This window comes from Gossypium arboreum, unplaced genomic scaffold (genome assembly GCF_025698485.1).
Source record: "Gossypium arboreum isolate Shixiya-1 unplaced genomic scaffold, ASM2569848v2 Contig00169, whole genome shotgun sequence".
NCBI lineage: Eukaryota > Viridiplantae > Streptophyta > Magnoliopsida > Malvales > Malvaceae > Gossypium > Gossypium arboreum.
In genome coordinates this window covers 294,628-366,716 of record NW_026440298.1, presented here as the reverse complement: position 1 = coordinate 366,716, position 72,089 = coordinate 294,628, and the positions used below count along the sequence as shown (strand labels likewise).

At 35.3% G+C, this 72,089-nt stretch overlaps 1 protein-coding gene, 3 non-coding genes and 6 pseudogenes across 5 annotated transcripts; 2 read left to right on the top strand and 8 right to left on the bottom strand.

The window, feature by feature from the left end:
- The first annotated feature begins 26,952 nt into the window (after positions 1–26,952).
- On the top strand, positions 26,953–35,547 carry LOC108456925 (probable transcriptional regulator SLK2). Of its 2 annotated transcripts, none has more exons than XM_017755666.2 (10): positions 26,953–27,154; positions 27,731–28,732; positions 29,047–29,178; positions 29,474–29,522; positions 30,108–30,322; positions 30,409–30,477; positions 32,698–32,798; positions 33,146–33,239; positions 33,326–33,395; positions 34,408–35,547. In XM_017755666.2, the coding sequence occupies exons 2-10, from the start codon at positions 27,836–27,838 to the stop codon at positions 35,304–35,306; spliced, it is 2,526 nt and encodes an 841-aa protein (XP_017611155.1). In that variant the 5' UTR covers positions 26,953–27,154; positions 27,731–27,835; the 3' UTR covers positions 35,307–35,547. The 2 variants fall into 2 exon arrangements, with proteins under 2 accessions (XP_017611155.1, XP_017611156.1); XM_017755667.2 differs by having other exon boundaries at positions 27,083–27,635.
- Positions 35,548–37,012: 1,465 nt separating this feature from the next.
- Positions 37,013–37,131, bottom strand: LOC128288236 (5S ribosomal RNA; annotated as a pseudogene).
- A 491-nt stretch (positions 37,132–37,622) lies between these two features.
- On the bottom strand, positions 37,623–37,739 carry LOC128288146 (5S ribosomal RNA; annotated as a pseudogene).
- Positions 37,740–38,375: 636 nt separating this feature from the next.
- Positions 38,376–38,495, bottom strand: LOC128288178 (5S ribosomal RNA; annotated as a pseudogene).
- A 464-nt stretch (positions 38,496–38,959) lies between these two features.
- Positions 38,960–39,077, bottom strand: LOC128288058 (5S ribosomal RNA; annotated as a pseudogene).
- Positions 39,078–42,192: 3,115 nt separating this feature from the next.
- Positions 42,193–42,311, bottom strand: LOC128288081 (5S ribosomal RNA; annotated as a pseudogene).
- A 7,056-nt stretch (positions 42,312–49,367) lies between these two features.
- LOC128287785 (small nucleolar RNA R71) lies at positions 49,368–49,474 on the top strand. The gene has a single exon (XR_008278487.1). It is a non-coding gene; the product is annotated as a small nucleolar RNA R71 (small nucleolar RNA).
- A 3,112-nt stretch (positions 49,475–52,586) lies between these two features.
- On the bottom strand, positions 52,587–52,705 carry LOC128287988 (5S ribosomal RNA; annotated as a pseudogene).
- A 182-nt stretch (positions 52,706–52,887) lies between these two features.
- LOC128287892 (5S ribosomal RNA) lies at positions 52,888–53,006 on the bottom strand. The gene has a single exon (XR_008278594.1). It is a non-coding gene; the product is annotated as a 5S ribosomal RNA (ribosomal RNA).
- A 176-nt stretch (positions 53,007–53,182) lies between these two features.
- LOC128287903 (5S ribosomal RNA) lies at positions 53,183–53,301 on the bottom strand. The gene has a single exon (XR_008278605.1). It is a non-coding gene; the product is annotated as a 5S ribosomal RNA (ribosomal RNA).
- Between the last annotated feature and the right edge of the window lie 18,788 nt (positions 53,302–72,089).

The window sequence follows — 72,089 nt, the reverse complement described above, 5'->3', positions numbered from 1 at the left end:
GTCCTACCTTAAAACAGATGCTGCCAGCTGCAGTGGCGTGAATGTGAAAAATCACCAAAATTCATAGGAATGGAATTAAATAGTGAATAAGCTATGTAAATGAACCTTGATGAGTCTATTTTCATATGGAAGAAACGAAATGGTCATAGGAGTTACAGGTTAAGAGATATTAAAGCTATTGTGAGACAGGGCCAGAATGGTTTCTGGGTTCCCTGTCGCAACTTTAAAAATTCACTATAAATTATCCAAAAAGAATTAGGAGACATACCTTATATGTACAGATTCCATTTTGAGTCTAGTTTCATTAGAAACAAACGACACCAGCATTAAATCCCTGTACAGAGAGATATTCAAGTTATACCGCGCGAAGGTCAGAGCAGTCGATCCCTGTAACATGGGTAACTTTAACTAATAAACTGTACCAATTGGCCCGACCAAAAATCCTAGAAATAAAACCATGGATGGATATATGAGTCTACATTCAGGGAAAATTTACGAAACCAGTTTCGAGTTTTGAAACTCGAGATATGATTTTAAAGGCGACAGTGACGCAGTTTTCCAGCCTGACTGGAAATGTCAAATTGGTGGGCAAAAACATGTGAACTTGGCTTGTTAACCCCTCGGGTCCGACACCGGCGATGGTCTCGGGTTTGGGGTGTTACAATTTTATTGGTATCAGAGCCACGGTTTAGTCGATTCTAGGACTACCGTGATGTGTTTGGGGTCTAGCTATACATGCCATTAAATGATGAATCGATAGTGTGATGATTCTGACAATTCGACTTTGTGTTTGTTGTAGCAATGGATCCCGATCCCAACCGGCGATAGCGATGATGTGGAGAGTGTGGCGCCTGCCCCGCACAAGGGACAGCGCCGGACTCTCAACCTATGGCCAGCAATCCTAATGACGAGGCTAGGCAAGCCTTTTATAGTGTGATGAACGAATGGTTTAATCAATACATTCGAACCAACACTACTGTTCCACAACCTCCATTCCCGACAAATGCAACCCCGCACCTACAATACCTCCGGTGACTGACCAAATAAGGTCAAGTAAGCCCCAATCGATAGGATTCAAAACATGGGGCCACTGAATTTAAGGCTACGGATGATGATGATGCCGAAGCGCTGAATTTTGGTTAGATAACACTATCCGGTGCTTGATGAGCTATCCTGTACACCCGATGAGTGCTTAAAGTGTACCATCTCCTTGCTACGAGAGTCCGCCTACTATTGGTGGAGTACTCGACTTCGTGGTGCCTAGAGAGCAAGTGACTTGGGAATTCTTTCAAACCGAGTTCAAAAAAAGTATATCGATCGAGATTCATCGACCAAAAGCGGAGGGAATTTCTTGATCTTAAGCAAGGTTCTATGTCCGCTACTGACTACGAACGAAAGTTTGTGAGGCTTAGCCAGACGCGAGAATGCATTTCGTCCGAAGCTATTATGTGTAAACGCTTGAGGATGGGCTGAATGATGATATAAGGATGTTTGTTGGCATTCTCGAGATACGAGAGTTCGTAGTACTTGTTGAGCGAGCTTGTAAAGTCAAGAGCTTAGAAAGGAGAAACAAAAAGCTGATGTGGGGATTGGAGAATTCGAAGAGGTCCTCGGAAAGTCTCTTCAACAAGCATCGAAGAGATTTGAGATGATGCGAGTCGGTCTAGAGGCGTTTGGGCTTTTCTAGACGAGGACGCGATCGACCCCTGTGACCACACGAGTCACTTGATGCGATGGTGGAAATGATCGCCGAGAGGGCGGAGTGTCCACATTGTGGCAAATGGCATTCGGGAGCTGTTGGTTTCGTGATCGCTCCTGCTATAAGTGTGGATCGGCCGACCACTTTATGAAGGATTGCCCGAGGATGCATGAATGTAATGTAAGTCGAGTGCAAACCCGGGTGCTACCATTGCTCGAGGTAGGCCACCTAGAAATATGGGCAATGTCGATTGGCGGTCGAGAGGATCTAGAGATGCTACCATCGGATCGAGGCTCGTGCTCTGCTAGGACTTATGCCATCTGCACGCCGAGGATCTTGCCTCTCGGATGTTATTACCGGTACTTTCACTCTTTTCAATACAAATGTGATTGCTTTGATTGACCTGGTTCTACTCATTCATATATATGTGAAACCTTAGCATCCAAGAAGACTTTGCCTATTGAGTCTCTCGAGTTTGTAATTCGGTGTCAAACCCTTGGGTCATTACGTGCTTGTTAACAAAGTGTGCAAGAAAAGTCCCCTAGTGTTCCGAGGTTCTTGTTTTCCGCGGACTTAATGCTTTTGCCGTTCGATGAGTTCGATGTTATTCTTGGTTTGGATTGGTTGACCATGCACGATGCGGTTGTAAATTGCAAGAGCAAGACTATCGATTTGAGGTGCGCGAATAATGAAATAATTCGGGTTGAGTCCACGGACTTAAAAGGGTTGCCACCGTAATATCGTGATGTTGGCCCGAAATATGTAAGAAAAGTGCGAAGCGTACCTTGCGACGTACTCGATGACAAGGAATTAGAGAAGAAACCCGAATCTGCGCCCGTGGTTTGTGAATACCGGATGTTTTCCCAAGAATTGCCGGGTTTACCACTGTTCGGAAATAGAATTTGGCATCGAATTGGTACCGGTACCACTCCAATTTCGATAGCTCCGTATCGTATGGCACCAACGGAATTAAAGGAGTTGAAAGCTCGATTGCAAGAATTGGTGGATAGAGGTTTTGCTCGCCTGAGTTTTTCGCCTTGGGGTGCGCCGTGTTGTTCGTGAAGAAGAAGGATGGAACCATGCGATCGTGTGCATCGACTATCGTCGACTTAATAAAGCGACGATAAAGAACAAATATCCGCTGCCACGTATTGATGACTTGTTCGATCAAGCTGAAGGGAGCCTCGGTGTTCTCGAAAATAGATTTGAGATCGGGCTACTATCAATTGCGAATCCGAGATTGAGACGTGCCCAAGACGCCTTGAGCGAGATATGGTCACTATGAGTTCCTAGTGATGCCGTTTGGGCTCACTAATGCCCTAACGGTATTTATGGATTTAATGAATCGGATATTTAGACCATATTTGGATCGATTCGTAGTCGTGTTCATTGATGACATCTTGGTCTATTCAAGAAATGAGACCGAACATCTTGAACACTGCAGTTAGTCTTTGCAAATTTTACGGGACAAGCAATTATATGCTAAGTTCAGAAGTGTGAGTTACGGTTAAGAGAGGTTAGCTTCTTGGGTCATGTGGTATCTGCATCGGGTATTCGAGTCGACCGAATAAAATTTCAGCCATACTAAATTGGAAGCCTCAGAAATATTCTTGAGGTTGAAGCTTTTGGGGCTTGCTTGGTTATTACCGACGATTTGTAAAGGCTTCTCAACGATAGCCACGCCGATGACGGTTACTCCAAAAGGACGTTAAGTTCGAATGGACGGAGAAATGCCAAAAAGTTTCGATCAACGAAAACTTATTTGATGAAGCCCCAATTCTAGTGCAACCCGAGTCCCAAGAAAGAGTTTGTCATCTATAGTGACGCCTCTCTACTTGGGTTAGGTTATGATTAATGCAAGAAGGTCGAGTTGTGGCCTATCGTCGAGGCAATTAAAGCCACATGAGAAAAATTATCCGACTCATGATCTTGAATTGGCCGCCATCGTATTCGCCTTAAAGATTTGGCGACATTACTTATTTGGTGAAAGGTGCCATGTATACTCGGATCACAAAAGTCTCGGTATTTGATGACCCAAAGAGACTTAAATCTGCGACAAAGACGTTGGCTCGAGTTGTTAAAGGATTATGAGTGATCATTGACTATCACCGGGAAAGGCGAATGTGGTTGCGGATGCCTTGAGTCGTAAATCGTTATTCACATTACGAGCGATGAATGTGCACTTGTCTATCCGATCCGACGGTGTGTTAGTGGCTGAATTGAAAGCCAAACCATTATTGACACACCAAATTCGAGAAGCTCGAGAAAGTCGATGACGAGTTGGTTGCAAAACGGGCTGCGTGTGTTTGAACAAGGACTCGGAGTTTCAAATCGACGATGACGATTGTTTGAGGTTCAAAAGTCGTCTGTGTGTCCCAAAGAATTGAACTCATTTCGATAATTCAATGAAGCCCATTGTAGCCGAATGGCAATCCACCCGGGAGTACGAAGATGTACAATGATTTGAAACGTCGGTTTTGGTGGCATGGTATGAAGCGAGACATCTCCGACTTTGTTTGAGATGTTTAATATGTCAACAAGTGAAAGCGGAACATCGGTGCCTTGAGATTACTTGACCAATCACGATACCCGAGTGGAAATGGGATCGAGTCACAATGGACTTTGTATCCGGACCGCCATTGTCGTGAGTAAGAAGGATGCGGTTTGGGTCGTGGTAGATCGATTGACTAAGTCGGCCCACTTTGTCCCCGTCGTCACGGATTTTTCAATGGACAAATTAAGCGGAATTGTACGTTTCTCGATTGTGAAATTACACGGGTGCCTATTTCTATCGTGTTTGATAGAGATCCGAGATTTACCTCGCGATTTTGGAAAAAGTTGCAAGAAGCTTTGGGTACCAAGTTGCATTTCAAGACCGCCTTTCAACCCCAAACCGATGGTCAATCCGGCGGATAATTCGGATACTTGAGGATATGTTAAGATGTTGCGTCCTCGAGTTTAGTGGTTCATGGGAGCGGTATTTGCCGTTAATTGAATTCGCTTACAACAACAACTTTCAATCAAGTATTAAGATGGCACCCTACGAGGCCTTGTGCGGTCGTAAATGCCGTGCGCCATTGTTTTGGACCGAGCTCGGTGAAAGCAAGATTTACGGGTGGATTTGATTAGGGATGCTTGAATGAAAGTGAAAGTAATCCGTGAAAGTCGAAGATAGCCTCCGATCGTCGAAAGTCGTGCGCGGATCTGAAGCGTAAGGATGTCGAGTATCGTGGGTGATAAAGTGTTTCTCAAGGTATCGCCTTGGAAAAAGATACTCGAGTTCTACCGTAAGGGCAAGTTGAGCCCGAGGTTCATTGGACCATATGAGATATCGAGCGAGTCGGTCCAATGGCATATCGCTGATTTTGCCCCCGAACTCAAAAGGTTCACGATGTCTTTCATGTTTCGATGCTTGACGCTCTGAGATCCGATCCATCGCACGTGATTAGTCCATCGAAATTGAAATTCAAGCCAATATGAGTTATGAGGAAGAACCGATTCGTATCCTATCACGGGAAGTGAAAGAGTTGCGAAACAAGCGGGTTCCACTCTGAAAGTGTTATGGCTCAAGCACGGGATAGAAGAAGCTACTTGGGAGGCCGAGAACTCTATGAAAGAGCGATATCCAAACCTATTTACGGTAAGATTTTCGGGACGAAAATTTCTTAAGTGGGGAGAGTTGTGACAGCCAAAATTGACCCTAGTCGAATGTGGTTTGGGACCACAAAACCGAGGCATAAAAATAATTAAAATTTATTTTGATGCCTATAATATGTGTGTGCTCATGTATGACATTTTATGATGATTGATTTAGTGTTATAAAGGTGAATTCCACTAGAAAGGACTTAGTAGTGAACTTTGAAAGTACGATAGGAAATGTGTGATGACTAATTAAAGCATGCATGCAAAATAATGGACTTGCATGTCAAATTCCCTTTTACAAGTGATGGCCGGCCATGACAAAGAGATATGGGCTAAACATGTCATGAAACATGTTTTGTTGGGCATTAGGGAGAAATAATAAACAAATAAGCATGGGTAAGAAAGGAATGAAAAAAAATGTGTGAGAGAGTAGCATTCCCCCCATTGCCGTGCAACCAAGAAGAGAAAAAAAAATTGTTCATCCTTGTTCTCTCCTTTTGGCCAAAAATACTAAGAGGAAGAAGGATTTTTGCTTCATTTCCTTTGTTTAGAAGAGATCTAGAAGGTGATTTGGCTAAATTTGCATCAAGAGTAAGGTATGTATGAGGTTGTGTTGGGAGTTTCATGCATGTTTTGGTTGCTAATTTGATGTGCATGTTAGCCATGGCTCAAATCTTTGTTATGCCATGGAAATGGCATTTGGCCAAAGTTGTTATGGTGATAAAGCCATTGCATGCTAAGTGTGAAACTTGATGATGATGCATGCAATGATGGATTGTCTACTCATGAGTAAGATTTTGAGCTTTCTTTTGTTTTATCATGATTGAAGTTGAAAAGAAGCATGATTGTCATATTCGGCCATGATGCATTCTTGAGCATGATTCATGCTTCTTGCATGTTAGTTAAAATTTGTGTTTTGGATGGCTATGGACACCTTGAAATTGCCATGCTCATATATGCATATATATGATTGCACATTATGTTTTGGTTATGAACTAAGTGATGAATATATTGGTTTAAAGAAGAAGATGTGGAAGAATGCTTGTGAAATTGCAAGCACAATTGACCTAGCACACATGTAGGTGCTTGATGCTATATTATAAGTTTTGGGCCACAATGTGCAAAGCATTAATTAGTAAATTGCATGCTGTTTTTGTGAGGTATTAAGTGCAAAATTGACCTCAACATGTACATGAATATTCGCCTTGGGTAGCCTATTGAAGGCCTTAGCATTTCCTTGATGCTCGAATAAATTGTATTGAATTGCTTGATGTAGTATAAAATGTGCATGACCATTGTGTATTCAAGCTAAAGGGTGGCCATATGACCATTTAAACTCCTTGTCATATTCGCCAAAAGCTAGCACAATGAGGTTTTAATAAATTGAATTTGTTTGAATTAGCTCAAGAGCTTAGAAGACCACAATTGGACAAGGGGAAGGAAAAGGTGATCGAATAGCCGAAAAAGCCGTTCGACAACATCCGAGGTAAGTCCTCAAGAAGTGACCCTACTTGAATTATGTGAAATAAAGTATGGATGTGTATTGATTATTGATTATGTATGCATGAGTATTTGAATTCTACCCGGCTAAGTCCCAAGGCGAATATGCTTGTGACTATAATTGCGTTTGAGCCTTAGTAACGAAAATGAATTATGTATGTCCAATGATAATTGATGTATGTGTTCATGGGAAATTGAATGATATCCGGGCTAAATCCCGAAGACAATTATGCTGGAAATTATATCCGGTTAAGACCGAAGGCAATTCGCTAGTGGCTACATCCGGCTAAGACCGAAGGCATTCGTGCGAGACATTTTATCCGGCTAAGACCGAAGGCATTTGTGCACGTGATTATATCCGGTTATATTCCGAAGAATCCTGGGCTGGAGGTGAGTGTTGGTTTCTGTAATGAATTCAATTAGCACACTCGAAAAGCCCAAAGGATAAGGTACGTTATATGTGCATTGGAAAGTCGACATGTTTGAGCAACATTCGCTCAATCGACTAATGAATTTCAGTTATTGAATTGATTGATACTTTGTGAAATTATATAATGATGAAGTGTGAAGTAGGAATGTGTACAAATGAAATGATGCATTTGGCTATGTGAATGTATTGCTGTAATTAGAGTTGATTATATTCCTTGAGACTTACTATGCATAAAAATGCTTACCCGTTGCTTTGGCTCTCGGTTTTCTAGATTTCGCTCGAGGCAATCGGATTTGGGATCGTTGAAGTCAAGTCATCCACACTATCAAGCCTCCATTTTGGTATAAATTTTGGTTGAACTTGAGATGGCATGTATAGGACTACCCTTGTTTGTTAAATATGTTGTAATGTAAGTATATACGGCCATGCGAAAATGGCTCGAAAAGGGAAGCATGAACTTAGACTAATTGTGGGTTGTATGTATATATTTGGTGTCATGATGTGGCTATGGCTTGGAAATGGGAATGTTGGTCATATGATCAGCCATTGGCATGGTTAAAATGATCATATATGAACCTATGTATGGCAAGACTAGTTGAATCATGGAGACTACCAAATAGGTAAGTCCTACCTTAAAACAGATGCTGCCAGCTGCAGTGGCGTGAATGTGAAAAATCACCAAAATTCATAGGAATGGAATTAAATAGTGAATAAGCTATGTAAATGAACCTTGATGAGTCTATTTTCATATGGAAGAAACGAAATGGTCATAGGAGTTACAGGTTAAGAGATATTAAAGCTATTGTGAGACAGGGCCAGAATGGTTTCTGGGTTCCCTGTCGCAACTTTAAAATTCACTATAAATTATCCAAAAGAATTAGGAGACATACCTTATATGTACAGATTCCATTTTGAGTCTAGTTTCATTAGAAACAAACGACACCAGCATTAAATCCCTGTACAGAGAGATATTCAAGTTATACCGCGCGAAGGTCAGAGCAGTCGATCCCTGTAACATGGGTAACTTTAACTAATAAACTGTACCAATTGGCCCGACCAAAATCCTAGAAATAAAACCATGGATGGATATATGAGTCTACATTCAGGAAAATTTACGAAACCAGTTTCCGAGTTTTGAAACTCGAGATATGATTTTTAAGGCGACAGTGACGCAGTTTTCCAACCTGACTGGAAATGTCAAATTGGTGGGCAAAAACATGTGAACTTGGCTTGTTAACCCCTCGGGTCCGACACCGGCGATGGTCTCGGGTTTGGGGTGTTACATCTCACCAAAGATACAACACATTTGATACATTCATCAGGAGTACAAGACAATTCATCAAATACTCGAATCGTATTTTTGAGCCAGAACTCAGCTCTCTCCACATCATCATCAACAGTAGCCAAAACTCTTTAGCCCCATGTTTCTGAACATTATCTATTGGTGTCCTGTTCAATCGTATCAGATCTATAACTTGAAGAATAACAGGGATTTGTTGAGGAACAAATAGGGGTAGAGGTTGTTAAGCAGCCAGATTCGTTTGAACAAACTCCTTGAACCACTCGTTCATCATTTGGAAGAAGGCTTGTTTAGTCCCTCCCTATTGGCTACCTGTTACAAGTCTAGAGTCAAATAGCGCTGCTCTTTGAGTGGGAGCAGGCGGGTTACTCTCTACATCATCAGCTACAGCTCTTTAGGGATCCATTGCTATACGAAAACACAATTTAAGCTATCAAGAATCATCACACTATCGCAAAGTATATATGGCATGTATAGCTAGACTCTCACACATGCTACGTTAGTCCTAAAATCGACTAAACCATAGCTCTATACCAATTAAATATAACATCCCCCACCTGTATTCACTGTCAGTATAGGGTTACAAGGTATTACCAATCAGTGCACATCATTTATCATACATGACTCATACATTTACGCATTCATATTCAAATACCATTCAACACAACCGCATTGTCCCTTATAAGGGCCTATAAGGCCTAAAACATGCTTTAAAATTGTTTTGGTACTAAACTGATAACATATGAAAATTTTGGAAACTTAGAATAATTTCAAACATATAAGGGTCACATGCCTATGTGAACAGGTCGTGTACCTCACACTGCTCCAGATACGCTCGTGTCTCAGGCCATATGAAAACAGGCATACATACTGACTTGGGTCACATGGCCAACCACACGCCTGTGTGTCTAGCTCATGTACCCTTCGAAGTGGCCACACACGCTCGTGTTCCAGGTCGTGTACTCGGCCATGCCAATCCTGTAGGGTATACTGACTTTTGCAACACGGCCAAGTCACATGCCAGTGTGCTAGACCGTGTGCCAGTTACGGGGGCATACTGTCCTGTGCCACATGGCCAGTCAACGCCCGTGTGACAGGTTATACGGAGCATACTGGCTTTAGTAAAATTTCAACACCAGGGATACACGGCCGTGTAGCATGACCATGTGTCACACACGGCTGAGACACACGCCCGTGTCTCTACCCATGTGGACAAAAATAAGCCATTTGTAAGGCCAATTTGCCACCCTTACTCATGTCCACTTAATCAACCAAAATGATACCCTTTCATCAAACAATAGGCAGCCAAAATCATCAACAGTATACACAATTCATTCCATATCCATTTCAACCAAAATCAATACTCAAATCAATGCCAATTACCTATTCAAATACTTATATCATCAAGCATTAATCCACAATCATATAACTTTTAATTTATCAACTTCAATCACACCATATAGATCATTTACCAAACTCAAAGTATAACCATTTGAGCAATTAAGAAACCATAACCACATTTATACCCAAACATACCAAAATAAGCCATCACTCATGGTTATATATATACAAAACAAACATATACATTTATAAGCCAACTCTCATAGCTATATTCCCAACCAAAGTATTACAACTAACCTATACATGCCATATAAAATATATACACAACTCAAAAGTACTAACTTAGGTGTTTGATAGTGCAATGATGTTCCCAAAGACTCCCAGATCCGAACTAGCTTTAATTCACTATAAAACATAGACAAATAACACAAAATAAGCTTCATAGCTTAGTAAGTTCATAAGTGAATAACTCAATTCATCAAATAAATGTAATTCAACCATTTACACATTACCAAATCAAAATCACATTAACCATAAACCTCTCCCATGTCTAAAAACATGATCAAATACAATCTCATTAAACTTTCTCAATGTAATATTCGAATAGGTTCCGTACATACCTGTCTCACTTCGTACTAACCTCTTTCTCAACCACATCATTCGTTTACCCGTTGAACCATTTGGAATAGAAGTCGTATACTCAAAGATCTCAATCAATAAGTACTTATACCATAGCCCGTAGCCAAATCAAGGTAACTCCTCTTTGAAATACCCATCCCATGGCCCGTAGTCAAATCGAGGTATTGCATGCACCCAAAGTGTCGATATCATGGTCCGAAGCCAACACAATAACCTAATGACATGTCACTAGCATCCTAAACTATTTCTAAGGTTCAACCGGGAAGTTTCACTTGTCGGTTTCATAATCGAACACATCTGTAGAATCGTATTCACAATTCAAACATTATTCGTAATCTCATAATCACAGTTTATGCAATATCAAAGCATTTAACATTCATTTATAATAAAATTTACATATACGAACTTACCTCGGGTATGAAAACGGCGGAACTAGTCAATTACTCGATAATCTTGCCTTTCCCCCGATCTAATTCCAGATTCCTCTTTTCTTGATATAAATGTATTCAAAATTAACACATTTAATCTTCTACTCATTCAATTTAGTCCAAAAATACACATTTGGGCATTTTTGCGTATTAACCCCTAAACTTTCACATTTTTTTCAATTTAGTCCCTATTTCACAAATACACAAAATTCACATAATTCAACCCAAATATAAGCTAGATGAATTTTATAAGGGCCCCTAGTAGCCCAAAACTTTCATTTATTTCACGTTTCAACCTCACAATTATCACATTTTTCGAATTAATCCCTTTTTGACATTTTTTTTTCAAAAATCACTTTATAAAACTAGTTTAACTATCAACAAACTTTCATAATCTATCATCAATCATCAAAATACTCAAGTATTCAACAATGACAACATGAAAACTCTTTAACAATTTCAAAAATTAAGGTATGGGCTAGCTAGAACACAAAACAACAATCTCAAAAACGTAGAAATTATAAAAAAACTGAGCTAAAATCTTACCTCAATCAAGCTATGAATGTTCCGAATGGAAAACCTAGTCCCTTGGTTCTCTTCTTCTCTAATATTGATTCAAAAAGATGATAATGAAGCCAAATTTTTTTTGTTTTATTTATTATAACTTAATAAACTAATTTACCTTTTTAACCTTAGTAATAAACATATAAAATTATATAATGGATGTCCATTAATGTCCATTAACATTTAAAATGGTCTAATTACCATTTAAGGCCATCATAAGTAAAATCCAAGGCCAAATAACACCTTTAACTAATAGCATGCAACTTTTGCATTTTACGCGATTTAGTCCTTTTTCTCAAATTGAGCTATTAAGCAATAAAATTAGCTCACTATATTTTCGTACATACATACAATCATACTGTAAACGCATAAAATAATATTAAAATAATTTTCCAACAACAGATTTGTGGTTCCAAAATCACTGTTCTAATATAGCTAAAATCGGGCTGTTACAGCGTGTGTCACAACCGTATGTGACACACGGTCGTGTGTCACTTGTAGTTTTTAACGGTTACAAGTCAAGCAGTTACAAAGCCTAGCATACAAACGTGTGGCTTGGCAGTGTGACCCAACTCAGAGAGTTATACTGGCACGGACACGGGCTGGGACATGGCCATGTCTCCCTAATTCGATTGTTACACGGCCTGAGACATGGGTGTGTTTCTTAGCTGTATGAGTCACATGGCCTGGCCACACGGTAGTGTGAGTAACATGACCTTGCCACACGACCTTGTGACCCCTACAGTTCAATTTTTCTAACTTTTTTCTTAAATGTCTCAAATGTTTTCGATTTAGTCTCGAATCATTTCTAAAGCATTTCTAAGGCCTCGAGGGCTCAATTAAGGGACAGTATGCCTGTTTATGTATGAATTACAACATGTTTATATTAAATTTTACAAATGTATATTTTAAAGTTACATTTTTATAATAATGCTTTGTAACCCTATTCTAGCGGGGGATACAAGTTAGGGGTGTTACATTTAGTGGTATTAGAGCTATGGTTTAGTTGATTCTCAGACTGAACATAGCGTGTACGAGTCTAAAAATACATGCCATTATATAATTTGTGATAGTGTGATAACTCCTAACTCGATTTGAATTATGCTTTTATATAGATAATGTCATCAAACCGAGTTAATTTTGATGAGGCTGAAAGTAACACGCAAGCCTATGTTCACAGAGTAGCGTTGAGTGGTAGTAGGCTTGTATCTGAAGGCTAGAGAAGAGAGACTTAGAAGCTTTATTCTAGATGATGAATGAATGATTTACCGAGTTCGTACGAACTAACTCGATGGCTCAACAACCTCCACCCTCACCTATTCCCCAACTAGTCCTTGTAGTTTCTCAAGGTCTCAGTTGATAAAATTTGTAAATATGGAGCTGAAGAGTTTAAAGATGATCTAGAGAGAGCCAAGTTTTGGTTGGAAAATACAATCAGAGTTTACGATGAATTATCTTGTACACCGGCAGAATGTGTAAAATGTGTGGTTTCCTTATTTAAATACTCAACCTATCAGTGGTGAAGTACTCTAGTTTTGGTTGTGTCGAGAGATCAGATTGATTGAGAGTCTTTCCAGACAAAATTTCGAAAGAAATACGTGAGTTAGAGGTTTCTTGACAAGAAATGTAAAGAGTTTTTCGAGTTGAAATAGGGTCGGTTGATAATATCTAAGTACGAGAGAGAATTCGTTTGATTGAGCAAGTATGCCCAAGAATGTATGCCAATAGAGGTTGCAAAGTGTAAACGGTTTAAAGATGGGTTGAATGAAGATATTAAGTTGTTAGCTAGGATTCTAGAATTGAAAGAATTTGTTGTTCTAGTTGACAGAGCGCACAAAGCTGCAGAATTGAGTAAAGCTAAAAGAAAAGTTGATTATAAGGCTTGTGATTCAAGTAAGAGATCAGTGGCAAAATCATATCAATCGCCGTCAAAAAAATCAAAAGAATATCATAGTTGTTCATTAGCTTCAGTGGGTTACTCTGATAGAGATAGAGGAAAACAGCATGTGAGTTTAAAACCTCAGGCTACGTCTGTAGCGAGCGTAAGAAGTGTTAAGAGCAACAAGCCAAAATCTCAAAAATATGGACATTGTCACTTTGGTGATTGCAAGATAAAAGACAGGGCATGTTTTAAATATGGTTCGTATGAACATTTTATCAGAGATTGCTCGAAAAGGTTAAAAAAAAAAAGACTGAAACAAATTGACCAAGTAACACTACTATGAGAGGTAGACCGCCACGGAACACTAGAAATGCAGGAAATAGTCGTAGTGGGATAAAGGATTCTACTATGAGATCTAAAGCATGAGCACCTGCTAGAGCTTATGCGATCCATGCTTGAGAGGAAGCTTCAACACCAGATGTTATCATAGGTATATTTTCTATCTTTGATACGTATGTTACTACTTTGATTGACCCGAGGTCAACACATTTATATGTATGCATGACTTTAGTGTCAGATAAGAAATTGTCTTTTGAGTCTACTAAATTCTTGGTTAAAGTAACGAACCCCCTAGGTCAGTATGTGTTAGTTGATAAAGTTTGTAAAAATTGTCTTTTAATAATTCGGGGTTGCATCTTTCCGGCTAATTTGATGTTACTACCCTTCGATGAGTTTGACGTGATTCTAGGTATGTACTAGTTAACTCTACATGATGCTGTTGTAAACTGTAGATGAAAGCATATCTTGTTGAAATGTCGAAATGGTGAAAACCTTTGAATTGAATCAGATAGACTAGATAGTATATTTAATGTTATATCAGCTATGTCAGCACAGAAATATGTTAGAAAAGGCTGTGAAGTGTATCTTGCTTACATATTTGATTCTAGAGTTACTGAGTTAAAGCTAGAATCGGTTCTAGTGGTATGTAAATATTCAGATGTGTTTCCAGGAGAGTTATCCAGGTTACCGCCGATCAGAGATGTTGAGTTTGCTATTAAATTAATGCCGGTAACATCTCTAATATCGATAGCTCCTTATAGAATGGAACCTACAGAGTTGAAATAATTGAAAGCACAGTTGCAAGAGTTGACAGCTAGGGGTTTGCTTGACCCAGTTTTTCTCTTTTAGGTGCTCCGGTGTTATTTGTTAAGAAAAAAGATGGGTCTATGTAATTATGTATTGACTATCGACAGCTCAACAAAGTCATGATCAAGAATAAGTATACTTTGCCACGTATTAACGATCCAGGTTACCAACGATCAGAGAGGTTGAGTTTGCTATTGAACTAATGCTAGGAACATCTTCGATATCGATAGCTCCTTACAGAATGGCACCTACAGAGTTGAAAGAGTTGAAAGCACAGTTGCAAGAGTTGACATATAGAGGTTTTGCTTGACCCAGTTTTTCTCTTTGGGGTGCTCCAGTGTTATTTGTTAAGAAAAAATACAGGTCCATACGATTATGTATTAACTATTGATAGCTCAGCAAAGTCACGATCAAGAATAAGCATCCTTCACCACGTATTGACTATCTATTTAATCAGTTAAGAGGTGCGATAGTGTTCTCAAAGATCAATCTTTGTTCTGGTTATTATCAGTTGTGAGTTAAAGACTCAGATGTGTCAAAAACTACATTCAGGACTAGGTATGGATATTATGAATGACTTGTGATGTCATTTGGTTTGACTAATGCACTTACAGTATTTATGGACTTGATGAACAAAATCTTCAGACCGTACTTAGACAAATTTGTTGTGATATTCATTGACGATATTCTGACTTATTCACTAGATGAGATAGAGCATGTCGAGCATTTAAGAATTGTTTTGCAAACTTTACGTGAAAAACAATTTTTTGCTAAGTTTAGCAAATGTAAGTTTTGTCTTCGAGAAGTCCAATTTTTGGGCATGTTTTATTGGTCGATGGCATTAGAGTTGATCTAAGAAAAATTTTAATTGTTCTAGATTGGAAACCTCCAAGAAATGTATCTGAGGTCAAAAATTCTCAATGATTGTTGCACTGTTGACAAGGTTGTTACAAAAAGATGTTAAGTTTGAGTGGTCTGAGAAATGTCAACAAAGCTTCAATCAGTTGAAAGTATTTTTATCCGAGGCACTTGTGTTAGTTCAGCCAGAGTCGGGTAAAGAATTTGTGATTTATAGTAATGCATCGTTGAATGGTTTGGGTTGTGTTCTGATGCAAGAGGGAAAAGTGATAGCGTATGCTTCTAGAAAGTTGAAACCGCACGAAAAAAATTATCCGACGCATGATTTAGAACTTGCAGCGATTGTAATTGCTTTAAAGATTTGGCAACACCATTTGTAAGGAGAAAAATGTCATATCTTCATGGATCATAAAAGTCTGAAGTACTTGATGTCATAGAAAAATTTGAATTTGAGACAGCGCAGATGGCTCGAGTTATTGAAAGACTTCGACTTGATCATTGATTATCATCCAGGAAAAGCTAATGTTGTTGCTGATGCTTTGAGTAGAAAGTCTCTGTTTGCTTTGCGAGATTTGAACACGCGGTTGACATTGATTGATGATGGTTTGACTTTAGCTGAGTTGAAAGCTAAACCGATGTTTTTGCAACAAATTTGCGAAGCTCAGAAATACAACGATGTGTTGATAGCTAAACGGGAGCAGATTGAGACGACATCTGATTCATATTTTCTTGTTGGTTCTGATGATAGCTTGTATTTTAAAGGTAGAACTTGCGTTCTGAGAAATTCTGATCTCATCCAGAAGATTTTACAAGAAGGTCACACAGTAGTAGCATGTCTATTCATCCTAGTAGCAATTGGAGAGAATTACTATTAAATTAATTATCGATAATAATTGCTAATCTAAACAATTCACGAATTAGTAGTGTGAATCTAAAATAATAGTAACAAATAATTAAATTAAACTAAAATAACAATAATAAAATTAATTAACTAAACCTAAGTTAAATTATCGGTTCCTCCTACTCCTAGTTTCGACTGTGCGAGCTACTCTAGCCTAGATCGAATTGTGTTACCTAATTATTAACTAAATTAATAATCACCCTTAATTAAGTACTTACCACCCTTAGTTAGGAATACCCTTTCGGTCTCATCTTCATTAAGGATTACCATTTAAGATACCTTTTCGGTCTCACATGTATAAATATTCTACTAAGGTTGTCAATCATAGTATATTAAGTTATTTTGAATAAATACTAAATTTCAGGTTATTAATTACTTGGTTAATTAATCAGATTAATCAATTGAATCATACAAGATTTGTATAGAACACAAGTTTAGTCTAATATTTACACAAACAATCAATTAACAATGTTAAAGAAAGAGATATAAATAAAGGAATAAAATAAGAGATAAAGAATACTCATATATATATGGTGATAAAAGCGTGGATCTGGAACATTCTCCGCTCATGATAGTCTAACATTGGAATAGGACCTTTCGATTAAGCAAACATGAAAATAAAACTAAAAACTAAAATAAAAAGTTGAAATCTAAATAATAGTATTTGTTAAAAAGAAATCCCCAATATGGTTACAATGGCTTCTTTATATAGGCCACAATTGGGAAACTTAAGTGCCTAAAATATCCTTGAAGTAATTTGGGTTTAATAGGACAAAAAAGCCCTAATTGGCTGTCAAAATGTGGTGCCAATAGTCCAAGAAATCATCATGACGTCAAGGGTCTCCTCATCGTGACGTCAACCCTATTTTGGCCCTCACAGCTTCGATGTTTGGTGTCGCAACACTGACAACCCAGTGCCACGGCTTCAACTTTGTTTTCACCCTGGAAGCTTTGATCTACATAGCCAAGTAACCTTATTCAAGCATCGGAAATGTAATAGAAACTAAAAAAACGAGTAAATAATTATAAAAAATAGTTATTACTAAAAAGACTTTGTTTATCTTGTTAAACATTCTAAATTTACATGAAAAAATATGTAAATAACAACATATGTCACAGCAGATCACATGTCAACTATATCTAACAAGTTCAAAGCTTGTATACATGGGTATTTCACTAATATGAGGTCTCAAGAATAATATTCAAGACATCACTATTTCATAAATTCTATATTTTCTATTCATTTTTTACCACCTTTACAAATAAGTCCTTTTATTCTAATAACTACACATGTCTCATAACTTACTAGGTCACTTATATCGCTTTTTTTAATTCACCACTTTATCCTTCTTTATTTTTTTTCATAATAATCACTTATGCTTATATTCGTTCATACTTATTTGATTACCTTATCATATAACTAACAATCTCACAGAACTTAACATAGTTAAGACTTTGTTTACCATTGAGGTTGAAAAGCACATTTCAACCCAAACCTTGATTTCCAACCAAAAAATATGGTAAACAAGTAGCTTTTCAAATCAAACATTGATTTTGAACTAGGATTTTAATCCAAGCCAAAAAGGCAATTTTTTTAGCTTTTAGCTTTTGGAAAAGTGTTTTTCAATGAAGTTATCTTTTTATCCCTCGTTAAATCTTCTACTTTACAACATCATGTTTAAAATTGACATTTTATCTTCTCAAAAGCATTTTTTTTTACAGTAATGATAAACACTATTTGTAATAGCTCGATTTTGGGTCTAGTCGGAACAGTGGTTTCGGGACCACGAATCCGACGTAGAAAATTTTATTTTTATTATATTTTTATGGTCTACAAGTTTATGAAATAATATGGTGAAAATTTCATTCGAAAATTTTGACGTTTGGGCACTCAATTTAGTCAAAAGGTCTAAATTGTAAAAAGTGCAAAAGTTGAGTTCTACATGCTAGTGGTGTCTAATTGCTATGAAATTTTAAATTGGAGGTCCTTAAATGGTAATTAAACCATTGATTAAGTTTTTTGACAAAAATGGACATGGTTAGGTATGTTTCTAAAGTTTTTCATTAAGGGCATTTTAGTAATTTGGTAATTAAATGAATTAAAAAGTCAAATTAAAAGCCAATTTTTGCTCATCTTCTACCCCATGGCTGAATGTACCAAGAAGAAACCATGCATAGGGTTTTTCAAGCTTCCAAGCTTGATTGTAAGTCCATTCTAGCCCCGTTTTTAATGATTTTCATGTGTTTGAAATCCTCGTAACATGATCTATTTATTTCTACCACTAATTTAAGAAATAAGCAAGGTCTAAAATTTTACCCATGATAAATATTTGTGTATTTTGATGTCTAATGGTAGGATATGTATGTTTGGTGTATGATAAATGACTTTTGCTAAGTGATTTTCAATGAAAATGCCTAAAAGGACCTATTTGTAAAAAGTTGTGAAATGAGTGTTAAAATTCGAATAAAAGAAAAATGTGGGTACTATAAGCATGTATAAGGTTCGGCTAGGCATGGGTATTGAAGAAATTGTGTACATTTCATTTTACGAGCCTAGGGACTAAAATGTAAAAATGTGAAACTTTAGGGGTAAAAATGTAATTTTTGCCATAATATGGTTTTGGGCTGATTTGAATAGTATAATGATTAAATAAGTTAAATGTGATATTATAGATCAAGAAAAATGAGGTCTGGAATTAGAACGGGGGAAAAACGAGTATTTGACGGTTAGGTCCTTTTCGCCATTTTTATGTCGAGGTAAGTTCGTATGTTTAATAAGCATTAAATTAAATATGTATAAATGTTTAATTGATATAATTGTGGTAAATGCTATATTATTGAAATGAAATGTGAATGCTATTAAGTACGATACTACGGAAATGATCGACAGAGATTCGATACAATAAAAGTCCCGGTTGAATCTTAGGAATAGATAGGATACAAATGTCATGACATTAGGGTTACTGAGTTTACTTGTAAGACCATATTAGGGATATGGCATCTATATGAGACTTCGTGTAAGACCATAGCTGGGCTATTGGCATCGATATGAGATTGCATGTAAGACCATATCTGGGATATCGCATTGGTACAATATTGTGTGTACGAGATTCCCGAGTACCCTTTAGTATTCCAAGTGGTTCAACGGGTAATTTAATGGGTATGTCGAAGAAGATAAAGAGCATGCAAGTATTATGAATTTGTACAGGTATGTACATAAAGTTTATAAGCATTGACTTTGTAACACCCCTAACCCGTAACCGACATCAGATTAGAGTTACAAGGCATTACCAGACAGACAGAACATTTCGGACCAATTCAGAATCATAGGTATTATTTAACATCATTTCATAAGCAATCATCTTTAAATATGGTCTACGAGACCTAAAACATACGTTTAAGAACGGTTAGAGCTAAACCGAACATATTCATAAAATTCAGAACATAGAAAATTTTTCCAATTCTGTTGAAGTCACACGCCCGTGCGTCTAGGCTGTATACCTCACACGGGCATTAGACACACCCATGTGAACTAGCCGTGCCAAATCAGGGTAACCATATTGACTTTCACCCACGGCCATTAGGCACGTACGTGTGCTATGGCCGTGTGATACTTAGCTAGCTACTGACTTTAGCCCACGGCCATATGACACGCCCGTGTCCCCTAACCGTGTGGCACCATGCAGGCTTGATTTAAGCCAATTTTCCACCCCTTTTAGAGGTCATCCTTACAAGCCATAATAAACAACATTCATACAACAATTTTCAACCAATTCCATGCTCAAAACATGCTTCATTATAACAAAAACATATTAGCTCATAAAACACTACCACCATACATCATTTGGCACCATCAACCAAATACTAAAACTATATACAACATTTCATTTGCTAGCCAACTCTCATGGCATAATATATACACATCAAAACTTAATACATAGACCTTCTAGCCTATACATGCCATACTTTAAAATATGTAGACTTCCAAAAGTACCAAAATGAGTTCGATAGTGTGGTGACAATCCTCGACTGTCCCCGAGCCTTCAGTAGCTACAATAACTATAAAACAGACAGTAATCACACAGAGTAAACTACAAAGAGCTTAGTAAGCCAAATACAATTGGTCTAACTACTAAAGCATATAAGTACAATTTAACCATAAGGATTCATAACCATTTCATAGAATAATTCATATACACATATTTAGGGCACTTTAGATTTTAGCCCTTACATTTTCACACTTTGACAATTTAGTCCATTTTTCACAAAATCACCAATATGTAAAATTTGCTTGTACACAAGCTTAGCTGAATTTTCATGACTCTCATACAAGTCCATACATTTCCTTTATTTCACATTTTAGTCCTTTAAAATAGTATTTTTACAAATTAGCTCAAATAGCTCTTTTTCATCAAAATTCAAGAACAAAGTATGATAATCTCACATATATCTTTCATAATCCATATAAAAACACCACAAATTTCATATAATCATCAATGGCACATTTCATAATCTTCAACAAAAACAGAAATTCAGACATGGGTTTTGAAGAACACAAAGCAACAATCACAGAAATGTAGAAATTATCAAAAACAGACGAAAAATCATACCTTAATTAAGGATTAAGTTAGCCGAATATCAAAACCCCATTTTTACTCTTTTTCTTGCTTCATTCGGCCATGAGAATGATAAAATGGCCATTATTTTATGTTATATTTTATTTAACACATATTATAATACTTTTTCCAATTTTGCCCTTATTATTAACACATGAAAATCCACCTACTAATGTCCATCATTGTCCACCATTAATACAAATGGTAAATTTGATACGCAAAGACCCTTATTTTAAAAGCGAAGTCAATTAGGTACTTTAACATTTAGCACTCAACTTTTACACTTTACGCGATTTAATCCTTTTTTTCATAATTAAGCACAGAAACAGACAAATTAAATTACAGAAATTTCACAAATGTAAATTCACATATCACAGACACAGAACATAATATTAAAATATTTTTTTCAGACTCGAATTTGTGGTCCCGAAACCACTATTCCAACTAGGGTCAAAACCGGACTGTTACAGACTTCATGATATTGTGAGTTCATGGTTTCCATGAGAATGTTTTTGCGAAAGCCTTATGATTATTGATATATACTAGTGATGTACGAAATATATAGTAAATTCAGTTGGCAATCGTGTAATTGGCTTTCAGGTCAAATTGAGTTATGATCTAGCATGTTTGATTCACACAAATTGTGATTTATCAAATATGAGAAAAGGAAAGATTGGCATAATTGCCTATTAAAATGATTATGAGAAGATATGGGTTTTAAACAATTGAGAGGTGTTAGAATATATGCTTGAAAAGTGAACACTCATAATTAATGTGCATGTTTATTATGAGGTTTGAAATGATTGGTTGATTGTGGTAAACAGTTATAATGGAGAGATTTCAATTATTAGGCTAATGTCAAGATATGTTAAATTATGCTTGCAAATTGATAGAACAAACAATGTGACTGAATAAGTTATAACTGTGAGTTTTAATGCAATTTATATTATCTTGTGTTTATATCATTGGGTTTGGTAAATGATTGGTAAGAGTTTCTTATTATGTTTATACGGACTTACTAAGCTATATAGCTTACCCCCTTCCTTTCCCATGTTTTATAATACTGTCAAGCTAGCTCGGGTTAGAGATCGCCGGATATCCTATCACACTATCAAGCTATCATCTTGAATATAAATGAATTCAAGCATTTTAAGTTTATGGAATGTATAGGGACTTGGTCATTTTGTTATATGCGTCATATGACTTTAGTCAATGCAATGGGTTGTAATCGTCAAATGTTTGTTTTACTATTTGGCTATGTAAGTTGGCTTATATTGGCTAAAATGGTTGCAGCCTAAGTATATTCATATATGTGTCAATGTCTATGGTGATACGATCATGGTATGCTTGGTGAATATGAAATGTTTGGAAATGTGATTTATGGCATAATTGTGTAATTTTTGGAAATGTGACCTATTGATGAGATGAGGAATTTGAGTATAATTTGGTAACTAGAAGAATAAAGTCTAATGAATGTGAAATTTGTATGTTTGATTTAGGGCTTAATAAATGTAGTGAATATGTTAGATAAACACATTGAGTTGATATGTTTTAACCATGAATGTGGATGTTTTGGTTGCCCAAGTATGTATTGTTTTGTGCCTTTGAATTGAGGTAAGTGTATGTGTGAATAAGGGTGGAAAAATGGCTTGTTAAATAGCCTTGTTTTTGTCCACACGGGTAGACACACGGGCATGTTTCTAGGCCATGTGTGACACACGGTCAGCCCCATGGGCATGTGATCTAGCCGTGTGTCCCCTGCACCTAAATTGTTACAAAATAGAATGCTCAGTATCAAGCACATGGGTATGAGACACGGCCATGTGTCTCAGTTGTGTGAAGGACATGGCCTTGAGACACCGACGTGTGCCATGGCCGTGTGACTTCAATTTGCTCTTGGGTGACAAACAGAGAGTTACACGGGTTAGGGACACGGGCGTATCCTAAGCCCTACGGGCATGTGACCCCTATCTTAGCAAAAATTGTCCAAGTGTCGTAAAATTTCCTAAAGTTCTCGGTTTAGCCTCGAACCGCTTCCAAAGCACATTTTAAGACTCGTAGCTTGTATTAGAGACCTTATGATTAAATTCAAAAAGTTTGAATTTGATGCCAATTTTTATGGCTCGGAAGTGTATGTTTGCTTGGTTTAAGTCCAGTAATGCCTCGTACCCTGTTTCGGCGTTGGATACGGGTAAGGGGTGTTACACTATAAAACTTTCCAAAAGCACTTTTTAAAAGTTTTTTTTCACCGCACTTTTCAACCTCAATGGTAAACTAGTGTTAAACTTTATATTTCTTAAAATTTAGTCCTTAGTTCACAACACTAAAGCACATATCATAAATACTTGAATTACTTTCATCTCTTTATTAATTTTCTTGATTACTTTACATACATAACTTTAAATTATCATTCTTTCATGAATACATATAAACTCATTTAATTCATATAATTAACATTTTTCCTACTTAAATTTCCTTAGATAACAATATGAATTCTTTGAGTACTTGTTCCTTGCTTGAATATGCTTCCCTTTACATCTAGCTTTTTATTTTTTTATTTTCAGCACCTAGTGAATCAACTTCCTTATCATTCTCTTCTTTAACATATCAAAAACAAAAAGTATAGATATTAATACACATATCTAACATCACTTCCATGTAGAGGTGTTCATGGGCGGGCAAGCAAGGCAGGTTTAAGCTGGGCTCAACTAAAAAATTATGCCCATTTTTAGGCCCAGGCCAAGCTAGGCCCAAAAAAGGGCCTAAAATTTTACCTAAGCCCTACTGGCTCGCCTCAGTATTAATTTTTTATATTATTTTTAAATATATATAATACATCAAAAATACTAAAAATATCAAAATAAATATTTCCTAACAAATTGAAAATAAATCTTAAAAAATATATAGACTTAAATAACACTAAGATAGATGCAACTTAACAAGTAAATGCCTCTAAAATAATAAAAAAAATTAACAAATGCCTTTAAAATAATAACAAAATTAACAAGAAAATAAGTTTTATACAATATCCAAACAATAACAACAAAATAGTAGCAACATAATAGTAAAATGGTAGCAAAATAGGGAGAAAACAATAAGAAAATAACATTCAAAAATAAAAAAAATGCAGATTTTTTTGTCATTTAGTGAATTCGGGTAGGGCCAGGCTCGGGCTAAAAATACCTTACCCGAGGCCCGGCCCATTTTTTAAACGGGCCTTATTTTTTTGTCCAAGCCTATTTTTCGGGCCTATATTTTTGCCCAAACCCTCCCACATTTTGGGTGGGCCTTCGGGCCGGGCCGGGTAGCCTGACCCATGAACAACTCTACTTCCATGAACTTTTTATTGAAATAAACATGATAATTGTAGATACTCAGTTTTGGCTACTAACAATTTTATCTTTTCCTTGAGATAAATAATATTATATTTCAGGAAATTGTGCTACCAGGCATGGAACAACTAGCATTGTCATTTTACTTAATATCTCTTCTGAAGCAACAAATCTTGTTTAGAATAGTTGTTGTTCACAAAAACTGTTGTTCGAGAATAACTATGTCCAAAATAGTTATGTTCAGAACACAGCTTTAGTTAGAACAACTGTCATCTAGTGTAGTTGTTATTGGAGAACAACGCTTATTAAGAATAGCTAAAGTTCGAAACAAATCTTGTTTAGAATAATGGTGTTCAAGAATTGTTATGTTTAAAACAACCATTGTTTGGAATATCTTGTATTAGAGCAATTGTATTTTTCTAGAAGAGCCTTTATTCAAAATGAGGTTTATTAAGAAAAGCATCATCATAGAACAATTCTTATTCGAAACAACCTCTACATTAAGAACAACTTTGTTGAGAACAACTTGTGTTTAGAACAAGTCAAAATAATTATTATTCAAGAACAACTCTCATCCAAGAACAATTATCATCTTATGTTTCAAACATGTTCCGCGAAAGATGTTTCACATGGTACCGCTTCACCAAAGTAGAAGAAGTGGAAGTAACCTCAGAATATGGTAAGGTTCTTGGGTTATCTTCACTCTTGGGATGTTCCAGAAAGCTTGTTTTAGTGGATCAGATATGGATGTAGTTAAGAGGTTTTCCTCTTAATCTTTTCTTGAAACACTAAGTGTTTTTCCCTCTTTTTAAAAACATAGTAAATTCTTCTTCACTATTCACCATCACCAACAAAACCTTTCACTATTCATTCTTAATCATTAATGCAATTGTAACTGAAAAATATCTATTATTACTCTCATTAATTACTAACTTTGTAACTCCTATTCTTGAAACACTATAAATAAGAGCCTTTCACAACTAGTGAAGGGACTTTTGGCACTTTGGAATTTTGACTCTCAAAACTCACTCTAAACTTCTCTCAACTTGTTTTCTTTTCTTAGTCTTATCGTGAGCCATATTCTCTTTCTCCTCCTTAGTAACCACCACCTGTCGTTGTGCTCAGCGTTACTAGATCTGCTCTAGTCTTTCTCTCCACTTTGTTTCGATACATCTTGTCCACTTGGTTGCAATGCTTCCTCTCTCCATCAAAGAACTCTCTACAATAACTTAACTTGATTATAAAATTCTCACCTTGTCACATTATTATTTCATCTCATCTTGATTTTCTCACTACTCCAACATACACAGATTATCTCTCCACTTGAATTTAACCTTGCTATGTTGTTTTACTCTTAATTTCACTGAAAATTTTTATTAAAAATTAATGGTTTCAAGGTAAGTTTGAATGGTTATGATAAAAATGGACCAATTTGTAAGGAAAAGAAAAGTTTTCTTTTTAAGAAAAGAAGATGACGTATGAAGCATGAAAACATGAAGAGTTTTCTTCATGTTTGTAATAAAATATCTCTTTAATTAATTAATAAAATATTATAATTTAATATAAAAATCTTTATGTCATAATGTTAATTCAATGGTTGAGATTTCATCTCAATTTCCAATTAAATCCAATGGCTAGAATCTATGTCAACATTTTATCTATTGTCTAATTTAATTATATAATAATTATACATTTAATTAAATTACCTTTTTGCCATTTGAAAATCTTTAAAATTTCTCTTGTGTCACTATACACTTTTGGTAATATTGCACTTCTAGCCTTTCCACTTTTCTCTCCAATTCAATTTAATCATTTTATATATTTAATCTCACACCTTGACCCCAACATTTTTCATAACCTTATGATTTAGTCGATAACCCAGATTAATTCCTATGAACACATCAGTCTTTTCAACTTCCTCTAGTATCCAATTACTTGTTCTACTAACATTGATAAATCCCATTTTATTTACTCTCATAAAACTAACATGTATATTCCAAAAATTACACTACTTTCGACCAAAGGGTTTTAGAGATGTTACAAACTAGGTTAAAAAAAATTAAATACCAATTAAATACTTTTAAAGGAGAAAACTACATATCAACAAAAAAAAAACTTGACGATAGTTTAACCTAAATTTTTTTAAATTGAATTGAAAATACACGTGCACAAATCACCTATATAACAATCAATAAGTAATTGGAAAAAGTAAGAATGAGATTTTTTCTTAAGCATTTAGATCAATTACAATTTTAAAGTCGACATTATTAAAAATTTTAATTAAATATTATTTAACTTAAATAAAACTATACTCAAATCGTAAAATAAATAATCGCATGTATTATTATAATAAAAAATGCCTATATAGCAGTGTCAAATCTCAAAACATTCCTTCCTGCATCCAATCAAAATTTTGCCACTTACTTTTTCTGCTCGAAATCGGTTACGGTTGACGAGTTAAACAAAAATCTTTACCGAACCACAAAGTAAGACATCTACCCAAAATATTCCATCCCCGCCACCTATCGTAGACTGCCTCAAGATCAACGAATTAAATCTAAACACGTCATCCACACTATTGAACAATGAATTCGTTTAGACTATCATCGACACGTGTCCTTCATTACGAAACGGCACCTTCGATTACATAGGAAAAGTTTCCGTTGCACCCGGTAATTCCCATTCTGTCATTCGCGCTTGGTATATAATGCGCCTCTCGAAAGCTTTCTTGCTACCATTTCGTCTTTTTTCCCTTCCTCTTTTTTTTTTTTTTTTTTTTTTCAGTTTTCCAATTTGAGTTTTAAAAAATAAATAAATAAAAGAAGACCTTTTGCTTTTGTATTTCTTATTTCCTTTTTTCAGTCTGCGGTTTTGAGGTTGGTAGCTTCTGTTTATTTCCTTAATTAGTAATTTATTTTCTCTAGTTTTTTTGTTTAATCCTTTTTATTTACTTACAGTAGTTTAATCTCGAATCTGCTTTGATCGATCTTCAAAATTAGGAAAGATTACTATTTCTTGTTTGAAGTGGTTCTTGCTTGCTATTTCTTGATCTTCCTTTTTAACTTGTTAGTAACGCTTTAATTAGCATTATTCTATTGGGTCCACTTGGGCTCTCTCACTTTTTTAGTTCAACTTTCACACTAAAATTTTGCGAGTGTTAAAAGTGATATGATTGCTAGGGGGAGGATTTTAGGTTTTAACATTCTACTTAGAGATTCTTGGTTTAGCGAGTTGGGTCAGATTAGGGATTTCTGTTGTGTGTGCAGGTGGGGAGACATTTAAGGAAGTTAGTTTTAAAAAATGGGATTAGTCTAGGAAATCTTCCAAGGTGTTTCCAGTATTGATTGATTTATCTAGGTGGAATACTGTTTGAAAATTAGTAATTTTATTTTCTTGGAACACATGCAATTGGAATTCTAACTATTGTTATCTTGTTTTTTTCTATTATACAGTGTTTTTAGATTTCTGTAACAGATTGTTGGGGCCGTATTTATTATTAGAAAGGCCTGGCTCTGGATACCTATTTAGACTCCAGCCATCAGGGGACGGTGCCTCCAATGGAACCTTCTCGGGGGGCTGGAGGGTTAACCCAGTCCTCTGCTAATTCTGGAATTTTCTTCCAAGGAGATGGGCAGTCCCAGGCAGTTGTTAACTCTCTCATGAACTCACCTTATGAGAACTCTTCTGATTCAATTCCTGGAACTGGTTGTCATAATCTCGGTCCAGTTTCCAGGGACATGAATTGTACAGTGCTGAACAGTGTGGCAAACTCAGGACCTAGTGTTGGGGCTAGTTCCTTGGTCACAGATGCAAATTCGGTATTGTCAGGAGGTCCCCACTTGCAGAGAAGTTCTAGCTTCAATACAGATTCATATATGCGCTTACCAGCATCCCCCATGTCATTTTCCTCGAACAATATGTCAGGTTCATCAGTCATTGATGGATCATCTGGAGGTCATCAAGAACCAAGTGTCCAACACATGCAGCAGAGTCAGCAACTTCAAGGGGCCTCAAGTGCTACATCTTTGCCCACATCACAAACTGGCCAAGTTTCACTTCCCATGGGTCCATGGGTCCAAGGGTCCTTCATGCAAGACTCTTGTAATCTATCCGAGGTGCGGAAGAAACCCCGAGTAGATGTCAAGCAAGAAGACTTTCTTCAGCAGCAGATGTTGCAACAGCTGCTGCAAAGGCCGGATTCCATGCAGTTGTTAGGTCGAAACCCTCGATTACAAGATTTGATTCATCAGCAGAGACTTAGGCAACAGCAACAAATGTTGCAGTCAATGCCACATTCGCAGAGAGCCCACTTGCAGCAGCAACAAATTCAATTAAGGCAGCAATTTCAACAACAGGGCATGCAACAAGTAGCTGAAATGAAACGTCCTTTTGATAGTGGTGTATGTGCTCGCCGGTTAATGCAATACCTATATCACCAACGGCAAAGGCCACACGTGAGTTAAAATTTTTGTCCACTGCATCTTGTGGCGAAGTATCTTGTATTTTAAATGGTTTCAGCTAACAATTTCATTCCTATTAAGGTTGCATTTTTTGTGGAGATCTGATGCTCAATTATCTTCTTGGTGTGATTGTGAAGTATTCTCATGTTTAATTTAGTTAAAAATATACCATATGCTGTTGTGCATGCTCAATTATCTTTCTGGAACTCTGTCACGGTCTTTTGTGTTGACATTAACAAATTTTCAACTTGGTAAATGCTATAGTTCAAATTTTTATTGAATCCTATCCTGTCTACTTAATTTTGTAGGACAATACAATTGCATACTGGAGGAAATTTGTGGCAGAGTATTATTCTACCTGTGCGAAGAAAAGATGGTGTTTATCAATGTATAATAATGTTGGCAGTCATGCACTTGGTGTTTTCCCTCAAGCAGCTATGGTTAGCCTTTATGCTTCTCTCTATTTTGTAGTTTGTAACATAAGAAAATTATATTTATATGACCAAGTCTAGGCCGTTCTACAAGTGTTGGGAGTAGTGGTAAAGCACATTGCACTCAGGTTTGAACCCCGGAAATGACATTGTTGGAGGGGCAACCACGAACCCTGAGATAATTATCTTCATGGACCGTAAAACAGACAGACGTGAAGGATACCTAAGTTATACCAATAACAATATATGTCACTTTGATTCTTAAATTGTCTTCTAACATGTTTTCTTTCACATAAAATTTCAGGATGCCTGGTATTGTGACATTTGTGGGTCTAAGTCTGGAAGGGGATTTGGTAAGAGATTTATGAGCATTTATTTTGTTGTAGAGCAATATTCTTTTAAATTAATTTTGGTAGGAAACACATTTTATAAATGGGGTATGGAAATAGACCTTACTGAGTGTTTACTGGAGAAAATTATTTGCAGTTAAATCATTACTTCTTTTCATTGATTTTCAGATTTATCTCCTTCAGACTCATGATTATTGTTTTTTTCTTTTCTCTTGTGTGCACTGATGTTCTAGATTGTAGAGGGAAATGATTTTTTTGAATTTTTAGGTTTATAGGCTCTAGAATCATTGGTATTCTTTTCTCAGTGTAAACCTTCCTTGAATTAAGCTTTTTCATTTCTTGTTCTCCCAGTTGGACAATGTGTTATATACCAGTGAATTGAAATTTATATGAAAGGTTTCATAACTTTCTCTGGAACTGTAGATTCCAGGTCTAATACCCACGTTGTCTCATTAGTTACAGAACTTGTGCACTGTGCTGCAGCTTCAATATATATTTTTACTTAAAAAGTCACTTATAATTGCTCTGACAACTTACTATTTGACCAATGACTTGATTTTGACTAACTAATTACTATCATTTTGACAGAGGCAACTTTTGAAGTACTACCAAGACTTAATGAAATCAAATTTAGCAGTGGAGTAATTGATGAGCTTCTGTTTTTGGATTTTCCACGCGAGTGTAGATTTCCTTCTGGGATGATGATGTTGGAATATGGAAAAGCAGTTCAGGAGAGTGTATATGAGCAGCTTCGTGTTGTGCGTGAGGGTCAGCTTCGCATCATATTTACTCAGGACTTAAAGGTTAACATAAATGGAAATTGTTCCATATTTTGAGTTGTTATGTTGCTTTAGTCTAGGAATAACCTATTGCACTCTCTTTTGTGTAGATATTGTCTTGGGAGTTTTGTGCACGTATACATGAAGAACTTTATCCTCGTCGTTTAGTTGCACCTCAGGTATTAAAATTTGTAACTTATTAGCTCTAAGCTCTTAACTCAGTCGCACTCCTTTTCTATTTCTTCCTTACTAATCAAAAGTTAACGACATTGCTATTATAAATTTACCTTGCAATTGGATGAGAATTTATGTTCCTTAAGATGATTCTGTTCTTCTTTTTGGTAGATAACTAGATGTGTGCTAGTGCTGGATATAATTATGGTTTTAAAGAGCATACAGTTGTACTTGAGTCTTTAAAGAATAGAAATTGTATGAGTAGGACAATTGGAAGTTGTGAACAATGTCCAACATTTTACTATATTAATTTCAAGTGACATTATTATAACCTTGCCTTGTTTTCTTTACTTGGGTTTGCTTGGCTCTGATGGTAATTTCATGTAGAGCAAGTAGGGGAAAGATATATATTTTAGAGGGAAAATCAGAAATTGAATAAAAAAATGAGGGAGGGAAGGTGGAAGGAAGAAAGGAAATCAAGAGAGAAGTGGAAGAATCAGGGGTGAGAACCAAAGAACAATAGTGGGAGAATATCTCAATAGTCAATATTTCAAAAACTCAAAAATTCATCATCCAAAACCTAATTGAAACTAGCATAAGTATCTATAACTAAATTAAAAAATCTAATAAAATCGAATACCAATTAAAACACTAAAAGAAATAATTAGAAGAGAAATAAAATATTATTCAATCTGAAAGAACCTAAATATAGGTAAAGGTTACAACCAAATCAGGAAAACATAAAATAAACACTTGAATAACATAATCCCTCAACCAGCATATATTTCCACCATATAAATGTTCTTAGGTTCATCCTTTAGAGATGAAATGCATGGGAGGAATCTTTGCATGCAAGTTATGTAGCTATGTTTCACAAGTGATTGATATCGATTGTTGGCCCTTGTACGGGGATTTATGTAATAAGAGAGGTGCATTCAGCATGGAGCTCAAATAATAGCAGTACTTAAATTCTTATGAAAGAGATTGAAGGGAGTTGAAGTTCTTTTGTTGTGTGTTCTGAACTTGACAAAATAAATGAGTTGAAAGGTGAGAAGTGAAGACATAACAAGTCTTCCCTACCTAGTTTAGGAATGGAGATAAGAAGGGAGTAGAGCAAACTATATAATTGATGTGCTATTGTTTGTATATCTAAGAAAATAATTACATTTCAGACCCTTTCAACTTGAAGTAATTTAAAAAATGAGGTGGGTTTAGCTTGCCTCCAATCTTTGCTATGCTATCTTTTAGGCTTTGCTTGGTAGGAAGAACGGTTAATATTCATAATAGCTTTCCCACTTCGTGACTTCATTAATTTAACAACATTTCCATCCCCACTCTTTTCCATCCTTCATACCAAGCAGAACCTTAGTTCACCCCCAACCTCTACTCTGCTGCTATCTTTTAAAGAAGAAATTCAAACATTGTAGGATAAAAAACTCTAATCTTTTCTGCTCTACTATTTTTTTGGATGTGCTTGGTTGAGTGGAATAGTAGAATGATGGAAGGAGTGGAAAAGTAGAAAGAAAATAAATTGAGTGTACTTGGTAAGGAAAAAAGTGAGAGGAAAGAAAATAAGAGAACTAACTATTTTTCATTTTAATGCATAAAAATAAATCATTCCAAATTGGAATGATAAGAGGATAGAAAATGAGAGGATTGAAATGATAGTGGGGTATATGTTAGTTCAATATTATGCAATTTTTTAAAGTTCCATTTTCTTTTCTCTTATTGTTCAATTTTACAAAGCAATAAATGAAAAGGAAATTACTTATTCTTTCAATTTTTTCTTCCTACCAAGCACACCAATAGAAAGAAATATATATATATATATATGTTTTATCTTTCTATCTTTCTACCTTTACAATTTTCCATCTTTTAAAATTTCTTTCTATTCTACCAAGTAAAGCATTAGTTCCTTTCCTTCCAAACATGCCATAAATGTTGTGTTGAATCTACTGATAATGGGGAGCAGAACATAGAAAGCCCAAAATTGTGTTAACCAGTTTATGTGCTCCTTAAGAGGACCAAAAGATGTGAATCATTTTTGCTTCTTTTCTTTTGATCCTTTAATTTCTAAAATTGCATTCCTTTGGTAGGTGGAGTGCTTTTTAGTTTAACTTATCTCTGCTCGAAACTCTCCTGTAGTACATTTTCCTGATCAGGTGCTCATTTTGTTCAAGTTATTTAAAGACACATGATATAATTTGAACTTTTAAATCATGCAGGTAAACCAGTTACTTCAGGTGGCACAAAAATGTCATAGCTCAATTTCTGAAGGCGGGTCTGACAGCGTTTCTCAGCAAGATTTGCAAACAAACAGCAACATGTCAGTTAATCATACAATATTAGAAGTTTTTCATTCCATGAATTGGTGTTTCTTATCTGGTTCTTTTGGTTAGATCCTCTAAGATTTTAAGCAGATAAGTTGTTCCAAGTCATTGTCTAAGAAACCTGTGTGAAGTTATCTCTCTTGTGTGCAATTTAGCCTGAGGGGCACAGCCCCAAAAGTTCAATTTTGTGGTGTAGTTTTAATTTAGTAATAGAAGCTTAGACTGGTTTATTTATTTATTTTTAATTTAGTGACGATTTCAGCGAGTATTTTAGTTGCATCTTACTCAGATCTATTACCTGGATACTAGGGTTCCACTGATGCAACGTTGATTGCTCTCTTAGGTTCCTGATGGCTGGACGGCAGCTTGTCAAGAGTTTGGAGTTACAATCACTGAATGATTTGGGTTTCTCAAAAAGATATGTGAGATGTTTGCAGGTACAGTTTTGGTTTTGTGCATTAAATACCTGTAAACAAATATTCTTTTTTGAGTTTCCTTACAGTTTTCGTGTAATTTGTTATAGATTGCTGAGGTTGTGATCAGCATGAAAGATCTGATAGATTTTTGTCGAGAACAAAAGGTTGGGCCTATTGGTAAGTGACTATTTCCCTTACTGACCTCTGACATTTTGATATTTTTTCTATAAATTATAAAATTCATCTCTCTACTTGACAAAAATTTAGTTCCTCTAAATTTTTAGAATTACGAAAGTTGAAAAGTTAGTTTGCTCGGTAAACACGTGAACTTGAAATGCTGATTTTTGCTAATTTGTTGTATTTAAATCACTTAACTGCTACTGATTTTTGCTACTTTCTTACATATAAATTGCTAAACTGCTAATTTCCAAGTCAACTATTTAACAGCAAGGTGTAAGAGTGTTACCCCATTGGACTAAGTGTTACCCCATTGGACTAACTTCTCAGTTTCGGGAAGTAGGAGGACCAAATCCTGACAAACTAAAATAAAGGGGCTAACTTTTCAGTTTTCATAAAGTAGAGAGATTAAATTCATAAATAGATGATTCTCTTTTGTTCATCTCATCTACTGACGGGCAATAATGGAATTGTATTATAATAACTGTCATATAATGTGGCATACTTGCTTTATTTAAAAACAAAATAAAATTATTCTGAAGTATTTTTTCTATTCGATTGGGAGGTATTAGTTAAGAGATCAAAGAGGAAGTAACTACTTTTATGTAGCATGGGAATAATATTTAGCTGTTCCATTCTTGCTGTTTAAGAAAATCATCAGATTTGTAAAGATTGTGGCCATCACCTGGTTACTGTTCCCTTTATTAAGGAGAAAGCTTGCATGCTTTGCTTTTCATGGGAACTTTCTAGATAGCCTTTGTTTTCATCCCCTGATTCTTTCACAATAAACTTCTTAAGCCCTTCTGTTTTCACCACTTAGGATTTTGCAACCACTGGGAAAAGAAAATGTTCGAGGCGAATTACTCTCATTTTAGACTTAACATTACCATGTATCTGGAATTTTAATCTGCTAAAATCTTGGTGGTTCTACAGTTTAGTTAATGTGAATTGAGAGAGAACCATTACAGCTTTGGTTCTAACTGTTCTGTTTGCTTAAACACAAAATCTGCAGATGGCTTGAAAAACTATCCTCGACATGCCACTGCAGCCAAGCTCCAAATGCAAAAAATGCTGGAAATGGAGCAACTAGCCAACGTTCAGGGTCTGCCAACAAAGAGGAATACACTCAATAAGCTGATGGCATTGCATCCTGGAATAAACAATCAAACAGGCACCAACCATAACATAGTTGGTCGGGAAGCTTTAAGCAGTTCAGCACAAACTGCTTTGGCACTTACTAACTACCAGAATCTGCTTGTTAGGCAGAATTCGATGAATTCAAAGCCTAGCCCACTTCATCAGGAAGCCTCGTCTTCCTTCAATAATTCTAACCGAAGTCCATCCTCAAATTTCCAAGGTCCTGCTGCATTGTTACCAAGATCCATGCATACCCTGCCTGTTAGTGGCTTATCAAGTCCGCATGTACTAGCTCAGCAGCCTCAACTGCAGAGGCATACATTAACAGCCAATAACTTAATTCAACAGAACCATCTGCTACGCTCTCAGAGTAATCAGGCTTTACAACAGAAAATGGTACGACAGCTGCTCCATGAGATGCCAAATAATAATACGGGAGTTCAGCAGCAGTCCTGGAGTGGGCAGAGTGAGAATGCGAGCTTGGGTAGAAATGGAATAGGCTTAGCAAGCAACACCACTGCTGCAGCTACCTCTAATATGTCAGGAAGTGTTGCAAGGGCTCCACCAAGTCAAAGCAACAGTTACCGAGCCGCTTCAAACAGTGACTCTTCCCCAGCTGGTGGCAACAATGTATCTTCCCAGAGAGCACCTGATTTGCCTCAGAATCTTCATTTGCAAGATGATATTATTTCGGATATAGCTCATGAGTTAACGGAAAATGGGTTTTTTAACTGTGACTTAGATGATCATACGAGTTATGGGTGGAAGGCATGACTTAGTTTGGTCTAATAAATGGCTTCCGTTTGGGTGAGAGTCGGGCAAATCATTGTATAGGATATTGGAAATAGCTGTATTTTTCTTTTCTTTCTAGTATCCGGGCCTCTTGAACATGGCATTGTTGCGACATCACTTGCTTCGTGCTTGACTTGGTATTTAGGGATCTTTGTATCATTTTCAACAAGTGTAATCTATTGAACGAACTTGAGAAGAGATTTTGTTTCTTATTAATATATAAGATTTGCCTGTTTCACTGCCCCACTTTCATGATTCCTTGCCTCGCTTGTATGAGAATATCTAAAGCAATTAAACATTTCAACGAAGAAAAGCTGTGATATCCTGGATGGCAAACAGTTTACAACTCTAGCAATGCTTCAATTATAGGCATGGCTTAAAGTCTTAAGTGATTTCTTCTGACAGAAGAAGTGGGCATCATGTGCCGTTTCAGCTTACCTCACAAGCATACCAATAGAAAAACGCACCCACCAATTTGTTATGCTGATGCTTGATGCCTTAGCTAACGGTTATTGTATTTATAATTATTTTAAAGTTGTCCTAGATATTCCCTAGAAAGTTCATATAAAGCATCCATTTTTCGTTGGTGGGTGGGTCTCTCGATTATAAGTTGGAGAGTAAGTTAATCTTTTATAAAAGTGAACAATTTAATCCAAATAAACTTTACTTGAGCATAACCTTGAACTTAGAAAATTTTGTTTATTGTGCTTAAACATTACATGAAGAAAAAAAAAAACAGAATTAAATTCAACATTATTCAAAACGCGATAGTGCTTAAATTGCTCATTTTTTTATATTGACTTAAAAATTTAATTGACAAGTTAATTTTTTAATATTTAACTTTAATCCCGTTTAAAAGTTTAAATATATAGCAATTATTCCATCATATTTATATATACTAGAACTAAATTACTTGCTTTTATAGTTGACTTGCCGAATAATTTAACCTCTATTATTATTTTTTTGGTCTGGGCTCTTATCTAGCAACTCAATTTGAAGACAAGAGTACTCATAGATTGAAAAATTGTAAGGAGTTTTCATGTCAATGAGTAATAGAAAGTGTTTAAAATGAACCAGACTGGGAGTGAGTTTGAACTTTAAAATGAATTCTTACTTTGCAGCAATGGAAGAGCTACCTTGCACTGTAAGGACTGATTATTATCCTCTCATGAGTCAGAACAAAAGAAAGCCTTAAAATATAACCAAGCAATTGGAATTTCTGCTGACATATATGGGAAAGTTAAGATTATATGCCGATTTCAAGAAAAACAAGGAAATATAGGCTGAAATTTTGATTATTTAGTGAAATAGGTTGCTTTTTCGCAGATGTGAAAAATATGTCCTGAGAAAAGCATTTTTTAAAAAACGCTTTTTACAAAAAGCGTTTTCTTTTGACATGTAAACTTTTTTTTTGAACAATTTCATTTCTAATCATATCTATTCTTTTTTATACAAGAAAATGCCTAGAACTATCCATAATCCCTCCTCAACCATAAATAGGAGGATAATGCGCTTTAACGCACCTATGTCCTCTTGTATTGGCAACAATGCACATGCCAATCGAACTAAGACTCAATCAGCTTTGACATGTCAACTTTAGATGGTCAAATATTGCTAAAAAAAGAATTATGAAAATAATGTTTAAAAATGTTTATTACGCAAAACGCAAAAAAAATAAATTAAAAATAGGGGTGCAACACAAGGACTTTCTAGAAGGTCACCCAGTCTAGTACTACTTTCACCCAAGCATGCTTAACTGCATATTTCTAAAGGAATCCAGTGTATTAATGTTGGTATGATCACACCCATCAATTTTTACGCAATTTATATACATAAAGGTTTCCTTTTATCACACTTGCACCTCGAATTTGAATAAAATATAATCAAATAATGTTTAAACAGATTTCTTTCACAAAACACACACAAAAAAAAATGAATAACGCAAATAGTGTTTAAAAAGGTTCATTTCGCAAAATGCAAATAAAAAGATTTAAATAATGTTGACTTCCCAAGAAGGAGGTCACCCATCCTAGTACTACACTCACCAAAGCACGCTTAACTACAGATTAATAGGATTCGATGCATTAATGCTAGTATGATCGCACCCATCATTATTGTGCAATCTACTTACTTAAAGACTACTCCTATCGCACTTGCGCCTCGAATTTGAAAGCAATTACAACCAAATAATGTTTAAAAAAACTTATTTCGCAAAACGCAAATAAAAAAAAAAGAATTACATAAATAATGTTTAAAAAGGTTTATTTCGCAAAATGAAAATAAAAAAATAAAATAAGAGGAGAGCAACACAAGGACTTCTTAAGAGGTCACCCATCCTAGTACTACTTTTGCCAAAACACGTTTGACTAGAGTTTTGATGGGATCCGGTGCATTAGTGTTGGTATGATCACACCCATCAATTCTTGCGCAACCTATTTATATAAAGACTACCCCTTATCGCACTTGCGCCTCAAATTTGAAAGCAACTATAACCAAAAAAATGTTTAAAATGATTTATTTCGCAAAACGCAAAAAAAAAAAAAGAATGATTGCCGATGACTAATTAGGAGGTCACCCATCCTAGTACTACTTTCGTCTAAGCACGCTTAACTGTAGAGTTTTGATGGGATCCGGTGCATTAGTGTTGGTATGATCACAACCATCAATTCCAGCATAATTTATTTACATCAAGGTTATCCCTTATCGCACTTGCGCCTCAAATTTGAATGTAAATTTGACCAGATAGTTTAAAAAGATTTATTTTGTAAAATGCAAATAAATAAATAAATAAAATGAGAAGGGTGCAACACGAGAACTTCCCAGGGGGTCATCCATCCTAGTACTACTCTTGCTGAAGCATGATTCACTGCAGAGTTATGATGAGATTCATTACATTATTGCTGGTATGATCGTACTCGTCAATTCTTGTACAATCTATTTACATAAAGGCAACCCCTAATTGAAAATAATGTTTCAAATGATTTATTTTGCAAAACACAAATAATTAATTAAATTAAAACAACTAAAAAAATTATATAAAATAAAATGGGAGGGGTGCAAACATGACGATTTCCCAAAAAGTCACCCATCCTAGTATTACTCTCACCCAAGCACGCTTAATTGCAGAGTTCTATTGAAATCCATTGCATTAATGCTAGTATGATCGCACCCCACAAATCTTGCACAATCAGTTTATATAAAGGCTATCCCTTATTGCACTTGCGCCTCAAATTTGAATGCAAATTTGACCAAATAATGTTTCAAAAGATTTCTTTCACAAAATGCAAATAAATAAATAAAGTTTAGAAAATGCAAATAAATAAATAAAATGTAAGGCATGCAACACGAGGACTTCCCAGGAGGTCACCCATCCTAGTTCTACTCTAGCCCAACAATGCTTAATTGCAGAGTTCTGATAGGATACGATGCTTTAGTGTTGGTATAATCGCACCTGTCAATTCTTGCGCAATTGATTTACATAAAGGCTACCCCTTAACGCACTTGTGCCTCGAATTTTAATGCAAATTTGACCAAATAACCTTTCAAAATATTTATTTCAAAAAACAAAAATAAATAAATAAATAATGTTTAGAAAGGTTTATTCCACAAAACAGAAAAAAAAAAAACAAATGTGAGGGGTGCAACATGGGACTTCCAAAGAGGTCACCCATCCTAGTACTAATCTTGCCCAAGCACGCTTAACTATAGTGTTTTGATGGAATCCAGTGTATTAGTGCTAGTATGATCACATCCATCAGTTCTTGCGCAATCTATTTACATAAAGGCTGCCCCTTATCGCACTTGCGACTCGAATTTGAATGAAAATTCAACCAAATAATTTTCAAATTATTTATTTCGGAAAACACAAATAATTAATTAAATTAATGCTGTTTAGAAAACGTAACTAAAAAAATTATATAAAATAAAATGGGAGGGTTGCTGTAACACCCCAAACCCGTGACCGTCACCGGATTTGACCACGTGGTGTTACCGGGCTTACTTCCCTTTATTTGTCTCTCGAAATATTTGATTTACATTCGAGCAAAGCTAGTTAACTGCGTCACTGTCACCTTAAAGTCATATCTCGAGTTCCAGAACTCGAAAATCAGTTCCGCAATTTTCCTGAAACTAGACTCATAATCCCATCTACACATTTTTTCTAGAATTTTGGTCAAGCCAATTAGTACAGTTTATTAGTTAAAGTCACCCTGTTTCAGAGTTCGACTACACTGACCTTTGCGCATTACGACTGGATATCATCTCGTACAGAGCTCCAATGATCATGCCGTTTGTTTCTAATGAAACTAGACTCAAAGGGGAATCTATTCATATAAGGCATGACTCTTAATTGTTTCTGGATAATTTATAGTAAATTTCTGGATAATTTATTCACTATTTAATTCTACTTATACTATTTTTAGTGATTTTTCCATCTCACCTCACTATGCTGGCAAAGATCATCATTCTTGAAGCAAACAATGACTATTTCATAATTCTTCCATGGCCAACTATTTCATCATACATAATACAACTATGGCCACCTTATCAAAATTAAGGTTTCTAAGGCTCGTGACTATAGGTTTTAGGATCACACTCAACCACCACATAGGCCATTTTCGCATGGCTTAAAGTTTACAACCCACAATTCAACAAAACAAAATAGCCTATACATGCCAAATGTTCTCCTAGTTTAACTACGAAGACAATACCAAAAGATTTCCAGCCGGTGTGATGACTTCAACGACGGTTCCGAAACGCATAAACGATACGAGTCCAAGAGACCTAAAATGGGTGACAAGAAAACACCGAGTGAGTTTATAACTCGAGAAGTCATAAGCATTCATCAACCATCCATTAATAAAATTATCACAACATGAAACGATAAACGACGCTAGGTACTCCATCCATATCAAAACTATACCATAATTCCTCGGACCTTTCGGTTCAATCTCATACCAAGTCATACATCCACATTTCGTATTCCGTACAATAAGATATTTGAGGCATTTTCACACACCAACTCATTTTCACCATAATCATACAATTGCAATCATCACATAGATTTAAAGCTTGCCAAGCTCAACCCCGAGCATGAGCATATTGCCTATTCGTCATGAGCTCAAGGTACTTACCCAATCCGCTGTCCGGGATTAACTTGATAATGTCGCACACTCAGTGCCAATTGTAATGCAAGAGCATATAGTGAATCCGCACACTTAGTGCTATAAAATCAGCTCGCACACATAGTGCTATATAATCAAATTCGCACACTTAGTGCTATAAAATTAGCTCGCACACATAGTGCTATATAATTTGAGCTCGCACACTTAGTGCCATATATTTCCAGCTTGCACACTTAGTGCCATTCTCGTCACCGTACACACTTATTGCCCGCACACTTAGTGCCGAAAGCAAATTTTCTACACTTTTCACTATCTCTTTTACATTCATCAATATCATCTTTTCATACACATACATTCGTATATATTTCATCTCATTAAACACAATTGCATAGATATTACGATCATTTAATCAATAACAAATATATGCTTAATGACTTACCTTGTGTTAGGTAAAACGGTTCCAACTCAACTACTCGATGCTCTTTCCCTTGCCTTTGCTTGATTCTCCCCCTTTAACTTCTTGTGCTAAATCAATAAGTTAACTAGTTTAACCGTCTTGCTAAATATTTATATCAAAATATTAATAATTTCATAGCATAGGAGACACATGACAAATTCATATATTTCTACTTTATGCTTTTGAGCTATTCGCTAATAACCTTATGCAATCACCATACTATCGATAGTCCAATCACACATGCATATCCATACTTGGGCATTCGCAATCACCCTTGTTAATTTCTCATTTTCATCAGTTATATGTATACGTAATCCTAAGGTAATATTACGAATGGGCTTACATATATATGCATCTATGGTAGAATGACCAAGCTCAACTCGACATCACATATGCTCCTTATTGATGGTCGAATATGTATATATATATATATATATATATATATATATATATCAACTATGCTATCACCTTTAACTCATCAAATCACAAAATTTTATCTCATGAACACTTGACCCATTTCTCATGAGAATGAAACAACAAATAAGATGAACATCCCATTTTACCCCATGTGGCCAAATGCACCATTTGCTACCCAACTAATGATTTCACAATTCCAACCTCATTTCAACCTCTACTTATGCCATATAACATGAAAACAACCTCTACCCCTAACTCTTGATGTACGGCTTAGTGCTCCAAATCTCCATAGTAGTCTTGAGTTTCTTGACATTGTTAAAAATGTATGCAACAATTGGATAAACATGTATAAACAAAGGTTTAAACAACACTTCAAGACTCACCTCCAACTAGCAAAAGGGTTGCCGAACTTCATAAATGAAGACCTCTCTATTTCCTTCCCTTAGTTTCGGTTTTGGCAAGATGGAGAAGAAGATGAACACTCCTCTTCCATTATCTCTTTTATTAATCTCTATTTCTCATCTATTTTAATTTTACTTGCCAATATAAAATGATAAACAACATAACTTGGTGGGATGAAGCCTTGCTTGGCGGCCACTTAACATGGATTGGGCATTTTGACATGCAAATCCAATCTTTCCTATTTTAATACTATTTGGTCCTTACTCATTTACCTATCATAATTCTCTAAGTCTCTCAACTAAATCCTTTCAAGCAAAATTCACATTCCTCCTATAAAATTAAAACATCAAATTTTTATACAAGTACTATCACACATATAAGATATGCAAATAAAATTTTAAATAAATTTTATGACTCGGTTTTGTGGTCTCGAAACCACTTCCCGACTAGGGTCAATTTGGGGCTGTCACAGTTGCAACATGAGGACTTCCCAGGAGGTCACTCGTCCTAGTACTACTCTCACCCAAGCACGCTTAATTGCGGAGTTCTGATGAGATTCGTTGCATTAGTGCTGGTATGATTTCACCCATCAAATCTTGCATAATTATTTTACATAAAAGCTACCCCTTACTGCACTTGCACCTCGAATTTGAATGCAAATTTATAACGTTTCAAAAGATTTATTTTGCAAAACGCAAATAAATAAAGAATTAAATAATGTTTAGAAAATGCAAAAAAAGAAAAGAAAGTAAGGGGTGCAACATGATGACTTCCTAGGAGGTCACCTATACTAGTTCTACTCTCACCCAAGCATGCCTAATTGCCAGTTCTGATACGATCTGGTGCATTAGTGCTGGTATGATCGCACCCGTTAATTCTTGCGCAATCTATTTACATAAAGGCTACCCCTTATTGCACTTGCGCCTTGAATTTGAATGCAAATTTGACCAAATAACATTTGAAAAGATTTCTTTCGCAAAACGCAAATAAATAAACAAATAAAGTTTTGAAAACAAAAATAAAACAATAAAATGTAAGATGTGCAACACGAGGACTTTCTAGGAGGTCACCCATCGTAGTTCTACTCTTGCCCAACCATGCTTAACTACGGAGTTCTGATAGGATACGATGCGTTAGTTCTGGTATGATCACACCCGTCAGTTCTTGCGCAATCTATTTGTATAAAGGCAGCCCCTTATCGCACTTACGCCTCGAATTTTAATCCAAATTTGAAAAAATAACATTTCAAAAGATTTATTTAAGAAAACACAAATAAATATTTAAATAAATGATGTTTTGAAAATGCAACTAAAAAATTTATATAAAATAAAATGTGAGGGGTGCAATACGAGGACATCATAGGAGGTCACCCATCCTAGTCCTACTTTCGCCCAAGCGTGCTTAACTATGAGGTTCTGATGAAATTCAACGCGTTAGTGCTCATATGATCTCACCCGTCAATTCTTGCGCAATCTATTTACAGAAAGCCTCCTCCTCATCACACTTGTGTCTCGAATTTTAATGCAAATTTGACCAAATAATGTTTCAAAAGATTTATTTCACAAAACACAAGTAAATATTTATATAAATGATGTTTAGAAATGGAAACTAAAAAATGAAAAAAAATTATATAAAATCAAATGTGAGGGGTGCAACAAGAAGACTTCCAAGGATGTGATCCATCCCAGTATTACTCTCGTCCAAGCATGCTTAACGACAAAATTTTGATTGGATTCGATGCAATACTGCTGGTATGATAGCACCAATTAGAACTACGAAAATGTGCAAGTGGACACAATCGCAACAAGTAATAAAGTGACAAGTAAATGTCGAATTATCGTACCCACAGGGACTGTGAAAAGAATTATTAATGAATGCTATTTAAAACACTTTGGTGAAAAAAATATTTTGTTTTGAGAAGGGTGATTAATAAAAATATGATTTTAAACTAAATAAAAATAAAAGTTTTAATGCACAATTTAATGAAGATGACATAATTGTGTTAGATTAATTACATTTCTTTAACTTAGAATTATTAAACTCATGTTTATATTGTTACGAACAAATTCACAGCAACTCGGTAATTTGTTAACTTATGAACATACTCACCTACACAAATCCATTCATCTCTTAACATATCCCTATGTCAATTCAAATGATTAAACAGATTTTAATAAGCAAACATGTTATTGCATATACATACTCATTAAATTGAACTAATCTCTTGCATATTCCTATGTCAATTCAAACGATTAATTAAATATAATAAGAACATAAAAGACTATGTGAGGAAACAAGGTATCCTTACCTTGGAACAGTTTAATCACAATAATCTTGCAAGTTATGTAAGGCAAGTGTATCGCTAGATACAATGCTAATTTAACCTTCAGCTACCTTAGAAGAACAAACATGCACTGATTAAGTACTGTTTCCATTAATTACAATTTCAATCCATTTAAATAACTAATTCATTAGTTACCTCACAATTGTAATGCAAGAATAACTTAGGCATGATTTTACTTAATCAAGCATTTTACTGAGGCCTATAACAGCATAAACACAATTTAAACAATTTAAACAAATGAAATGCAATCAACCCAACACGAATTAAATTAAAGCTAAGTTGATTAAATTAACCATTCCAACAACATAAATATTCATAGATATGTTCATCATAACAACAACAAAAATTAAAGAGATAGGGAACAATAATCAAATCCGGAGTTTCTCCGTGGCTTGACTAGTTTGCTCCGTCTTCGTTTTCTGTTGTCCTCGCCAATCAAGGATGCTAGAACACTTCAATGTTCATCCAAAATGGCTGATGAATGCCCCTTCTCCAAGAGGAGAAATCTGCAAGAGAGCAAGGGACTTTGAATGGAAAAATGATAGGAGAAAGTGAGAGATGAGAGAAGAGATGTGAATGAATGAGGTGTGTTTCAAATAATCAGCTTAAGTGGGTTTTTATAACTGAAGAGGGCTGATAAAAATAGCTAAAATTAGCAGCCAAAGAGCCCTCCCTTGGCCGACCACACATGTCACAAGTTTGATGATTTCAAACTTGCTAAATTAAGCTTGGGGCAAATCTAGAAAGCTACAATTTGTGGTAGGGTTTGGATGCTATTTGAACAAGTCTTCAAGGGCCTCTTTGCAAGCTAAATAATCAGCCAATAAGCTGATTTAGATCAGCACATGGGGTGGTTTTGGGCTGTCCATTACTTGGTTGGTTCGGTTCACTCGGTTCGGCTCAACTGGACCACTTTTCATAATTTATTAACCCAAATTAAATTGGATATAAATTAAAATTAATTATATTATGAATTAATACACATAATTTTGGACTGTCTTAGTCTGAAAATTAATTCCCCTTGATACTTCAAATTGCTTCTCGGTTTTGTGCTTCTAGCAGTGTCTGCCGAGCCATTTTTCGCCATTTGTGCAAATTTGTCGAAAATAACCAAAATTCATCAAAATTAATTATAAAATTAATTAAAATTCAATTTCATATTTTAAGTACAATAATTATTTTTCGATAGGAATTTTACCGAAACTGCATGAATTTAAGTTAAAAAAGGCATGAAAAAGTGTGTAAATTTTCGTGTTTCCACACCCCAAACTTAATTCATTGCTTGTCCCGAGTAATGCAAAAATTTGAAAAGAATTTTTCAAAAACACCTTTGAAAAACTCCTTCAGAATGACATTCTTCCCAACAATCATGAATTTGGTATACTTATGCTCAAGAACAAGAAATTCAATATTTATGCTATCTAAGTATACATATCATTCAAATTAATCTCAATCATTCTTATGGTAGCCAAAAATTAGACTAAATGTTTCCTAATAAAGTCATGTTAACCCTTACCAATTTAATTTTACTCCCTTATTCAAGATTAAGCTGCAATCATTAAGTTTAACTTATGCCTTCATATGTTGCACGTAGCAATTTCTCTCCACTAATGTAGGTAGCATTGGAACTTGAATCAATAGGTCTTTAACAAGGTTGTAACGTGGCTTGGCTTAGGGGTAGGTAAAAAGATAGATAAATTTAGGCTAAAAACCCTAGACTCAGCTTGCATCAGACCTTCGAAATAATTACCTACAATGCTTTTACATGCTTTTTTGTACATCTTATTTTAAGAACTCATGCTCTTTTTTTTTAATTCGAGCATTTTACTGTATGTACTATATTTTTTAGAGCATTTGATACTTCTTTTCAACTCCCCCAAACTTATTTTCAAAGAATACTTTGAATAATACTAAATCTAGTGTTTGGGACAATTTTAAGATAGTTAAGAGAGAAGTGATGGCTAAATTTGCAAGGGTTCAAATAAAATTAGGCCATATAGTCTCAAATTTAGGTTTCAAAGGATAAAAATTTCATCATGGTCGGCTTGAAAGGCTCAAACTGTCCAAACAACAGTTGCCTAAATCATTTTCAACGCTCTATGCTTCCTAGGATTCCACATCAAGAAACTACTAAGTCAATTCTAAAGACTTTAACTTTCATGCATGCCTAACTTTTCTAAGGAACTAAAATTTTATGGTATGATTTGCATGCTTTATTAAAAATACATTTATGTCATTATTAAGCTAACATAACAATTATTGAAATAATCAAACTTTATTTATACTAAAGTTTAGCATACTTAACAACATTTCAAATTATTGAACAAAATATAACCTAATCATAACTGAAAGAAAAATTTATTCTGAGTGGAAATAATTTCAATTTTTCGATCCCCCTACTTAAGACGAACAATGTCCTCATTGTTAAAAGTGAATAGATACTATACACCAGGTAGGTGTCTAGAAAAGACGAGGTGAGTCAATTTGACTGCTTAAGTACCAAGCTCTCTTTAAAATCCATTCCTAGACATGTATATATCTATTGCCATACTTTGTACTTTGCAACTTGTTCATTTTTATTTATTATTTCCACATCTTGTTTTATTATGCAAAAAATAAAAATCATAATAGAACCTAATCCTAAAACATTAAATAACCTAGGAAAGAAAATGAAATAAAGTAAAGATCCCCTATTTTTATTTATTCGTAGATCCTTTAGAATCTGACTCATTTTTTCCTTCCTCGACATTGGAGTCCATGGTTCAAGTATAAAGTCTGGAAATTCATGCACAAAAATAAACGGGTTATGAAATATATATATTTAAATGCATCTCTGATTGAGTTATCCGGTATTATTGAGTATCTCCAGTAATCTTGTTACTGCAACTACATGTGTTGCAGCATAACCATTATACCAAACTGTTCATTTGGTGGAATGGTGCTAAATAAAGGGACTCTCAGTGTCAAACTTAGGAAAAGTGTGGTTTCAATTTTGGGCAGGTGGGTGAGTAGTTGAGGGTAGCTTTAGAGTTGAAGAGGGTGACAGTTTTAAGGATAGTTTAGGTGTGATAGTTGGTGACTTCGAATGAAGGTGTTTGGGGTGGTGATTCAGGGAGTTAAGGGCTACAACATTAAGGGGTTAAGTGAGACGCACTTTTGGGCTACTTGGGAATTGTGGTGGAGCAAGGTAAGGGCTATAGGTTTGTGTGGAAAAGGGTTGAATATTTCCCTTCTTAGTAGTGTCTTGAGCCCAATGGCAGCTCCTTTTGGATCCTAAGCTCCTATACTAAAATAAAATAAAAACTCAAAGAAATTAGTGCTTGGGTTAAAAGTTGACCCTTTATTTAACAAAACAAATACTTAAATTCTTTGGGCTACTTAGAAAAAATATTTTTTGAAAATTTACATTAAATTAAACTCCCAAGAAAGACTAGAGGGGTCACGGATGGTCTCGCTTAAGTCCTAATCTTCTAGACAGAGTCTTAATTAATGTAATAAACTAAAGAAAATTTTATCTAAGTCTACCATTTTATTCAAATGAGGAAAAAAAACTAAAGATTTAAAATAATGATAGAGAAAGTGAAGAGAAGTCCCTTTATTTATTTAGGATCGTCATTAACCATGGTGGTGTCAAATGGCCATTTTCATACCAACCATAATCATCTAGGAAGTAATCATATTCTTTCCCATCAAATTTGTCCAACATCTTATTAGGGAAAGAAAACCCGTAATGACCTTTCCTGGTGGCCTTGTTTAACTTCTTGTAATTCCTACAAATCCTCCAACTGGTGACTCGAATATATGAAATAATCCATCTAGTACCCTTCTTGTGCCTTTCCAAAATCACAAGTGCCTTGATTGTTGGTGAACTAAATTGAAATAATAACAAGCAAAGTTGAAAAAAACCCAATAGTCATATTTCAAATGAGGAGACAAAATATTCAGTTCCAATTTAGCTGGCTCTTCAATCAACACTTTTGGTTGTGTGTACTCCGGAGATAATAACTCCAATGATTCCAGTGGAACTTCCTGAGTGAATCCCTTCGTTTTAGCTTCTAACAAAGCCAAACATTCTCGTCTTCATCATCACTTGGTGAATCTGCTAGCAGAATACATTTTAACGGATCATCTATAGAACTGAGCTCCAACTCTGTAGAAGCCAGTGATTCCATCTTGGAAATAGCAGAATAGTCTTCAACTACATCTGGGGATTTAGCAGCAACGAAGTAATTAAAAGTCACCTTGTTATCAGAAATTTCTTTCAATTGAGTATCTCGCTGCTACTTTTGGAATCGTTGAGGATATGACAATGGTCGAATCTTAGCTTTAACCAGACAACTCTTCCGTGGAAATTTTTCTGCATCTGACAAGGGTGTTAGATAATTAGAACTAACTGGTTTAGAGTTTATCTTATCAAGGATCACTGAATCTAACTTCTGTGATACATGAATTTTAACATTTCGTTGAACTTCCTCTTTGTATTGAGCTAGAATAGGCTCATCTTGAACCTCAACCGCATTGGGCTCCAATGTCTTTCCACTTAGGAAAGAGACCGTTTTGCAATGTTCTTTGCCCAAAATTTTGGATTTTTTTTGTTGTTTGGCCAAATACCTTGGGGTTTATTTCAAAGTTCATCGATTATTTGACCCATTTGATTCTCTAGATTTCTTAAAGTGGTATCATTCTTCACTATGTATGCCTTTAGCAGATTCTCAAGATCACTTAAAGATTTAGTTGGTGGCGGTTGTTGCACTAGTTGAGAATATTCGAACGGATAATTTGGTCGAAATGGCATAACAGAGTCACTATGGTCCACCCACTGATTACTCCAAGCAGAAATTGGATGATTCTACCATGAAGAGATGTAAAAATTTGATTGCGGACCATTCCAATTCTAATTTCCCATGTAATAATTTGACTCTTGATTCGATGGGAAATTTTCAAAGAAATGGCCATCTCCACAGTATTCACAAGAAATATTCTCGAACTGGTTCAATTGCTGACTTGTCAGATTACCATTGAAACCATTAACATCTATGTTCTTAAGCATAGAAGACATAGAGGATACTTGGGCTACCAAAGAAGCTAGTGTGTCTGCTTTATGTACTCTTGCTGCTCGTCTTTTTAAGGCTGCTCGGTCGGTTGGCCACTGATATTTATTGCTGGCAATTCTTTCAATAATCTCGTAAGCGTCGTTATAAGACTTAGAAAGAAGGGCTCTATTTGCCGAAGCATCCACCATCATTCTAGTATGAATATTGAGACCAATATAGAAAGTCTCCAATTGAACGCAACAAGGAATGCTGTTATGAGGGCACTTTCGCGGTAACTCATTGAACCGCTCCCACGCCTCATATAAAGATTCTTCATCAAGTTGTTGAAATGAAGTGATTTCATATCGGATCTTGGCGGTTAAAGATCGAGGGAAATATTTCATTAAGAAACGTTAAACCAACTCTTGCCATATAGTTATGGAATCAGACAGTAGGGAGTTCAACCACGCTCGTGCTCTATCTCTTAAGGAGTATGGAAATAATCTTAGTCTCAAGGAATCCTTAGTTACCCCGACTAGTTTAAATGAGTCACTCACTTCCATGAGTAGCTAAAGATTAAGATGTGTATCTTCAGTAGGAATCCTACTAAATTGACCCATATTTTGCAACATTTGGAGCATGATCGGCTTCAGCTCGAATTGTTGTTCCTCGATTTTGGTTCTCCTAGTACTCGAATTGAGCTTGTTGAATAGAGGAATAGCATATTGTTGGATGGCACAGTTTCTATCATCAGCAACAATGATCGGATTGTGAGTATTATAAGCGAATGTTCCTCCTGGATTTTGGTTTGGAATTTTGTAATTCATATCTTTGGTCCTTCTATGGTTCGCTTGTCTTCTACTTTGTTAGAAAGTCCTTCCAATTTCAGGATTTACAGGGAGTAAGTCAATGATTTGATAAATACTCATAAACACATGAAACAAACACACACAAAAAATGCAATTAAAATTTAACAGAAAAAATAGACCAAAATGCAAAATTAACAATTTCACAAATAATCTTTTTTAAAAAAGTCCTCGACAACCTCACCAAAAACTTGGAACGACGGAAATGTGCAAGTGTACACAATCGCAACAAGTAATAAAGTGACAAGTAAATGTCGAGTTATCGTACCCACAGGGGCTGTGAAAAGAATTATTAATGAATGCTATTTAAAACACTTTGGTGAAGAAAAATATTTTGTTTTGAAAAGGGTGATTAAGAAAAATAATATTTTAAACTAAATAAAAATAAAAGTTCTAATGCATGATTTGAAAATGTGATTTAATGATGATGACATAATTGTGTTGGATTAATTACATTTCTTTAACTTAGAATTATTAAACTCATGTTTATGTTGTTACGAAAAAATTCACGGCAACTCGGTAATTTGCTAACTTATGAACATACTCACCTACACAAATCCATTCATCTCTTAACATATCTCTATTTCAATTCAAACGATTAAACAGAATTTAATAAGCAAACATGTTATTGCACATACATACTCATTAAATTGAACTAATCTCATGCATATTCCTATGTCAATTCAAATGATTAATTAAATCTAATAAGAACATAAAAGACTATGTGAGGTAACAAGGTATCTTTACCTTGGAACAGTTAAACCACAATAATCTTGCAAGTTATGCAAGGCAAGTGTATCGCCAGATGCAATGCTAATTTAACCTTCAGCTACCTTAGAAGAACAAACATGCACTGATTAAGTACTGTGTCCATTAATTACAATTTCAATCCGTTTAAATAAATAATTCATTAGTTACTTCACAATCATAATGCAAGAATAACTTAGGCATGATTTTACTTAATCAAGCATTTTACCGAGGCCTATAACAGCATAAACACAATTTTAATAATTTAAATAGATGAAATGAAATCAAGCCAACACGAATTAAATTCAATCTAAGCTGATTAAATTAACCATTCCAACAACATAAATATTCATAGATATGTTCATCATAACAACAACAAAAATTAAGGAGATAGGAAACAAGAATCAAATTCGGTGTTTCTCCGTGGCTTGACTAGTTTGCTCCGTCTTCGCTTTCTGTTGTCCTCGCCAATCAAGGTTGATATGAACACTTCAATGTTGCTCCAAAATGGCTGATTAATGCCCCTTTTCCAAGAGGAGAAATTGGCAAGAGAGCAAGGGACTTTGAATGGGAAAATGAGAGGAGAAAGTGAGAAAGGAGAGAAGAGATGTGAATGAATGAGGTGTGTTTCAAATGATCAACTTAAGGGGGTTTTTATAAATGAAGAGGGCCGCTAAGAATAGCTAAAGTTAGCATCCAAAGAGCCCTCCCTTGGCCATCCACACATGTGGCAAGTTTGATGATTTCAAACTTGCTAAATTAAGCTTGGGGCAAATCTAGAAAGCCACCATTTGTGGAAGGGTTTGAATGCTATTTGAACATGTCTTCAAGGGCCTCTTTGCAAGCTAAGTAATCAGCCAATAAGATTATTTGGGACAGCACATGGGGTGGTTTTGGGCTGTCCATTACTCGGTTCGGTTCACTCAGTTCGGCTCAACTGGACCACTTTTCATAATTTATTAATAATAATTTATTAACCCAAATTAAATTGGATAGAAATTAAAATTAATTATATTATGAGTTAATACACATAATTTTGGACCGTCTTAGGCTGAAAATTAATTCACCTTGATACTTCAAATTGCTTCTCGGTTTTGTGCTTCTAGCAATGTCTGCCGAGCCATTTTTCGCCCTTTGTGCAAATATATTGAAAATAACCAAAATTCACCAAAAATTAATTATAAAATTAATTAAAATTCAATATGTTCATATTTTAAGTACACTTTAATTATTTTATAAAATTAATTCTTTTTCAATTGGAATTTTATGGAAACTACATGAATTTAAGTTAAAAAGGGCATGAAAAAGTGTGTAAATTTTTGTGTTTCCACCAATAAATTCTTGCGCAATCTATTTACATAAAGGCTGCCCCTTATTGCTCTTGCGGCTCGAATTTAATTACTAATTTGACCAAATAACATTTCTACCCCTTATCGCACTTGTGCCTCGAATTTGAATGCAAATTCGACCAAATAAAGTTTCAAATGATTTATTTCGCAAAACGTAAATAACTAATTAAATAAATGATGTTTAGAAAATGCAAATAAAAATAATTATATAAAATCAATGAGAGGGGTGCAACACAAAGAATTTCGAAAAGGTCATCCATCCTAGTACTACTCTCTCCCAAGCACGCTTAACAATGAAGTTCTGATGGAATCCGGTGCATTAGTTTTGGTATTATCGGACTCGTCAATTCTTGTGCAATCTATTTACATAAAGGCTACCCCTTATCACACTTGCGCCTCAAATTTGAATACAAATTTGACCAAATGGCATTTCAATTGATTTATTTTGCAAAACAAAAATAACTATTTAAATACATGATGTGTAAAAAACGCAATTAATAAAAATTATATAAAATAAAATGGGAGGGGTGCAACACGAGGACTTCCCAGCAAGACACCCATCCTAGTACTGCTCTCACCCAAGCACGTTTAGCAATGGAGTTCTGATGGGATCCGATGCATTAGTGCTGGTATAATCGCACCTGTTAATTCTTGCATAATCTGTTTACATAAAGGCTACCGCTTATCGCACTTGCACCTCGAATTCTAATGAAATTTCAACCAAAGAACGTTTCAAATGATTTATTTCGCAATACAAAAATAACTAATTAAATAAATGATGTTTAGAAAACGCAAATAAAAAAAATTATATAAAATAAAATGGGAGGGGTCCAACACGAGGACTTTCCGGGAGGTCACCCATCCTAGTACTACTCTCGCCCGAACACGCTTGACTGCTGAGTTCTGATGGGATCCGGTGCATTAGTGCTGGTATGATCACACCCGTCAACCCTTGCGCAATCTATTTATATAAAGGCTACCCCTTATTCCACTTGCGCCATGAATTTGAATGCAAATTCAACCAAATAACGTTTCAAATTATTTATTTCGCAAAACGCAAATAACTAATAACTAATTAGTTAAACAATGTTCAAAAAAATTTATATAAAATAAAATGGGAGGGGTGCAACACGAGAACTTCCCAAGAGGTCACCCATGCTACTACTGCTCTCGTCCAGGCACGCTTAACTACGAAATTCTGATGGGATCCGGTGCATTAGTGTTGGTATGATTACACCCGTCAACCCTTTCGCAATCTATTTATATAACGGCTACCCCTTATCTGTAACAGCCTGAGTCAGAAAAATATTTAAAAATTATTTTCTGTGTTTATTTTGTGTGAATTTATATGTGTTAATTTTTCGTGTTTTAATTTTACTGTTTGGATGCCGATTTAGTAAAAAGGGCTTAATCCCGTAAAGTGAAAAGTTAATTGTTAAATATGAAAGTGTTTAATTGAACTTGTCTTATTAATATGAAGCACTTATAATGCAATTAGGCCATAACTAAATGAGTTGGATGGTTAAAGACATGGTTTATGATGGTTTATTATTTTATAACCAAGGTTAAATAGGTAAAATGATAATAATGTTATATAATATAAATCATAAAATAATAAAAGCCATGCATGTTCATTTTTTGGTAGCTGAAATTAGCTAAAGGAAAAGAAAAAGGAAAAGAAAGCCATATTCGACCATTGTTTATCTTAATCAAGGTATTTAACTAGCTCGGTTTTTGATAATTTTTACATTTTTGAGATCGTTGCAGTGTAATGTACAAAGCCCATGCTTGAATTTCTAATTTTGATGAATATTTTGAGTTATGCCATTGATGAATAATTGATTTTTGTGATGTTAGTTGATGAATTATGAAAGATATGTTTTGGATTAATATGTTTTGTATTGGAATTTTTGATGAATTTGAGTAATTAGTGTAACATCTCGAAATAGGGCCTAGTCGGAACAGTAGTTTTGGGACCACAAATTTGACGTTGAAATATTTTTTTTATCATTATTATGAGGCCTAGAATATGAAAATATGCATGTGTTAAAGTTTCATGAAGAAATTCTATGAGTAAGGCATCCAATTGGAAAATAAGGACCAAATTAAATAAATTGCAAAACTTGGATTCTAGAAGCAATTTGTATGAAATTGCTTTGGAAAATTAATTAGAAGTCCTTAAAGAGCAATTTTCCCAATTTCTAAGTTTTTGGACAAAAATGGGCATGCATGGAAAATTTTGGAAGTTTAGTAAGGAGGGGCATTTTGGTCATTTGGTAATAAAATCAATAAAAAGGGAAAATGAAGGCAAAAATCAGCCATCTTCTCCCTTGTACCAGCTGAAATTCTCAAGCCCTCCATAGCTAGGGTTTTCAACATTTTCAAGCTCAATAACCTCGAGGAACAAATTTTGGAGGTCGATCGAGGAAAATGAAAGGTTTCGGAGTAACCGAAATGCGAAACCGACATAAATACCAGGTACGTTTGAATAACTTAAAATAAACCCATAATATGCCTAAATGCATGTTTTATGAATGTGTGATAATTGTATATAGTGATGGCATGAAAATCCATGAAATGTGTTGATAATAATAACGACAAGATGATAAATGTCATAGTTGAAGTTAAAAGGGAAACTCGATTGATAAACCATGGCTTACGTGACTTGAGATCCTGCATGTGTTGCATAAAAGGTTTTAGCCCGGACGGGTAATCCGTTGATCTCGAATATAGAAAGGATCTAGCTCGGACGGGTGTTCCTTGAATGATCGAGCCTTTTGAAGAATATGTGTGCATAAAGGATTTAGCCCGGACGGGTAATCTGATTAGGGTCTGAACTTAACCTAGACTGGTAATTCAGATCCGAGCTCATTAAGGATGTTTGTCGCTACAAGGGATTTAGCCTGGACTGGTAATCTTGAAATCATTCCATGAGTTTATATTGTAACACTCCTTACCCGTATCCGTCGCCGGAACAGGGTACAAGGTATTAACAAATTATAGTATATACTATTAAACAAAACCCAACAAAAATATGGCGTGCAACTTGATCATTATAACATATGCCATTAACAATACAAACCAACTTCAAAGGCTTCGTACAAAATGATTAGTTTGATACTATAAGTAATAATTTGAACCTAGACAATTTTGACACGTAACAAAATAACTAAGTCTGCTATACATGCCATATTTCAAAATGTTGAGTTCAGATACCAAGAGTATTGATAGTGCGGGCGATCCTCTACGATCTCTGACTCCTGTGCTAGCTGGACGACACTATAAGACAAAGGAGAGAAAAGAAAGTAAGCTTATAGCTTAGTAAGTAAGTATATAAATAACAAATAAGAAATCTAATATGTTTACAACATAACTCAATTATATCATATTTTTAATTTTATTGTTTACTCCAATTTGATCAAGCTGTCCTTCCTGCGTCATGATCACTAAATAAATCATAACTCGAGTTACAAAACTCGAAATTCAAATCCGTAAAATTTCCCTGACTCATAAAACTTATTACTAAATTTTTTTCTAGAATTTTTGGTTCAGCCAATTAGTACAGTTTATTAGTTAAAGTTTCCCTGTTACACACTCAACCGATCGACCTCTGTTCATTATGAATTGAATTTCTCTTAGTACACAATCCAAATAACCATGAAACCTATTTCATTTAAAACTAGACTCAATAAGGAATTTAGGCATATAAACTATATTTCTGAATTTGTTTTGTAAAAGTTTTAATGATTTTTCAAAGTTGAAACAGGGGATTACATAGTCATCCTGAGCAAGTCTCATACAATTGTAAATATCTCAAAATATAGAATTCCTTTGCTTGCTATGTTTCTTTTATATGAAAATAGACTCATTAAGATTTAATTTCACATCTCATTCAACCTCTAATTAAATTCCTTCTATTTTTGGTGAAATTTCAAAATCACGTCACTTCTACTGTCCAAAACAGTTTTAATGCTAATTTCATTCTTTCACACATTCTTTATACTAACCTCATTTTAACTTACATATATATATATACTACAAATCATTTTCATCACATTTCATACATCACAAGTGTAGGTCTATGACTACAATGTCACCACAAAACCATCCCGTTGAACAATTCGGAATAATCCTCGATACTTGATATTTTCAGCACACAGCCCCACCATCATATCTCATTTAATTCGGCTCTCTTGTACACATGGTGAACACTTAGTACCACTCATGCGACCTAGCCGATTTATCTCGTAGCTCTCTTGTCTACATGGTGTCCTTCACTTGGAATCACTCATGCGACCTAGCTATATTTATCTCTCACGTAGCTCTCTTGTCTACATGGGATACATCTCGTATCACACATGTGACCTAGCTACATTTATCTCTCACGTAGCTCTCTTGTCTACATGGGATACATCCCGTATCACACATGTGACCTAGCTACTATATAGTATCTCGTAGCCTTCTTGTACACATGATGTGCACTCGGCACCATACATGTGACCTAGCTACGCTCCTCTATTTTATTCGATTTTTCCAATGTTCAACCGGATCTCTCTCTATTATTTATTTCCATTCTTTCAATAGTCGATTTATACTTCAACATCAGCTAATATATATATAATAGGCTGAAATATAAAATGTAAATGAAATTAATGTATTATTTACATACAAACTTACCTCGGTGCAAAATATGGAATTTTGCAATTTAGTCCAAAATTTTCTCCTTTCCCGCTTAGAGGTCGATTCCACGCCTTTCTTGATCTATAACAACATATTTAGCTCATTTAACACTCAAAATATTTATTTTAATCCAAAAATCACATTATACAAAAATTACATTTTTGCCCCCTAACTTTTACAAAATTACGATTTTTCCCCAAGGCTCGGAAATTTAATTTCAGCCCTTATTCTTATGTTTAATGACCTACTGATCATTTTTCTCTTCTATGGAAACATCAAATTCTCACTCTAACACATAGTTTTGAACAATAGGTATTTTTATCGATTATGTAGTTTTGCTCGTTTTCGTTAAAAATCGCTTAGAAAAGATCATTCCCCTAACTTCAAACATTCATATTCTACCATCAAACAACAACATACATGCCTATCATTCATGGGTAAATTTTTAAACATAAACCCTAATTCGAACTAATGGTAGAAATAAGTAAACGAGCTACGAGGATGTCAAAAATGTGAAGAACATTAAAAATGAGGCTTGAATTCACTTACTATGAAGCTTGAAAGTTGAAGAAACCCTAGCTATGGAGGAGAGCAATTTTCGGCAGCAACTAATGAAGATGATAACCAATTTTGTGTTATTTTTCCCATTTTATTTCATTTAATATACAAATGACCAAAATGCCCTTACTACTAAACTTTCAAAAAAATCCCCTCCATGTCCAATTTTTGTCCATAACTTAAGAATGGGTTAAATTGCTATTTAAGACCTCCTAATTAATATCCCAAAGCAATTTCATACTAAAAACTTCTAAAACACGAGTTTTACAATTTATTCGATTTAGTCCCTATTCTCAACTTAAGCGCGAAATGCACAGAATTTCATCACGAAATTTTCATGAAATCATGAAATCATATTATAAACCCAAAAATAATTATAAAATGATTATTTCTATCTCAGATTTGTGGTCATGAAACCACTATTCCGATTAGGCCCTAATTCGGGTTGTCACATATATTACGGGGCATTTAGCCTGGACTAGTAATCCCGCCGTAAGATGTGAGGTTCATGGGAGTGCGTAATTGAGAAGGTCACTCTTATAACTTGACGGTAAATGGATAATCCATCAGGATTTTCAAGGTACTCAACAGGATTAACATGAGATATAGAAATGAAAATGTTGGATGATGTGCTCATTTAAGATAAATTACATGATGAATTATTATAGGACTAACTTGATGCTTGAGTGTATGTAATAGGAGGCTATTCTATATTTATTGGATTGGTTGCCTAACATGGTTGTATGCTAATTAATCGGTAAGTTTACTTTCCAGTTATTCGGGCTTACTAAGCATGTAAATGCTTACCCCTCTCATTTCCCTATCTTACAGAGCTCGAGGATTCGTAGAGATTGGAAGACGGTTGGAGAATCAACACACTATCATCTTGTCTAGCTTTGGTATATAGATACTTTTATTTTTTTAATGGCATGTGTAGGGCTTTTGTTTATTTTGCTATGTGTGTCATTTGGTTGGCCAATGTAAAGGCTTAAATATTAAACTTATTCTTTTTGCATATGGCCATAAGACATGACTCAATTTTGTTGTAGGTTATGACCTACCAACCATGCATGTTTATGTTAAAAAAATGTTCTTATGATGATTGAATGTGGGATTTTGTAGATAGGCATTTGTAATGGGGCCAAAACAATTGGAGATAGTAGGCCATAATTGGCAATGAATTATAATAATGAGCCAAGTCTAAATGTGTTTCAATGGGATGGAAATCCTCAATACCAAAAAGGGGATAATTGAGCATGTACTTAACCGAGGAGATAGGGTTAACATGCAATAGATTCATATGATAGCCTTTGAGTATTTTTGGGTTGTGTTAAATGCAATTGGGGTTCTTATATGTGAGAAAATGATGAGGGTGACCATTGGCTTGAAATTATAGCCTAAAAAGGGTCCACACAGGTAGATACACGAGAATGTGTCTAGGTCGTGTGTGACACATGGTTAGCTCCATGGGCATGTGGTACGACCGTGTGTCCCCTGCACCTAAAATTTTAAGTCAGAATGCATGGTAGTAAACACACGGGTAGAGACACGACCGTGTGTCTCAACCGTGTGGAGGACACGGCCTAGCCCCATGGGCGTGTGTCCTGGCCGTGTGCCCCTAAATACATGCCGACGTCATAAATAGAATGTCCAGGTTTTTGGACACGAGCGATCATACGAGCGTATCTAGGCCGTGTGAAAGACACGAGCTAGGGACATAGGCGTGTGCTTGGCCATGTGAAAACCCCTGTAGGTTCGAAATAGAAAATAAATTCGATTAATTCCACATAGGTTAGGGAAACGGGTGTGTCCCGAAGCACATGGGCGTGTGAGGCTTAACCTAGAAAATTCTTTTTTTTCTAAAATTTTCTTAGGTTCTCGGTTTAGTCCCGGATCATTTTCGATGTATGTTTTGGGTTTTGTAGGCCCATAATAGGGACAGTAAGATGTTTTTTGATTGGTTTTAATTTGGAATGAAATTTTATAACATCTATTTTCCAAAAATGTCTGAGTATGTGTATGGTAATGCCTTGTACCTGGTTCTGATCTTGGGTACGGGTAAGAGGTGTTACAATTAGGGCTAAATTAAAAAAATAAAAGCTTGAGGGACTAAAATGTAAAATAAATAAAATGTATGGACTTGTATGAGCATGGGTAATATTTAGCCTAAGCATGATGTGTGCAAATTTTGCATGTTTTGTGTCTTGTACAATTTGGAATAAATTGTAAAAAGTGTGAAATGTTAGGGGTAAAACGGTAATTTTCCCATTTATGTGTTTTTCGACTAAATTGAATGAAACTATGTATGGATTAATTTAATTTGAATATGTTTAAATCAAGAAGCAAAGACATCGGATTTGGATCGGGGGAAAAACGAAGTTGTCAAATAATCATTCTATTTCGATTATCGTTGTCCAAGGTAAGTTTATAAGCAAATAGATGTTGTAAATTTTAAATAAATACAAGTTATATATGCTGAAATGAATTATGTGAAACTATATATGTGGTAGCGGAATGAGTATATGCTTGGAAGCTATGTTTACGAACTCGGTTCAACAGAGATACGACGTTTGAAAGCCCCGTATGAACTTTAGGAATAGCTAGGAAACATATGTCATGACATAGGATTTTCGATATGTGATTACGTTTAAGACCATGTTTGGGACATCGGCATCGTATTTGATTCGTGTAAGACCATGTCTGGGACGTTAGCATCGATATGTGATTACGTGTAAGACCATGTCTGGGACATCGGCATCATATTTGATTCGTGTAAGACCTTGTCTGGGACAGTGGCATCAATATGTGATTACATGTAAGACAACGTCTGGGATGTTGGGGTTGGACGATATGTGTGTGCGAGTAAGACCACATTTAATACGTTGGCATCGATATGTGATTCCAATATGTGTGCGAGTAAGACCACGTTTAATGCGTTGGCATCGATATGTGATTCTGATAAGTGTGTGCAAGTAAGACCACGTTTAATACGTTGGCATTGATATGTGATTCTGATATATGTGTTCGAGTAAGACCACGTTTAATATGTTGGCATCGATATGTGATTTCGATATGAGGTTATGTAAGACCCTGTTTGGGACAATGGCATCGATATATAATTACATGTAAGACCACATCTGGGACGTTGGCATTGTACGATATTAGCAACTATCCGAGTATCCTATTTAATTCCGAATGATTCAATGGGCAATGTTAAGTACAGACCGAATGCGAAATCGAATTAAAAGGTTAAGGTATGTGTTAGCTAATATATTGAAATTAAGGTAAGTTTTGGTATTTGAAGTGATGATGTGAATCATGTTATAAAGTTGGTTATATGTATATTGAATGCAAATCTATATTTTGTAAAATGATATAAGTATGCGATATTGAAGTGTCAAACATGTGTATACATATATGAATGTGCATATATATTTGTCTATATGATGATATTATGACCTTGGAAGTAAATGATAACTTTGATAATGGATATATATATGTATTTCGGCCAAGTTAAAGTTGATACATGAATGTATATGTTGTATATAAATTTGCAAGTTTGAGATTAAATGTGATTATAATAGCATGAATTGGTTTGGTTCAATTGAGTTAATAATGTCATTGATTGTTTTATTTGCTTATGACTTGCTAAGCTATGATAGCTTACTGTGTGTGTATGTTTGTTCTCTGTATTATAGATTTTGGAAGCTAGTTACGGGCTTCAGGATCATCAACGAAGTCTATCACACTATCTACTATTTCTCGGTACTTTTATAAGTTGAATATTGAACCTATGGCATGTATAGGCTAGTTTATATCCGGTTAATATAGAAGTTGAGTATATAACAAGCCATGCAAAAATAGCTTGTTTGTTTTATTAAGATTGGTTCATATGGTTTGCTCAAGTGATGATTTTATTTGGTTTGATTGAATCGGCTATGGTATATACATAAGTATGAATTATGCTTGTTATGTTACTCATGGTTTTAATGATTCAGTTATGTCTTGTATTTGATAGTAATGGTTTAATTTGGTTGACAAGTGTATTCGGCTAAATGTTGAATTTAGGTAATGGATATATTTGATTGATGATTTGGCCATGCTATGTACAAATATGTGAAACATGTTTTATTTAGTTTTGCTATGTATTTTGGTAACAAGGTAATTTGGTTATGGCATGTTATAAAGGTGAGTTCAATATGCTTGCGTTAAGTGAAAAAAAAAATAAAATAATGGAAGGTTTGGTTGTGGTTAGGCTCATTAATGAGTATGAGAAAATATGTATTTTGCTATGTATTTGGTTATGTGGGGTATGAATAGGACATAGATGTAAGTAACTTAGCAATTCGGCAATAGATTAATTAAGAAATTAATGTTCATTCATAAATGGCTATGATTAATATTCAATTTTATGCATTTCGGCCATGTTTATATTTATATGTTTTATTGATATGTTTGTTTTTGATTTGAGAGTTTGGTTAAATTATGTATATATATATAAACTTGTGATGTGACAACCCGAATTAGGGCCTAATCGGAATAGTGGTTTCATGACCACAAATCCGAGATAGAAATAATTTTTTTATAATTATTTTGGGGTTTATGATATGATTGCATGATTTTGTGAAAATTTCGTGATGAAATTCTATGCCTAAAGTGCTTAAATTGAAAGTAGGGACTAAATCGAATAAGTTGCAAAATTTGCATCCCGGAAGTTTTAGTATGAAATTGTTTTGGAATATTAATTAGGAGGTCTTAAATAGCAATTTGACCAATTTTAAGTTCATGGACAAAATTAGGACATGGAAGGAATTTTGAAAGTTTAGTAAGGAGGGCATTTTGGTCATTTGGATATTAAATGAAATAAAATGGGAAAAATAACACAAAATTGATCATCATCCTCCTTAGTTGCTGCGAATTCTCCCTCTCTCCATAGCTAGGGTTTCTTCAATTTTCAAGCTCCATAGTAAGTGATTCCAAGCCCGCTTTTAATGTTCTTTACGTTTTTGGAATCCGGAAGCTCGATTAAGCTTATGCTAGTAATAATTTAACCTAGGGTTCATATTTGGAAAAATACCCATAGGTGAAATTTGTGTATTTTGATGTTTTATGATAGAATATGAGGTTTTAAATTATGTTAAATAACTTGTGCTACTCGGTTTTAAGTGAAAACGAGTAAAAGCAAGATAATCGGTAAAAATACCTATTGTTCATAACTATATGATAGAGTGAGAATTTGATGTTGTTGTAGAAGAGAAAATGTTCAGCATATCATAAAACATAAGAATAAGGGCTGAAATTAAATTCCGAGCCTAGGGGCAAAATTGTAATTTTGTAAAAGTTAGGGGCAAAATGTAATTTTTCCATGATGTGATTGTTGGATTGAAATAAATAGTATGAGTATTAAATGAGCTAAATGTGTTATTATAGATCAAGAAAGACGCGAATTTATCTCGAACAGGGAAGGAAAAGTTTTGGACTAAATTGCAAAATTTTCACATTTTGCACCAAGGTAAGTTTGTATGTAAATATTACAATAATTTCATGTACATTCTTATATTTCAGCCTATTATATAAATATACTAGCTGATGTTAAAATGTAAATCGACTATTGGAAGAATGGAAATAAATATAGAGAGAGAGATCCCAGTTGAACATTCAGAGAGATCGAATGAAATAGAGGGAGCGTAGCTAGGTCACATGTATGGTGCCGAGTGCACATCATGTGTACAAGAAAGCTACGAGACACCCTGTAGTAGCTAGGTCACATGTGTGATACGAGATGTATCCCATGTAGACAAGAGAGCTACGTGAAAGATAAATGTAGCTAGGTCGCATGCGTGATTCCAAGTGAAGGACACCATGTAGACAAGAGAGCTACGAGACAAATCGGTTAGGTCGCATGAGTGGTACTAAGTGTTCACCATGTGTACAAGAGAGCCGAACTAAACGAAGTATGATGGTGGGGCTGTGTGCTGAAACCATTAAATATCGAGGATTGATCCGAATTGTTCAACGGGATGGTTTTGTGGTGATATTGTGGTTTGGACCTACACTTATGGTGAATGAAATGTGGTGAAAATGATTTGTGGTATATACATATATAAGATAAAATGAGGTTAGCATAAAGAATGTGTGAAAGAGTGAAACTAGCATTAAAACTGTTGTTAGATGGTAGCAATGATGTGATTTTGAAAAATCACCAAAATAGGAGGAATATAATTAGAGGTTGAATGAGATGTGAAATTAAAGTTTAATGAGTCTACTTTCATATAAAAGAAACAGAGCAAGCAAAGGAATTCTATATTTTGAGATATTTACAATTGTATGTGACTTGCTCAGGATGAATACGTGATCCCCTGTTCCAACTTTGAAAAATCATTAAAAATTGTAAAAAGAAAATTAAGAAATATAGTTTACATGCCTAAATTCCTTATTGAGACTAGTTTTAAATGAAACAGACTTCAGGGTTGTTTGAATTGTGTACTGAGAGAAATTCAATTTGTAGTGAACAGAGGTCAGATCAGTCGAGCTGTGTAACAGGGAAACTTTAACTAATAAACTGTACTAATCGGCTGAACCAAAAATTATAGAAAAAATTAGCAAAAAGCTTTATGAGTCTAGATTCAGGAAATTTTACGGATTTGAATTTTGAGTTTTGTAACTCGAGTTATGATTTATTTAGTGAATATGACGCAGCAGAGACAAATTTAATCAAAGTGAAATGAATAGTGAAGTTAAAGTAGATATACTTGAATTGTTGTGTAAACATGTTAGATTCTTTAATTAGTATTTACATACTTACTTACTAAGCTATAAGCTTACTTTGTTTCTCTCTTTTGTCTTATAGTGTCCTTGCTTGCTCAGGGAGTTAAGGATCGTGAAGATCTACCCGCACTATCATACTTTAGGGTATTTGAACTAAACGTTTTGAATTATGGCATGTATAGTAGGCTTAATTATTTTGTTACGTGTCATATTTGTCTAGGTTTAAAATATTAGTTACAGTACTCGACCAACTACTTTGTACAAGCCATTAAAATTGGCTAATATTGTTCAAGACATATGTTATACGATGCACTATCAAATTGAATGACATATTTATATCTCAATTATACTTAATGGTATGTGTTATGTTCTGGTAATACCTTGTATCCTGTTCCGGCGATGGTAACGGGTAAGGGGTGTTACATTTAGTGGTATCAGAGCTATGGTTTAGTCGATTCTCGGACTAATAAAGTGTGTGTAAAAGTCTAGCTATACATGCCATAAAAATATTGTGATAGTGTGGTGACTCCTGATTATTCTAAATTGTGTTTTGTTTTAATATAGTAATGGATCCTGAAGGAACTGCGGTGATGATCTTTGCTAGTAATGCTACTGCTCCCGCACAAGGGACCGCGTGTGGAAAATAGACTGAGACATTGAGACAAGGAGATGAGGCTAGGGATGCCTTTCTCCAAATGATGAACAATTGGTATCTTGAATTTATTCGAGCAAATCCAAATGCTCAACCTCCTCCACCCCCTTCTATACCTCGGGCGATTCTCAGTAGTGCTCAAGGTATAGATTTGGTAAGAATGAACAAGCCTCCGGTTGACAAGATTCAAAACAAGGGGCCAAGAGTTTAGAGCAAAGGTCGATGATAATCCCGAGAAAGCGGAATTCTGGCTTGAAAATTCTACCCGTGTATTTGATGAGCTCTCATGTACACCCGAGGAATGCTTAAAGTGTGCTTTATCACTTTTGAGAGATTCGGCTTACCACTGGTGGAAGACTTTGGTTGCAGTGGTGCCAAAAGAAAAAGTTACTTGGGATTTCTTCCAGGAAGAATTTAGAAAGAAATACATAAGTCAGCGATTTATTGATCAAAAACGGAAGGAGTTCCTTGAATTGAAGCAGGGGAAAATGTCTCAGAGCGAGTATGAACGCGAATTTGTAAGACTCAAGCAGTAATGCCCAGAATGTGTGTCTACCGAGGCCATTATGTGTAGAAGATTTGAAGATGGGCTGAATGAGGACATTAAAGTGCTTGTAGGAATTTTGGAGTTGAAAGAATTTGTAGTATTGGTTGATCGAGCTCTTAAAGCCGAAGAATTGAACAAAGAAAGAAGAAAAGCTGCTATTGAGGCCCGAGATGTCAGAAAAAGACAGATAAGCAAGCCATTTCAATCTCAACCAAAGAGGTCCAAAGAGACAAACCCTCGAATGACAGTTTCAATTGGGGATTCACACGAGATCGTGGTAGAGCATATTCGGGGTCTAAAGCTCAAGCTACTTCGGTGGCAAGTGTGGGTAATGTGCGACCTAGAAAGCCCGAGTGTCAGCAATGTGGCAGGCAACATTATGGTGAGTGTTGGGGGACCGAGCGAGCTTGTTTCAGGTGTGGTTCTCGCGAGCATTTTATTAGAGATTGTCCGGAGAAAGTTAAAGAAGAAAGATTTGAGTGCTAGATGAATACCACCGCTAGTAGAGGTAGACCACCGAGAAATCTGGAGGTGGGACTAGTAGTAAACGTGATGAAAGATTTAACGGCAAGATCGAAGCTAGAGCACCTGCTAGAGCTTATGCTATACGTGCCAGAAGATGCATCATTGATGTGCCTTGGATGTGTGTTGATGCAAGAGGGTAAAGTGGTAGCTTATGCTTGAGACAGTTAAAACCGCATGAGAAGAACTATCCTACCCATGATTTGGAACCGGCATTGTTGTTTTTGCCTTGAAGATTTGGCGACATTATTTGTAAGGTGAAAATGCCGAATTTTTACCGATCACAAAAGTTTGAAGTACTTGATGAATCAAAAGGATCTGAATCTGCGACAAATGAAGATGGCTTGAATTATTAAAGGATTATGATCTAGTGATTGATTATCATCCGGAAAAGCAAATGTAAGTTCTTGACGCCTTGAGCGAAAATTTCTTTTTACTTTGAGAGCCATGAACACGGGTTAGCATTGTCTAATGATGGGTCAATCTTACCGGATATGAGAGCTAAACCGTTATTTCTCCAGTTGATTTGTGATGCTCAAAAGAATGATAGTGAGTTGCGGATCAAGAGAACTCAATGCGAATCAAAGTTCGACTCGGGTTTTGAGTTGGACCAGATGACTGCTTTGATGTTTCGAGACGGATATGTGTCTGAAAAGCGATAAATTGATTCAAAAATATTACATGAGGCACACAATGGTTGTTTATCAGTTCATCCCGGTAGCACAAAATGTATAATGATTTAAAGAAGTCAGTATTGGTGGCGGTATGAAAAGGGACATTTCGAATTTGTAACCAAGTGTTTGATCATCAACAAGTAAAAGTGAACATCAAGTGCCTTGAGGATTACTTCAACCGGTAATGGTGCCTGAGTGGAAATGGGACAAGATTACCATGGATTTTGTAACGGTTTGCCTTTAACTCCTAAAAGAAGGATCTTGTTTGGGTAGTGGTTGATAGATTAACAAAGTCAGCCCACTTTATACCAATGACGCACTGATTACTCACTTGATAAATTAGCGAATTATAAATTGCTGAAATTGTGAAGTTGCACGGAGTACCTATGTCTATAATATCGATAGAGATCCAAGATTTACCTCGAGATTTTGGAAAAAGTTACAAGAAGCTTTGGGTACAAAATTGAACTTTAGTACCGCATTTCATCCACAAACAGATGGTCAAACGGAAAGAGTAATCCAGGTACTCGAAGATATGCTTAGATGCTGTGTTTTAGAATTTGGAGGTAGTTGGGAGAAATATCTATCTTTGATTGAGTTTGCCTACAATAACAGTTATCAATCAAGTATACAAATGCCACCGTACGAAGCCTTGTATGGTCGTAAGTGTCGAACTCCTTTATATTGGACCGAGCTTGGTGAGAAACAGATTCATGGAGTTGATCTAGTTAAAGAAACCGAAGAGAAAATAAAAGTAATTCGGGATTGCTTGAAAGCTGCTTCAGATCGACAAAAGTCATATGCAGATTTAAAAAGAAAAGAGATTGAATTTCAGGTGGGTGATAAAGTGTTCTTGAAGGTGTCACCATGGAAAAGATTCGAGATTTAGTCGAAAAGGCAAGTTGAGTCCGCGTTTTATTGGGCGTCTGAGATTCTTGAGAGAATTGGACCAATGGCATATCGGTTGGCCTTACCGCAGAGTTAGAAAGAATTCATAACGTGTTTCATGTATCAATGTTGCGACGTTATCGTTCGATCCTTCACATGTGATTTCCCAACGAAATTGAGATTCGATCGGATATGACCTATGAGGAGGAACCAATAAAGATTTTGGCTCGAGAGGTTAAACAGTTAAGAAATAAAAGTATAGCTTTAGTGAAAGTATTGTGGCACAGACATGGGATAGAAGAGGCTACGTGGGAACTTGAGGAAGCTATGAGGAAACAGTACCCAAACATCTTTACCGGTAAGATTTTCGGGGACGAAAATCTCAAAAAGGGGGGGAGAATTGTGACAACCCGAATTAGGGCCTAATCGGAATAGTGGTTTCATGACCACAAATCCGAGATAGAAATAATTTTTTTATAATTATTTTGGGGTTTATGATATGATTGCATGATTTTGTGAAAATTTCGTGATGAAATTCTATGCCTAAAATGCTTAAATTGAAAGTAGGGACTAAATCGAATAAGTTGCAAAATTTGCATCCCGGAAGTTTTTAGTATGAAATTGTTTTGGAATATTAATTAGGAGGTCTTAAATAGCAATTTGACCAATTTTAAGTTCATGGACAAAATTAGGACATGGAAGGAATTTTTGAAAGTTTAGTAAGGAGGGCATTTTGGTCATTTGGATATTAAATGAAATAAAATGGGAAAAATAACACAAAATTGATCATCATCCTCCTTAGTTGCTGCCGAATTCTCCCTCTCTCCATATCTAGGGTTTCTTCAATTTTCAAGCTCCATAGTAAGTGATTCCAAGCCCGCTTTTAATGTTCTTTACGTTTTGGAATCCGGAAGCTCGATTAAGCTTATGCTAGTAATAATTTAACCTAGGGTTCATATTTGGAAAAATACCCATAGGTGAAATTTGTGTATTTTGATGTTTTATGATAGAATATGAGGTTTTAAATTATGTTAAATAACTTGTGCTACTCGGTTTTAAGTGAAAGCGAGTAAAAGCAGCATAATCGGTAAAAATACCTATTGTTCATAACTATATGATAGAGTGAGAATTTGATGTTGTTGTAGAAGAGAAAATGTTCAGCATATCATAAAACATAAGAATAAGGGCTGAAATTAAATTCCGAGCCTAGGGGCAAAATTGTAATTTTGTAAAGTTAGGGGCAAAATGTAATTTTTCCATGATGTGATTGTTGGATTGAAATAAATAGTATGAGTATTAAATGAGCTAAATGTGTTATTATAGATCAAGAAAGACGCGAATTGATCTCGAGCAGGGAAGGAAAAGTTTTGGACTAAATTGCAAAATTTTCACATTTTGCACCAAGGTAAGTTTGTATGTAAATATTACAATAATTTCATGTACATTCTTATATTTCAGCCTATTATATTAATATACTAGCTGATGTTAAAATGTAAATCGACTATTGGAAGAATGGAAATAAATATAGAGAGAGATCCGGTTGAACATTCTGAGAGATCGAATGAAATAGAGGAGTGTAGCTAGGTCACATGTATGATCTTGAGTGCACATCATATGTACAAGAAAGCTACGAGACACCTCAGAGTAGCTAGGTCACATGTGTGATACGAGATGTATCCCATGTAGACAAGAGAGCTACGTGAAAGATAAATGTAGCTAGGTCGCATGCGTGATTCCAAGTGAAGGACACCATGTAGACAAGAGAGCTACTGAGACAAATCGGTTAGGTCGCATGAGTGGTACTAAGTGTTCACCATGTGTACAAGAGAGCCGAACTAAACGAAGTATGATGGTGGGGCTGTGTGCTAAAACCATTAAATATCGAGGATTGATCCGAATTGTTCAACGGGATGGTTTTGTGGTGATATTGTGGTTTGGACCTACACTTATGGTGAATGAAATGTGGTGAAAATGATTTGTGGTATATACATATATAAGATAAAATGAGGTTAGCATAAAGAATGTGTGAAAGAGTGAAACTAGCATTAAAACTGTTGTTAGATGGTAGCAATGATGTGATTTTGAAAAATCACCAAAAATAGGAGGAATATAATTAGAGGTTGAATGAGATGTGAAATTAAAGTTTAATGAGTCTACTTTCATATAAAAGAAACAGAGCAAGCAAAGGAATTCTATATTTTGAGATATTTACAATTGTATGTGACTTGCTCAGGATGAATACGTGATCCCCTGTTCCAACTTTGAAAAATAATTAAAAATTGTACAAAGAAAATTAAGAAATATAGTTTACATGCCTAAATTCCTTATTGAGACTAGTTTTAAATGAAACAGACTTCAGGGTTGTTTGAATTGTGTACTGAGAGAAATCCAATTCGTAGTGAACAGAGGTCAGATCAGTCGAGCTGTGTAACAGGGAAACTTTAACTAATAAACTGTACTAATCGGCTGAACCAAAATTATAGAAAAAATTAGCAAAAAGCTTTATGAGTCTAGATTCAGGAAATTTTACGGATTTGAATTTTGAGTTTTGTAACTCGAGTTATGATTTATTTAGTGAATATGACGCAGCAGAGACAGCTTAATCAAAGTGGAATGAATAGTGAAGTTAAAGTAGATATACTTGAATTGTTGTGTAAACATGTTAGATTCTTTAATTAGTATTTACATACTTACTTACTAAGCTATAAGCTTACTTTGTTTCTCTCTTTTGTCTTATAGTGTCCTTGGCTTGCTCGGGAGTTAAGGATCGTGAAGATCTACCGCACTATCATACTTTAGGGTATTTGAACTAAACGTTTTGAATTATGGCATGTATAGTAGGCTTAATTATTTTGTTACGTGTCATATTTGTCTAGGTTTAAAATATTAGTTACTGATTACTCGACCAGCTACTTTGTACAAGCCATTAAAGTTGGCTAATATTGTTCAAGACATATGTTATACGATGCACTATCAAATTGAATGACATATTTATATCTCAGTTATACTTAATGGTATGTGTTATGTTCTGGTAATACCTTGTATCCTGTTCCGGCGACGGTAACGGGTAAGGGGTGTTACATGTGAAGTGCTTGACATGTAATGTAAATTATGGTTGATGTATGGAATTTATTCTATGCAATGTTACATGCGTGTGATATGGTTGAGTAAAATGAAAGTGGACATTGAATAAGCACATGTATTTAGCAAGTTTATTAAGGCATTGGAAAATGACCAAATGAATAGTAATTCATGTTATAAAGAATCATGATTGTTTTTATGCAAATTAAGTAAGCTGATTTTTGAGTTTAAGTTATTAATCAAATGATTCCTACTAATATGTACCATGTGCATAATGTTATAAATTTTAAAATTATGCTTGAGATATTTGTGAGATTTATTAATGCAGTATTTGTTGTATGTTTAATAGTTACGAATTAACAATTGTTACTATATGTTTCAAAGCATGGTTACGCATTATAATCGTATAACTATTTTTGAATATGACAGGGTTCGAGTATGAAATGAGATGTTTGTTTAATGTTAATGTTTCGTAAAATTTTACTATGTGCTTTATAAATTATTACGTATGCATTCATAATAACCTAAGAGTTTATGTAATCATTCAGAAGTTGTGTTTGGTCCGATAATGCCTCATAACCCAATTCTGGTCACGGATACGGGTTAGGGGTGTTACATTTGATTGATTCAGAGCTTCGGTTTAGTCTGTTCTAGGATTAACATAGCATGTGTGAGTCTAGCTATACATGCCACAATTATAAACTTTGATAGTGTGATGATTCCTAACAATTAAAAATGCGTTTTATTATAGTAAATGGATCCTAATCGAGTCGTAACGGATGGCGTAAAAAGTAATACGCCTGCTTCTGCTCAGAGGGTAGTGCCGGCTGATTCTAGGCTGATTTCAAGTAGTATAGAGGGAGAGGCTAAGCAAGTCTTCTTCCAGCTAATGAATGAGTGGTTCATGGAGTTCGTTCGAATGAATTCAACTGCTCAACAACCTCCACCCCCTCAAGTTCCTATAACTTCCCAAGTTATACGAAAAGAAAAGAAAAGAAAAGAAAACAAAAGCTAATTTCGAAGCCAGAGATTCCCATAACAAATCATCGAGTGAGACATTTTAGTCAGTATCGAAGAAATTCAGGGATTATTTTAGCTATCAAAGAATACTGTGGGTTTTTCTAGACATGATCAAGACAGACCACATGTGAGTTCACGAGCCATTTCGATTGCTAGTGTTGGTAATGTCTGGCTGAATCGACCTGAGTGCAGGCATTGTGGTAAAGGACATCTTGGAAACTGTAGATTGCTTGATCGGTCCTGTTTTAAATGTGGGTCGATGAATCATTTCATTCTTGAGTGCCCTATGTTAGCCGAGCAAAATATCATACAGAGTGCGAGACCGAGTAATGTGTCAGTTTGTGGAAGACCACTTAGACATACGGGTAATGTGAGTAGCAGTCAGAGGGGAACTAAAGACACAACAGTTCTATCTGAAGCTTGTGCGCTTGCCAGAGTTTATGCTATTCGTGCTTGCGAGGAGGCTTCAACCCCAGATGTTATTACTGGTACATTCACTCTCTACGATACTAGTGTAATTGCATTGATTGATCCTAGTTTGACTCATTCTTATGTATGTGAGACCTTAGTATCTAGTAAGACTTTTCCTGTAGAGTCTGCTGAGTTTGTGATTAGAATATCGAACCCCTTGGGCCAA

Excerpts from the sequence above, each read along its gene's own strand:
- LOC108456925 (XM_017755666.2), top strand. The coding sequence starts at position 27,836 with ATGGAACCTTCTCGGGGGGCTGGAGGGTTAACCCAGTCCTCTGCTAAT. Across the intron at positions 29,523-30,107 it reads TAAGTCTGGAAGGGGATTTG|AGGCAACTTTTGAAGTACTA; the intron begins GTAAGAGATTTA and ends TCATTTTGACAG. Across the intron at positions 32,799-33,145 it reads TTGCAAACAAACAGCAACAT|GTTCCTGATGGCTGGACGGC; the intron begins GTCAGTTAATCA and ends TTGCTCTCTTAG.